Raw genomic sequence first — 72,089 nt, 5'->3', positions numbered from 1 at the left:
AGTATTCACCATTTGTATCTGTGCCATTTATTTTCTGGTTGCTACAATCATCCACATTCACCGTTCTCCCACAAATGCGGCACACTTCATCCATATTAATCCCTCACTCCTCTCTTCTCCTATGTACAGTTGTCATGCTCTCTTCACAATGTTATACCACGCAGATCCATTCATTCCCACCATACAACGCAGGAAACGCTCTCACAAATCACTCAATCATCTGCTCACTCTCTGTATCTTCCTTCTATTAGTCGCAGGTGATATTTCTCCCAACCCAGGACCCTCCAGTAATAATAACACTAACTCTTTCCCTGTTACATTCAGAAACCCTGCTAATCTCATTAATATTCCCTGCATATCTTCTGTCTCATTCAACTGTGCCCTTGGAATGCACGCTCAGCTTGTAATAAACTCTCTTACATCCATGACTTTTTCCTCTCTAATTCCCTCAACCTTCTGGCTCTCACTGAAACCTGGATCCAGCAGTCGGACACCACCGCCGCTGCAGCTCTCTCCTATGGTGGCCTACATTTCTCTCATACCCCACGACCTGACAACAGATCAGGTGGAGGTGTTGGTCTGCTTCTTTCAACAAAATGTACTTTTCAGGTTATCCCCCCTGTACCCTCCCTTATCTTCCCGTCCTTTGAGGCCCACACAGTCAGACTCTACCGGCCCTTCTCCCTGCGAGTGGCGGTTGTCTATCGCCCCCCAGGTCCCCCCCGTCAATTCCTGGATCACTTTGCTGCCTGGCTTACAAATTTTCTATCCTGCGACATCCCCACGATAATCATGGGAGACTTTAACATCCCAATTGGCGATCCTCTTTCCCCATCTGCCACGCATCTTTTATCATTAACCTCCTCCTTCGGCCTTTCACAGCTTGCTAATTCTCCTACACATGAGGACGGGAACACATTGGACCTGATCTTCTCCCGGCTTTGCTCAGTACATGACTTTACTAACTCTCCCCTTCCACTCTCTGACCATAATCTTCTTTCATTCTCTGTCAAGAACTGTGACTTTACTCAAGACACTCCCACCGTCCACACTTATAGAAATTTACGCGCCATTAACACCCAGAAATTTATAAAAAGGTTGCAATCATCATTGGCCCCAATCTCCTCCCTCTCATGTCCCGAATCTGCATTGAAGCATTATAACAAAATAATGCTATGCGCCCTGGATGAAGCCGCACCTCCTACACAAAGAACAATTCGGCATAGACGGCGACAACCCTGGCACACGCCTCAAACACGTCTTCTCCAGAGGTACTCCAGGTGCGCTGAACGGCTGTGGAGAAAATCAAATCTGCCCGAAGATTTCCTCCACTATAAATTTATGCTGAAAACATATAACTCTGCCCTTCACCTCTCCAAACAAACCTACTTTAACAACCTCATCATCTCACTTTCCAATAATCCTAAACGACTCTTTGACACGTTTCATTCTCTCCTCAATCAAACAGCACAGGCCCCGACCACCGACCTCAGCGCTGACGATCTGGCTAACTATTTCAAAGAAAAAATTGACAATATCCGACAGGAAATTTTCTCCCAATCCCCAAATGTTATGCATGCTCCCCCCCGCCACATTGTATCTTGCTCATTTTCTGACTTCGAACCAGTCACGGAAGATGAAGTGATCAGGCTCCTTGCATCTTCTCGCCCTACCACCTGCACCAGCGACCCTATTCCCTCACATCTCCTTCAGTCCCTTGCTCCAGCTGTCACCTCTCACCTAACTAAAATTTTCAACCTTTCCCTCTCATCTGGTATCTTTCCCTCTTCTTTTAAACACGCCAGCATACAACCATTACTTAAAAAACCATCCCTCGACCAGAACTGCACGGCCAACTACAGACCTGTTTCCAATCTTCCCTTTATCTCTAAACTCCTGGAACGCCTGGTCCACTCCCGTCTAATCCGCTATCTCTCAGACAACTCTCTTCTTGACCCTTTACAATCTGGTTTCCGCTCTTTACATTCTACTGAAACTGCCCTCACTAAAGTCTCTAATGATCTACTAACAGCTAAATCTAATGGTCACTACTCCCTGCTGATTCTCCTGGATCTCTCTGCAGCATTTGACACTGTGGATCACCAGCTCCTCCTCACTATGCTCCGCACTATTGGCCTCAAGGACACGGTTCTCTCCTGGTTCTCCTCTTATCTCTCTGACCGCTCCTTCTCTGTGTCTTTTGCCGGCTCCTCCTCCTCCCTACTTCCTCTTACTGTCGGGGTTCCTCAAGGATCAGTCCTAGGCCCCCTTCTTTTCTCCTTATACACCGCTCCTATTGGACAAACAATCAGTAGATTCGGTTTTCAGTACCACCTCTATGCTGATGACACCCAATTATACACCTCTGCTCCGGACATCACCCCTGCATTACTACAAAAGACCAGTGATTGTCTTTCTGCTGTGTCTAACATTATGTCCTCCCTCTACCTAAAACTGAATCTGTCAAAAACTGAACTACTCGTCTTTCCTCCCTCCATTAATCTACCTGTGCCCGATATTGCCATCTCCGTTTGTGGCTCAACCATTACTCCCCAGCTACAAGCCCGCTGTCTTGGGGTCATTTTTGATTCAGATCTTTCTTTCACTCCTCACATCAAATCACTCGCTCGTTCATGTCATCTACACCTCAAAAACATCTCAAGAATCAGGACTTTTCTCACCTTTGACTCGGCAAAAACTCTTACTGTCGCTCTTATTCATTCTCGTCTTGACTATTGCAACGCTCTACTAATCGGTCTCCCTCTTACTAAACTCTCCCCTCTCCAATCCGTCCTGAACGCAGCAGCCAGGATCATATTCCTCGCCAACCGCTACTCAGATGCCTCTTCCCTGTGCCAGTCATTGCATTGGTTGCCCATCCAATATAGAGTTTGTTTTAAACTTATCACGCTTACCCACAAAGCGCTCCATGCTTCAGTACCCCCCTACATCTCCTCCCTTGTCTCAGTCTACCACCCTACACGTGCCCTCCGTTCTGCAAATGACTTGAAACTAAAATCCTCCATAATCCGAACTTCCCACTCCCGTCTCCAAGATTTCTCGCGTGCTGCGCCAATTCTCTGGAATGCACTACCCAGGACAGTTCGATTAATTCCCAATACCCACAGTTTCAAGCGAACCCTAAAAACACATTTCTTTAGACTGGCGTATCACCTAAACACACTCTGTCCATCCCAGCTTTCCCCCATATTAAAATCTTCTTCAACTTCGGGTTCAAACCAACCATGCACATAAAAGCCTCTGTCAGGACTGCACACATACTGGCTGGCGACCAGTCCATGTATTATTATTTATCCTATTCAGTATATCAAGGCTGCATTATACAATATATGTACTTTTTACCTTTTGTGTCTCCCCCACTTCCTCATAGACTGTAAGCTCGCGAGCAGGGCCCTCACTCCGTTCGATATGAGATATGCTTATTCTGTATTGTCTGTATAAGTCCCCCCTAAAATTTGTAAAGTGCTGCGGAATATGTTGGCGCTATAAAAATAAACTATTATTATTATTATTATTATTATTATTATAAAAATAAACTATTATTATTATTATTATTATTATTATATCTCAGAAATGTGAGTAGATTATGGGGTCATTACTGGGAGCTCCAGGCTGATATATGTGCACAACATCAAATATAGGACATAAATACCATAATATCAAATGCAGCATCCACCGCCCCATGGTTATGGGTCATTGTGCTTTCAGCTTTCGGAATTGTTGGATATAACAGCCCATAATTGTAGCCGGTCATGCACTTTTAGTGCTGCCCTCACTGTAGGAGAGATGTAGTATGAAATGCCGGCCATTCTTGGTAGTTGTTTTCCTCTCAGCTATCTATAAAAGGTAGTCTTGAGCAGAAGACCTTCCCCACTATGACAGTCATATGTCCTACTAGTCCTTATAGTCGGTGTTCTTCTAGTGAGACAACCCCTTTTATATGGAGTTTACTTGAGATTTACATGTTTTTCTTCTTCAAACAGGCAGAAAGTATCTGTTCCTGTATGTAATACAGACGATGCTGTTACCATCTTGCCACCCTCGTCCCCATTGCCAGGTATGTACATGTCTACAGCACCAGCAATGTGAATGTTGACTTCAAGGCTCAAATATTCCCACATGGTTTTATACAATACTATAGGTCTCTTATGTTATCCATATTATGACAAAGCAGATCCTATAAGAAGATATTGTTATTGATTTTTTTTTTTAATTTTTCATCAGAATTTCCATCTCATGAAGAAAGAAAATCGGCAATAAATCTGAGTATGGAGCAACAAAACTCAGAAAATGGAAAAAATGGGAAAAAGAGACGAGGTAAGTGTGAGAATCAACTCCATGTTGTGTGATGTCAGTGAGAATAATTCATGTGGAGTAGATGTCATCTGTCAGTGATGGGATTGTCACATGTATGATTGCTGAAAATGACCCCTGACCTCTGTATGATAATATTCCTCTGCCGTCCGGCCACAGTGACTGCACAGCATTATCATGTAATATGGAGTCCCATCACTTACATTATATTTATTTCTCTTGTCATAGGTTCCATCTTCCGCCGGATCTTATCATCCTGCCGGCGTGGATTATCCAGGGCTGCTCGCGCATTTGCATGCTGTCACTGTTGCCCTAAAACCATCTAAAAGACGGGACACCTAAGCATCTAGCGCCCTGAAGTCCAGCAGATCCATCATCACTGCTGGAGCTGTATAGAAGGACCTTCACCATCTACCTGTGGCCTTCTGACTGGTCAACCTGGACAAGTTTCAGTAACGCCTCTGTCATCGGGCTCCGCGGTATTCATACTGCTCGTCTAACTTGTCATTTACTGATCACCTGGTATCTGACCTCGGCTATCTTCCTGACTTTGATTTAGTCTTTTGATAATGTTCACGATTTTATTCATCCCATTATTAATTAAAAAAAAGTAAAATCTGTTACTGTTGCTCTGATTCCTTTTTGTCTTGAATTCACAAATACTTGTAACTCACTAATTGCTCTTCTTCTCACTAAATGTATTTCTCATTATCCTTAATGCAGCAGTCAGTCTCATATTTCTGTCCAGCAGTTACACTGGTGCCTCCACCCTGTACCAGTCATTACACTCATCCACAAACCTCTGCACCCTGCTGCACAGTCCTGCATCTCTACCATATCTATACTCCAATGAGCTAAGATTAACATCCTCCATAATCAGGACCTCCCACTCTCATGTCCAAGACATTTTCTCTGCTGCACCAGCTCTCAGGAGTGCACTACTGCAGGCAATCATGTTCATTCCCACTATCAGAGATTTTAAGTGTGCAGTAGAAACAGATTATTTGTGGCAGGACTATCAAATCACCTCACTATTCTAAGTTTTTCCTACAGCACTCAGTAGCACTTAATATTTGTACATATACAGATAATGGTTGGTGACTGGTTCATGCAGCCTTAATTCCACAAAGATAGAAATAAAAGGTCAACATGTTTCATACATCCAAACCATCCTTAATCATGGCAGAAAAACATAATTTTAAGTTCCCACTATGAATATTTGGTGAGATATCACAGCTGTGTATTTTCACAGCACAAAGAACGCATCTTACAGATCAGCAAATCACAGTGTGCTGACGCTTAATGTTGTAGTTTTGAACAACACCATTCATTTTATCATATAATGTGTTGAAAAATGAGAAAAAATGCCAGGTTTGGGCTCCTTCATTTTACAGTGTGTATTGTGTTGTAAAAACAAACTGGCAAAATGATTCAGAGTCAGTAGTACGATTACTGTGATACCAAACTTATAAGGTTTATATATATATATATATATATATATATATATATATATATATATATACAGTGTTTAGCATAAATCAGTACACCCAAATAGATTTGTCAGCAAACCTGTAGTTTCCTTTCAGAATCATCATTTTATATGGGATACCATACTACAAAATACTCTCGCAAATTTGAGCCATTGAATGCAAACAAGATTTGGTATTTTGCAGACCCCAAAAAAGTAATTTTCTTAACAAACTCATTCAAGATCATGTTTCAAAAATGAGAACATCCCAGTAACAGTCTTAAGAGAAAAGCTAAGTTTAGACAACAAAATTCTAATTAACAAGAACTGAACCACAGGTAAGTGTAATTATTCATTAAACAGATGTCCAGCAGACAGGTGTCTGTAAAAGGAAGTTACTTAATAAAGAAAACTCCTTCCCATTTCATGCTATCAGCAATGGCACCACATAGAAGGGAAATGTCACAAAACCTGAGAAAGAAAATAATTTCTTTGCAATAAATGTGAAGTCTACAAGAAGATCAGCAAAACTTTACTTATCAGTCAGAATACTGTAGCAAAAGTGATGCAAAACTATAACAAAGATGGAACTGCAACCATCTTACAGAGACGTCCAGGCCGACTATGGAAGTTAACACCTAAACAAAAGCGTCCTCTGATGAGAAGGGTAAGTGGCACCACATAGAAGAGAAATGTCACAAGACATTTCTGAGAAAGAAAATAATTTCTTTACAAAAAATGTGAAGTCTACAAGAAGATCAGCAAAGCTTTTCTTATCAGTCAGATGGAAGCTAACATCTAAACAAAAGCATCTTCTGATGAGAAGAAAATCGACAGGCAAATTCATTGCTATTAGCTGAAGAAGTAGAAAGCCAAACTAGGGTGAGTGTTTTCCATAACACGACACGGTGTACACTGCAAATGAATGGCATTCATGAGTGTCCTCCACAAAGGAAGCCTCTCTCCCTTAAAGCCCATGAACAATAAAAGTCCGTCTATAATTTGCCAGGGTCCATGCTTAAAACTATGAGGACTACCGGGACTCTATACCGTGTATGTGCATCTTATGTGTATGTCTGTATTTTATGTTTGTGTGCACTATGTATATGCATACGTTAAAATGTGTATAGAGTATTAGCATGTGCAAATTTTATATGTGTGCCTAATATAAATATACATGGAAATGTATATGTAGGTGGTGCCTGATGGAGGGTGGGGGGCCCAGATCAGAAGTCCTGATTAAGGGCCCTTCACTGTCATTGTCTGCCCCTTATATAAACAGTAAAATCCTCTTTAATAACTGGACTTCCATTGGGGTGGACTTCTCATAGATGGCCAGTATGCATACTATATTATGAATCTGGGCATCTCTCACAGAAAATCTGATCTGGATATGAGGGTGGTCTTCTATAAGCGGTGATGTTTTGGAGAGATTTAGGGAAAAGTCCCAATGCTTATCCATCGATCTGGTAATTTGAGTAAAATATTTGTGTTGATAACTGATCACAAAGTCACAAAATATGTAAGATTTGGCATAACCTGGTTCATTTTTCAAAAAGTTATGCTCAATTTTTTTAGCACCAAGTTTTGTTGCTTTTTTGTAGACTTACACTAACTTAGTATATTGTGTGAGAATTAAATGAATTATGAATTAGTTGGCGCATTTTACCACACTCTGGGGGTCCCTGACAGTCCTTCTTTACCGGCCCTGTAGTGATGCCAATGTAAACTTCCAAGTGACCGCGCAGTCAATCACTGTCACGAATGCAGGACAACCTATGATTAGCTAATTTTTGGGAAATCCTTATAACAAAAGGGGATTGAAAATATTTACAATTATTTTAAAAGCATTAAAAAAAAAACAGACCCAATACTTATAATTAGTTTGTTGAAAGTAGTCTAATTAAAGGGAGCTGAAAGGATTAGAGATTATGAACCCGATTCACCAGTGTTTTTGCCAGAAAACTGGCATAAAGCTCTTGAAAAGTTGCAAAGTTTTGTGACTTTTCCCATTTTCACATAATTTTAACTTCTTTAACCCCTTAAGCCCCGCGGGTGGTTTGCACGTTAATGACCGGGCCAATTTTTACAATTCTGACCACTGTCACTTTATGAGGTAATTACTCTGGAACGCTTCAACGGATCCCCCTGATTCTGAGATTGTTTTTTCGTGACATATTGTACTTCATGATTGTGGAAAAATTTCTTCGATATCACTTGCGTTTATTTGTGAAAAAAACGGAAATTTGGCGAAAATTTAGAAAATTTTGCAATTTTCAAAATTTGAATTTTTAAGCCCTGAAATCAGAGCGATATGTCACACAAAAGAGTTAATAAATAACATTTCCCACATGTCTACTTTACATGGTATCCGCTAACAATTTGAGCCGATTTTCCATTCAATTTGTTAGCGGATACCATGTTGCATTTAGAGAGTCCCTGCGTGCCCAAACATTGGAGCTCCCCCACAAGTGACCCCATTTTGGAAACTAGACCCCCCAAGGCACCTATCTAGATTCATAGTGAGCACTTGGAACCCCAGGTGCTTCACAAATTGATTCATAAAAATGAAAAAGTGTTTTTTTTTTTCACTTTTTCATTTTTACGAATCAATTTGTGAAGCACCTGGGGATTCCAAGTGCTCACTATGCATCTAGATAGGTGCCTTCGGGGGTCTAGTTTCCAAAATGGGGTCACTTGTGGGGGAGCTCCAATGTTTGGGCACACAGGGGCTCTCCAAACGCAACATGGCGTCCGCTAACAATTTGAGCCGATTTTCCATTCAATTTGTTAGCGGACACCATGTCGCGTTTGGAGAGCCCGTGATGTGCCTAAACAGTGGAGCTCCCCCACAAGTGTCCCCATTTTGGAAACTATACCCCTCAAGGATTTTATTAAGGTGTATAGTGAACATTTTGAACCCAGAGGTACGGCACAGAATTTGTTTACATTAGGTCATCATATTGAATAAGTTGTCATTATTCTTGAGCGCAAGTGCTCGCTACTTGAGTTTGCATCGGGTACTCAGGTATGCACCATGTACAGCGTGTGCTCGAGTGACATGCTCGAGTCCCTGCTCCGCATGTTTCACGGTTATTAGACACCCCAAAAAAAACATGTGGGGATCGCTCGTGCATGGCAGGCAATCCCCGTAAAGTTTTTTGGCCGCGAAGCATATGGGGCAGAGACTCGAGCATGTCACTCAAATACCCACGATACTCAATGCATACCAGAGCACCCGATGCAAACTCAAGTAGCGAGCACTTGCTCTCAACACTAGTCGCCATATCGTCATCTTTTTTTCTTACTTTTGAAAAAAATCCCAACCCCAGCCCTAACCCTAGCACAACCCTAGCCCCAGCACAACCCTAGCCCCAGCACAACCCTAGCCCCAGCACAACCCTAGCCCCAGCACAACCCTAGCCCCAGCACAACCCTAGCCCCAGCACAACCCTAGCCCCAAACCCAGCCCTAACCCTAGCCCAATCCTAACCCAAGAGTTTATTTTTGACGCCGTTCCTTGTGCGGTATAAGTGATTAGACGACTTTATTCTTCGGGTCGGTGTGATTACAGCAATGCCAGAATCATATGGGGTTTTTATGACTGACAGCTGTCACACACTAAAAGACGCATTTTTTTTTAAATCTAGTTTTTGCATCGCCATATTTTGAGAGCTATAATTTTTCCAGATTTTGGCAGACAGTCATGTGACGGCTCGTTTTTTGCGGGATGACTTGACGTTGTTATTGGTGCCATTTTCAGGCACGTGACATTTTTTGATCGCTTTCTATTCCGATTTTTGGGAGGCAGAATAAACAAAAACCAACAATTCAGGAATTGTTTTTTTTTTTTTTATTCTGTTCCGCGTGTGGTAAAATTGATGAGGTAGCTTTATTCTTCGGGTCAGTACGTTTACAGCGGTACCACATTTGTATCATTTTTCTATGTTTTGGCGCTTATACACAATAAAAGCTATTTTATAGAAAAAAATATTTTTTAGTATCGCTTTATTCTGAGAGCTATAACTTTTATTTTTCGGCTGATGGAGCTGTATGGCGGCTTGTTTTTTGCGGGACGAGATGACGTTTTCAGCAGTATCATTTTTATTTATATGCGTCTTTTTGATCGCGTGTTATTCCACTTTTTGTTTGGCGGTATGGTGATAAAGCATTGCTTTTTGCTTCGTTTTTTTTTTTTTTTTTTTACCGTGTTCACTGAAGGGGTTAACTAGTGGGACAGTTTTATAGGACAGGTTTTTCCGGACGCGGCGATACCAAATATTTTTTTTATAATAATATTTATTGATGGGTACATTATATTTTTATTTTTGGTGTATTATTTTTTTTATTTTTTTATAATATTTTTGCACATTTTTTTTTTTTTTTTCCACTTTCACACAGTTTATACACTTTATTACTTTGTCCCACTCTGGGACTTTCACTTTTTTTTTTTCTGATCGCCTGCATGGCACAGGAATGGAGCACCATCCCTATGCCATGAAGGCTGTCAGAAATGCACAGTGTGAAGATTGATTGGAGATGCACTGCGCATGTCCAAGCAATCTTCCTGCTCTCTGGTGACCCGGATGTTGTCATGACGACATCGGGTCGTCATGGCAACACCCGGGAAGCCTTTGCAGACTGCGCTGGAAGCCGGAAGAGGAGGTGAGTATCGCCGATCACCTCCCCTTGCCCCCGCAATGCCGCGATCGACTTCGATCGCAGCATCGCGGGGGTTAATGTGCTGGGAGCGGTGCAGGACCGCTCCCTGCACATAGTACCGGGTGTCAGCTGTGACAATCAGCTGACACCCGGCGGCGATCGCGCCCGCACAGCCTATGTGCGCGCGCGATCGCGATGACGTACTAATACGAGTCTGGCTCTTAAGTCCCAGGGCACAGACGCGTATTAGTACGTCAGATGTTATTAAGGGGTTAAAGCCCAAGACGTACTGATACGTATCTGCGCCCTGGGACTTAAGAGCCTGATATGTATTAGTACATCTTTGCGATCGCGCCCGCACACAGGCTGTGCGGGCGTGATCGCCGCCGGGTGTCAACTGATTGTCACAGCTGACACCCGGTGCTATGTGCTGGGAGAGGTCCCGCACATTAACCCCCGCAATGCTGCGATCGAAGTCGTTCGCAGCATTGCGGGGGCAAGGGGAGGTGATCGGGATAGTCACCTCTCCTGCCGGTTTCCAGCAATGTGTGCCGCGGCTTCCCGGATGTTGCCATGATGACCCGATTCACTGAGGGGTGCAGTTTTAAAAATGGTGTCACTTTTGGGTATTTTCAGTCATAAAGACCCCTCAAAGTGACTTCAAATGTGATGCGGTCCCTAATAAAATGGTTTTGTAAATTTTGTTGGAAAAATGAGAAATCGCTGGTCAATTTTAACCCTTATAGCTCCCTAATAAAAATAAATTTGGGTTCCAAAATTGTGCTGATGTAAAGTAGACATATGGGAAATGTTATTTATTAACTTTTTTTGTGTGACATATCTCTCCGATTTAAGGGCATAAAAATTCAAATTTTGAAAATTGCAAAATTTTCAACATTTTCGCCAAATATCTGTTTTTTCACAAATAAACACAAGTGATATCGAAGAAATTCTACCACAATCATAAAGTACAATATGTCATGAAAAAATATTCTCAGAACCAGGGGGATCCGTTGAAGCGTTCCAGAGTAATTACCTCATAAAGTGACAGTGGTCAGAATTGTAAAAATTGGCCTTCTCATTAACGTGCAAACCACTTTGGGTTGTAAAGGGGTTAAGGACTCTACTTGCATATACAGTCATGGCGGAAAGTGCTGGCACCCTTGAAATTGTTTCAGAAAATTACACATGTTTTATTACACGCATGTTTATTTCCTTTGTGTTTATTGGAACAACACAAAAAAACTGAGAAAAAAAAGGCAAATTGGACATCATTTCACACAAAACTCCAAAAATGGGCCGGAATACATATATATATTTTTGATGGGACAACACTGAAGATGCGACACTTTGATACAATGTACAGTAGTCAGTGTACAGCTTGTTTAACTGTAAATTTGGTGTGCCTGCAAAATAACTCAACACACAGCCATTAATGTCTAAACCGCTGGCAACAAAAGTGAGTACACCCCTAAGTGTGTTCTCAGCTGATGTTATTTGTTGGTTTTTCTTTGCATCCCGAACAATTTTCTTGGCAGTTGTGGCTGAAATTTTTGTTGGTCTACCTGACTGTGGTTTGGTTTTTACAGAGCATCTGATTTTCCATTTGTTAATCACAGTTTGAACACTGCAGACTGGCATTATCAATTCCTGGGATATCTTTTTGTATCCCTTTCCTGTGTTATACTCTTTTTGCCTCCCTTTCCTGTGTTATACAGTTCAACTACCTTTTCCCGTAGATCCGTTGATAATTCTTTTGCTTTCCCCATCTCAAAATCCAGAAAAGTCAGTGGCTGGATCCCAGAAACTCACTCAGCTTTATGCACACACACTGATTACAAGCAAACAGGTCATACGTGAGGATGTTACCTTTAGTAGCCATTCAAACCCATTTGTGTCAAATTCTGTGCATGTTATCAGGCCAAAATCACCAGGGTATGTGAACTTTTTGATCAGGATTATTTGGATGTTTTTGGTTGTCATTAGTGATGAGCGAGCACTAAAATGCTCGAGTACTCGTTGCTCGGGTCGAGCAAATTGAAATACTCGGGTGCTCAACCCGAGCAATGAGCCCAATATAAGTCTAGGGGAAACTTGAGCATTTTTCAGGTGGCTCCCCACGGCGGTCTGCAGAGGGCCTAAAAATTACCCAAATCGATGGGAACTGTGCTCAAATGACATGGGAACAACATGGGGAAGACCCCTGGAAGCATCTCTGACTCCCTAAACACTGCTGTCAACAACGTCGTCAGAGTATTACGCCACTTTTACGGCGTAAGGAACATCCTTTCCAGGGTGATGACTTGTATATAAGGCAAAATAAATAAACAAAAACAAAAATACTCCTACACACGTAGCATTTTTGACACGTTTTTGCACTTTTGCATTGCTTTCAACCAAGACAAATGCATTCACCAGGAAATGTCATTTTAACATTTTACAACCTTATCTGGACATGTGGTGTGTGACACATCATCAGACACATGCATACAGTGCTGAAAAGACATGGGAGCAGCAAGGGGAAGACCTCTGGAAACATCTCTGACTCCCAGGTCACTGCCTAAATGTGTGCCCATCATAAGTGATCCTTGGCACATGCGAAGATGCCTCCCGCCATGCACCTGTCGTTGCAGACTTGAAACAATCACCGTCCACGTCCTTGTCCCACTGCAGTGTTCAGTTGTCCCTACCCCATTCCTTGGAATGCAAGCACAAGAATGCCGGCAGCCACCCACCCACAGGCTGCAATACTATACTGCCAAATTTCTGACAGCTGCTTGCACTTGAAATGTGGCCTTTTAGGCTCGTGGAGGCGGAAGCTTTTCATAACCTCATGCCGGCGGCGGCCGGGTGTCCATACTCGGTCCCCAGCCGCCACTATATTTCCCGGTATCGCCTCCGCCTTCCACAATCACGGGTCCCATAACATTACCCGTGCCCGCCCCAGTGCACTTACTGGGAAGGACCGCCTAACCACAAACACGTGGACAGGTGAATGTGGCCAGGGACGGTACGGAGCCAGTCCACAACTTTTTTTGCTAAGAGTTGTATTTAGCTCGGTGAAAGGACTGGCATAGAGGGAAACCGTATCTACCCTGCGTGTCATTTCTCCCAGAAAATCCTGTAAATGAGCTTGTTGCAGAAGCAATGGCAGCCCATCCAACATCAACTTGCACTTGTCAATGGTGCTTTGACACACACACATCTTTCTTTGCGCATTTAATTTCTTGAATACAGAGTTGGAAAATGGCCTGATCCGTAATGCGTTTTGAGAAATAACATGCATAAGCATGGCCGATCCGCATTAAAAAAGCAGCCATAGAGTGTCCGGGAACCTTCCCCCACACTTTTCTTAGCCAGGGCTGCTTTTCGGCAGAGTTGGACGGGCCCACCAGAGAACCGGAGACTCCTCCGGCGGGCCCTGGCTTCTCCTTCAGGAGAGTTCATAGTGCCGAGGTGAGGCCATGATGATGATAGAGGCCATCATCTGCTTAGTTTTCTTTTACTTGGAATGCAATTGCAAGTATGCAGCCAGCCACCCACCCACCCACAGACCGCAACACTAAACTGACAGATTTCTGGGCAGCTCTTTGCACTTGAAATATGGCCTTTTAAGCTTGTGGAGGTGGAAGCTTTTCACAACCTCATGCAGGCGGCGGCCGGGTGTCCATACTCGGTCCCCAGCCGCCAGTAATTTTCCCGGTATCGCCTTCGCCTTCCACAAGCACGGGTCCCACAACAGTACCCATGCCCTACCCAGTGCACTTACTAAGAAGGACTGCCTAACCACAAACACGTGGACAGGTGAATGTGGCCAGGGACGGTACGGAGCCAGTCCACAACTTTTTTTGATAAGAGTTGTATTTAGCTCAGTGAAAGGACTGGCATAGAGGGAAACCGTATCTACCCTGCGTGTCATTTCTCCCAGGAAGTCCTCTAAAGCTGCTTGCACTTGAAATGTGGTCTGAACATTACTGCTGGTACTTTTCTGTGGGAATTTTCTTGCCTCCTACCAGCCTGGAATATTTCCAGCAAACTATGGTACAACACCATGGTATTAGCACTGCCCCCAGTACCAGTAGCGAAGCCATCCTCAATTTCCTTCTCTGGAATTTTATTTGGTAGACTGAGTGGCTGCCCAAATAAATTTTCTCACAAAGGAGCTGATGATAGAGTGGCAGTAGGTTCAAGTTTCTCCAGCTTGTTAGATATTAGAGGGTGAACGGCAGCACATTGGATCAGTGGTTAGCACTGAAGTCTTGCAGCACTGGGATCCTGGGTTCAAATCCCAGCAAGGACAACATCTGCAAGAAATTTGTATGTTCTCCCCATGTTTGCATGTGTTTCCTCCTCAGTAAAAATAGAGTGTCCTGGAATCTTCCCACACACTTTTCTTAGCCAGGACTGCTTCTCAGCAGGGTTGGACAGTCCCACCAGAGAATTCTCTGGTGTGCCTTGGCTTCTACCTCAGGAGAGTTCATGATAGCGCTAACTTTGCAGCTGCTATGGGGCTCTTGAGCGGGTGAGAAAGGTTAGCTCTCAGAAACAAATCCTCTGTTGGGCACAATGTTTTTCAATCTGAAACAGCTTCTTAGTGGGAGTTGTATTTCACCACAGCCATATTCTTTAGCTCTGTGAAAGGACTGGCATAGAGGGAAACCTTATCTACCCCGGTTGTCATTTCTCTGTCACCAGGTTCCGCCCATTGTAACACATGACCATGCCTGGCTGTATGTTCAGCGGTGAGAGCCACAGATCAAGCTGCTGTGTTACAGCTTTCAACAACTATGCAGCGCTGGGCGGTTTGTCAATTAAGCATTAAGCATGTTATCTTCAGCACAGCCTGTTGCTGTTTGGCCAAGGCAGTGCTGCAGTGCTGTCAGCTTGTGACTGATGTGGTCATTTCGGAGATGGAGGAGGAGGTACATAAGCTGAACAATGTGATTACATTGAGGTTAAATTGGTGATGCTGTTTTTTATACTAAAGAAAGATCCTATTGTTATGTTTTTTTATGTTATTTTTTATGAAAAATGCATTCACCGGGAAATGTCACTTTAACATTTTACAACCTCATCTGGCAATGTTGTGTCATCAGACACATCCTGTTTTATTTATGATGGAGGGACTCTGAAAGTCATAAAGCCTATTTTTATAGGGACATCAGACGGCCCTTACTATTCTTAAAAGGCCAGCAGTCGGCCCTAGCTATTGTTAGAGAGCCATCAGAGGGCTATGCTTTGTTGTTCCCATTATTAACAAGTGGGTTTCCTATACTGTTATTGCGCATCCAGTGACTGCAAGGGTTGTCAAAAATTTGGACGCAACCTAATACCCCTTTGAAGAGACATAGAGGAGGGTCTCAGTAAAAAAAATGTTCCCATTATAAAGGAGCGGGTCTTCTATAGTGGTAATGCCCATGCTGTGACTGCAAGGGTGGCCAAAATTTTTGAAAAAAAACACTAACAATTTAAAGACACAAAGAGCATGGCCACAGTAACAAGGTACGACATGTTCCCGTTAGAAAGGAGAGGGTCTGCTATACAGTTATAGGGTATGCAGTGAATCCAACGGCTGACAAATTTTAGGAAAAACCCCACTAAGAATTTAAGGACACACAGAGCAGGGCCACAGTAACAAGGTACGACATGTTCCCATTAGAAAGTAGAGGGTCTGCTATACAGTTATAGGGTATGCAGTGAATCCAACGGCTGACAAATTTTAATGAAAAACCTCAATAAGAATTTAAAGACACACAGAGCAGGGCCACAGTAACAAGATATGACATGTTCCCATTAGAAAGGAGAGGGTCTGCTATACAGTTATAGGGTATGCAGTGAGTCCAACGGCTGACCAAGTTTAGGAAAAACCCACTAAGAATTTAAAGACACATAGACCAGGCCACAGTAATGACAAATTCCCATTAGAAAGGAGAGAGTCTCCCATAGTGTTGGACTATGCAGTGACTGCAAGGGCTGCCAAAAATTTGGAGGCACTTCAATGGCCCTTGGAAGAGACGTGGAGGAGCGCATCATAAATTTTTTTTACCATTAGAAAGGAGCGGGCCTCCTATACTTGTAATGCCATGCACTAAGTGTATGGGCTGACAAACATTTACTCCTGGGGGGTATACATGAACATACTGTATAAAAATTTTTTTTTTCGGGCATCATAAAAATGTAGCGCCCCGAGGGCTCGGCCGCTACAGGGGTATTGCACCTCTGCCAGAGGTGTGATATTCCACTCCCGGGTAAGGATGGAGTATGGACCAGGGTTCAGTTAGCTGCATACAGCACACTCACCCCATTTCCGAGGGACAGCTCAACGGTGCTCCCATTAGACAGAAATGCAGGCACGACAGACCATGTCCCTGGCTGGAGTGGGGAGGGGGTAGGAATACCCAGTGATGTAGGAGCAGATAGGGGTTGGTTCCTGAGCGTAGATAGGAGCCCATTGTTTGCTGGTCACCTGGGCTCATGTTCTAGAGGGCACCATCTTAGAACAGTGTTCAGTCAGAGAGAAGAAGTGACAGAGTGGGGGCCTTGGTTGTCGAACGAAGTGTGCCCTCTGCCTCCAGCGTTTTCAGATGGGAATTTTTTTAATAGTTCCGCAACAAGGGCCTTCTGGTACTGCCTCATTTTTGTACACCTGTCCGCCTCAGGAATAAGAGATATAAAGTTCTCCTTGTAGAGTGGGTCTAAAAGTGTCACCAACCAGTAATGACCTAAAATTTTGAGAATGCGAGGGTCATGGGAAAGGCAGCATAACATAAACTCAGCCATGCGTGCCAGACTACTAACAGGCAAGACTTCCGTGTCCTCACCAAGAGGATGACTGACCATGCTCTCCTCCTCCTCCTCTCTGTCCTCTGGCCATCCACGCTGAACAGACGGTATGACAGCTGTGCAGATAGCACCGTCTATAGTGCATGAAACTAGTTCCTGTCCTTCCTCCTCCTCCTCTTCCTCATTGTCACCCAATCCACGTTGGGATGAGATGAGGCTTGGCTGTGTGTAATCACCCTGTATGGTTAATTGCTCCATCTTATCGTGCTCCGCCTCGCCTCAGAGCCGCCACCAGGTTCCGGCCATTGTCACACACGACCATGCCTGGCTGTAGGTTCAGCGGTTTGAGCCACAGATCTGCCTGCTCTTTCAGAGCTGTCCATAACTCTTCAGCATTGTGTGTTTTTTCACCTAAGCATATTAGCTTCAGCACAGCCTGTTGCCTCTTGGCCGAGGCAGTGCTGCAGTGCTTCCAGCTTGTGACTGATGCGGAGATGGAGGCTGAGGAGGAGGAGGAGGCTGAGGAGCATGAGGTGCAGGAGCTGTAGACCGTGGCACAATTTCGGCTTGCCCACGGCCTTGTCCTCGGCCTCTGCATGCACCATTACCATCACGTCCAGTTCCCCGTCCCTTGCCACGTGCCTTGCCCATTTTAAATGGAGGATAGTATCTTCCACGCTCACTACAAATGACTGAGTTAGAAGCGAAGTTATATGTGATCGGGGTGATGGAGAAAACAGAGTTTTAAAAACCTGGCCTGTAAGTAAGTAGTGTGAACAGCAAACTGCTGTGAATTGCTTCACTGACACACTGAAAAAATGGAGGCCAGAAATGGCAGTATTTTCTGACAACGTATATGTGATCCGTGTGACGGAGAAAACACAGTTTTAAATAGCTGGATTTCTAGCGCTCTAATATGGAAAGGACCTGGCTATATTCTGCAGTGCCAACAAGCAAATGGCGCAGAAAAACGGTGTTCTCTGGATTGCTTTATAAGCAAATAATGAGGATTAAGATCCAAAGAAAAGTATTCCTCGCCCCTGAGACCTGGGCCTTTGTATAGAAATATCTAACAGCAGCAGAAGGCAGAATTGGAATGGAGCCTCTTGTGCTATATGCACTGCAGTCTGCTATATACCCTGCCTGCCTGCCTATATACACTGCCTGCCTGATATATCTGCAGATGGATTAGTCCTCAGAAGGACTGTTTGTTGAGATGGATATGTGTAATATGCGGTTTTTCTCCCTACACTACCTAATACACAATCAAATCTCTTCCTAACGCAGCATCAGCTCTCCCTACACTGTCTGATCCGGAGTGACTGTGATGAGCATGGCGGCGCCAGGTCTGATATACACCTGATGACGCTGTGCGGCCAGCCAATCACTGTAATGCCCACAACCAACATGGCTATGGCATTACAGTGCATGGCAGGCAATCCCTGCATGTTCATTGGCTCTGTAAAGAGCGCCAAACATGCAGGGAGGGGACCCGACTTCCCGCCCGACCAACCCGGAAATACTCGGTGAGCGCAGAGCATCTCGAGCAGTGAGATACTCGGGCGAGCACCGAGCAGTAGCGAGCATGCTCGCTCATCACTAGTTGTCATTAAGATTTAAAAAGAGAAAACACAGAAATGTGACAGTAAATGGCTTCACCCAACCAATAACCATGAGTGGAGAAAAAGTGTTTTTGTTATCATTCATTTTCTCTGAAACAAGGCCAAGAAAGCAAAAATTCTGCCGGGGTATGTAAACTTTTGAGCAGAACTGTATATGCGCCAGCCCCAGTGTCTCCTATTCTATGTACTCCAGCCCCAGTGTCTCCTATTCTATGTACTCCAGCCCCAGTGTCTCCTATTCTATGTACTCCAGCCCCAGTGTCTCCTATTCTATATACTCCAGCTTCTTCTGTGATGTATATGCTCTAGCCCCAATGTATCCTGTGATGAATATACGCCAGCCCCAGTGTCTCCTATTCTATATACTCCAGCCCCAGTGTCTCCTATTCTATATACTCCAGCTTCTTCTGTGATGTATATGCTCTAGCCCTAATGTATCCTGTGATGAATATACGCCAGCCCCAGTGTCTCCTATTCTATATACTCCAGCTCCAGTGTCTTCTGTGACGTAGCTAATGTAGCCCTAATGTCTCTTATGCAGAGGCGTCGCATGATAAAGCAGTGAGACACAAGCTCCCTGCCCTATCACTATCTCTTTCATATGCCACAGATCGCCATAGGCCTGCGGTTAACGAGATGTCAGCATACTCACGCAGGTGGCTCGGTGACATCATTGCATCGCTCTGCTCTGCAGTCCCGCCATGGAAGAGGAGACAGAGGCCGTGATGTAGGGAATCAGGATTAAGTGAGAATAAACGTTATTTTTTTAAATGATCGGGCAGTGGAGCCATCCTACTATATATCTGGAGTAGTGGGTCCATCATACTACATATGGAGTAGTGGGGCCATTATACTATATGTATGTGGGGCAGTGGGACCATCATAGTATATACAGGTGCATCTCACTAAATTAGAATATCTTCAAAAAGTTAATTTATTCCAGTTCTTCAATACTGTTTCAGTATGCTCCACAATCATGAGGAAGACTGCTGACTTGACAGATGTCCAGAAGGCAGTCATTGACACACTCCACAAGGTCCTAGAGTTCCAATTTTCATTTGGAAATCAAGGTCCCAGAGTCTGGAGGAAGAGTGGAGAGTCCACAATCCAAGCTGCTTGAGGTCTAGTGTGAAGGCTCCACAATCAGTGATGGTTTGGGGGGCCATGTCATCTGCTGGTGTAGGTCCACTGTGTTTTATCAAGACCAAAGTCAGCACAGCCGTCTACCAGGACATTTTACAGCACTTCATGCTTCCCTCTGCCCACAAGCTTTTTGGAGATGGAAATGTCATTCTCCAGCAGGACTTGGCCCCTGTCCACACGGCCAAAAGTACCAATACCTGGTTTACACACAACAGTATCACTGTGCTTGATTGGCAGCAAACTCGCCTGACCTTAACCCCATAGAGCAGGGGTCTCAAACTCGGCTGGGTATATGGGCCGCAAATGGAAAAAATTTGAATTTGGGGGGCCGCATTTTTTGTTCAATGTGACATTTTTAGTGATACCATTTTTTTTTGTATACACCTTTTGAACATTTTTGCCCTGTTTATTTTTTTATAGCTTGGGTCCTTATGGATGTGGCGATAATAAACGTGTACTTTTTTGTGTTTACTTTAGTTTACATATAAAACAGCATTTTTAGCGCCCAATATTTTTTCATGCTTTATTTTTATTTTTTTGATTTTTACAATTTTGTTTCCCCCAATTGGCCACATACAGTAAAATTGTCTTACAATTAGCATCATATAGTAATAATGGCAAACATCTTGTAGTAATGTCCCCATCTTGTACTAATGTGCCCCAACCAGGTCCCCATCCTGTGGCTATGTGCCCCATCCAGGTTCCCATCCTGTGGCTATGTGCCCCATCCAGATCCCCATCCTGTGGCAATGTTCCCGATCCAGGTCCCCATCTAGTGGCTATGTGTCCCATCCAGGTCTCCATCTTGTGGCTATGTGCCCCATCCAGGTCCCCATCCTGTGGCTATGTGCCCCATCCAGGTCCCCATCTTTTGGCTATGTGCCCCATCCAGGTCCCCATCTTGTGGCTATGTGCCACATCCAGGTCCCCATCTAGTGGCTATGTGCCCCATCCAGGTCCCCATCTTGTGGCTCTGTGTCCCATCCAGGTCTCCATCTTGTGGCTATGTGCCCCATCCAGGTCCCCATCCTGTGGCTATGTTCCCCATCCAGGTCTCCATCTTGTGGCTATGTGCCACATCCAGGTCCCCATCTAGTGGCTCTGTGCCCCATCCAGGTCCCCATCTTGTGGCTATGTGCCACATCCAGGTCCCCATCTAGTGGCTCTGTGCCCCATCCAGGTCCCCATCTTGTGGCTATGTGCCCCATCCAGGTCCCCATCTTGTGGCTATGTGCCACATCCAGGTCCCCATCTAGTGGCTCTGTGTCCCATCCAGGTCTCCATCTTGTGGCTATGTGCCCCATCCAGGTCCCCATCCTGTGGCTATGTTCCCCATCCAGGTCTCCATCTTGTGGCTATGTGCCCCATCCAGGTCCCCATCTTTTGGCTATGTGCCCCATCCAGGTCCCCATCTTGTGGCTATGTGCCACATCCAGGTCCCCATCTAGTGGCTCTGTGCCCCATCCAGGTCCACATCTTGAGGCTATGTGCCCCATCCAGGTCCCCATCTTGTGGCTATGTGCCCCATCCAGGTCCCCATCTTTTGGCTATGTGCCCCATCCAGGTCCCCTCTTGTGGCTATGTGCCCCCTGTGCTGTTCTTCACACACATAAAAAAAAAAGAAGATGATTCTCACCTGTCCTCCGTTCCCTCGGCGTCCTTCCTGCAGATGTGGCCGCAGGCACCACAGAGTCAGACCCCTTGACGATCCCGACCTGGTCCAGGAGGAGCCGCCGACAGCAGCGCTGCATTGCCGCACACAGACTGTCTCCCAGCACAGCATTTCCAATGCCAGCCGCCGGCCAATCAGAGGCCAGCAGCTGACATCAGCGTACGGCAATGACGTCATACTCACTGCGCCGACACGCAGATATCAGCTGCTGGCCTCTGATTGGTCAGCGGCTGTCATTGGAAATGCTGTGCTGGGAAACAGTCTCTGTGTGGCAATTCAGCGCTGCTGTCGGCGGCTCCTCCTGGACCTGGTCAGGATCATCAAGGGGTCTGTGCCTGCGGGCCGCATAAAGCAGCCTCAGGGGCCGCATGCGGCCCGCGGGCCGCGTGTTTGAGACCCCTGCCATAGAGAATCTATTATAGAGAATCTATGGGGTATTGTCAAGAGAAAGATGAGAGACACCAGACCCAACAATGCAGATGAGCTGAAAGACAGCTTTTTGTATTGAAGAACTGAAATAAATTAACTTTTTGATGCTATTCTAATTTAGTGAGATGCACCTGTATATGGAGCAGTGGGACCATCATGCTATATATATGGAGGAGTGGGGGCATCATACTAAATATAGAGCAGTGTGTGTGTGTCACCCCAGGCCTGGATGCCACAAACAATAATCTGTTTCTGAAAGCAGGAGGGAGGTCCCCTGGTTAGGAACAATTACAATACAGCACCTCCTGTTCCAGGCCAGCAGGGGGAGCTGGCTGCCCCTATAAAAGCTGGAACTGGGGGCAGGGTTAGAGAGAACTGGAAGACCTAGCTCAGGAGTGAGACTAGTCCCAGAGAAGGAGGGACAGTTCAGCTGTAGCTGAGGAGTCCGTGAGGCAGAGGAGAAACTGCAAGCCAGGGACAGAGGCGACGAGAGCCGGTCCTGGTAGAGAACCAATCTACCGGACATTGGGGTCCGAGGCTGTCAGGGTTACAAGCCCAGCAGCAGAGAACCAACCTGCGAGGGATTTCAGGTCCCTTGGCCTAAGAAGCCTGGAGGCTCCGCCACACAGAGGGACCAGTACATCGAGGAGCAAGCAACAGGTACCCAAGGCCTGAGTCGCAAGCCATACAGGAGAGAAGTACACGGCCAGCTCAGGGACGTGGGCTATTACACCACAAAAAGGGGGATAGTCAGAAAGAGCATAGAGAGAACGGTAGGCCTACACACTCACCCTGACCAGTGGGGCTCGCCCGAATGCTCTCAGACACCCAGGCCCATTCCTAACCGGTACTGTTGGGTCATTAATAATATCTACAATAAAGACCCTGAACTGTTTGAAGCGGACTCTGAACTCTTACTATTGCGGCCTGCACTATCACCCCCAACATCCACCTACACTGCCCTGAGGATACACTCTTCCCGTGGGGAGTTATCCTACCCCTGTGCTGCACACCAACACCAGCCTCAGCGGTCTGCCTTGCAGCGGCGGTTATCTCCAACCGCAATCCACGGGTGGCGTAGTCGGACATTCAAAACACTGATAAATAGACTGCCACCATTTGGTCTGACCACCCTGAGCCATGGGATCGGGTTGCCACTACTACCACCATCAGCACCGTACACTAGAAGGCCCGGTTCCGGGTACCCCACGGCCCAGGGGGCGAGTCAGCTTTGGCGTAGTCGGCAGAATTGTGACCAACCCGCCACAAACGGGTATTGCGTGCCTGGAAAAGACTCTATACATATCTGAGTGAAGCTTCCCGCCATTCGGGGCCATTTCCCGCCAATCGGAGCCGTTTCCCGCCATCGGGCGCCATCTTCGGGATGCCGCGCCGGAAGAAGAGGGGCGTGGACGTACAAAAACGCGCGAGACCTGAAGTCCCGCCCTACACTGAGACGCTGCGCAAGGTCCTGGAAGGAGATCCAGCGGATGTTGACGTCATCACCGAGCAACGCAAGGTCCTCGCCCAGAGCATCGCGAGCGGAGCAGCGACCTACAGAAGAGGATCGCCAGAAGGTAGGCCACGGTTAACTAGGGGGCAGGAAGATGTCGGACGCGGAGGGACCCTCTACCACCAGCGTAGCCGCTGCAGCTGTGATGCCGTTTTCCATGCCCTATATCCATAGGCGGATTATAATGAGGGCAATCCGGGCGACCGCCCAGGGCCCGAGCCTGCAGAGGGCCCACGGCTCCAGGCGGGGTGTCTAATGCCGGATTACCCTCATTATATGTGCGGGCCGCCGCAGCACATAGCGGTAGCAGTCGCGGGAGGGGGGGGCCCGACCGCTCCCCCAACAGCGGCCGCCGCTACTTCTTCATCGGCCGGGCCAGCACTGCAGCAGTTAACTTCCCTGTGCTGGCCCGGCCGCGTCACTGCTAGGAGACATGGCCATGTGCGCGGCTGTGTCTCCTAGCTGTGACGTCACGCAGTGCGCCCCGGCCTGCAGTGCTGCACCGGAAAAGAGAGAGAGCAGGCAGGAGGAATTGAGCCGGGGGATGATGAGTGTGTGTGTGTGTGGGCAGATGTGTGTGTGGGCAGGTGTGTGTGTGTTTGTGGGCAGGTGTCTGTGGGGGCAGGTGTCTGTGTGGGCAGGTGTGTGTGTGTGTATATGTGTGTGTGTGTGGGCAGGTGTGTGTGTGTTTGTGGGCAGGTGTCTGTGGGGGCAGGTGTCTGTGTGGGCAGGTGTGTGTGTGTGTATATGTGTGTGTGTGTATATGTGTGTGTGTGTGTGTGTGTGTGTGAGCTGGTGTCTGTGTGGGCAGGTGTCTGTGTGGGCAGGTGTGTGTGTGTGTGTGTGGGCAAGTGTGTGTATATGGGTGTGTGTTTGTGGGCAGGTGTCTGTGTGTGTGTGTATATGTGTGTGTGTGTGTGTGTGAGCTGGTGTCTGTGTGGGCAGGTGTCTGTGTGGGCAGGTGTGTGTGTGTGTGTGTGGGCAAGTGTGTGTATATGGGTGTGTGTTTGTGGGCAGGTGTCTGTGTGGGCAGGTGTGTGTGTGGGCAGGTGTGTGTGTGTGGGCAGGTGTGTGTGTGTGTGGGCAGGTGTGTGTATATGTGTATGTATGTGTGTGTATGTGTGTGTGTGTGTGTGTATGTGTGTGTGTGTGTATGTGTGTGTGTATGTGTGTGTGTGTGTATATGTGTGTGTGTTTATGTGTGTGTGTGTTTATGTGTGTGTGTGTATGTGTGTGTGTGTATGTGTGTGTATGTGTGTGTGTATGTATGTGTGTGTATGTGTGTATGTATGTGTGTGTGTGTGTATGTGTGTGTTTGTGTATGTGTGTGTGTGTGTGTGTATGTGTGTGTGTGTGTGTGTATATATATATACACACACACACACACACACACACACTGTATATATATATACATATCTGTAGCTTTGTCGCCATAAAAAGATGGGGGCTCGGACACATTTCTTGCACTTGGGCCCCAAGCTGTTAATGTCCACCCCTACTTTTCTCAACTTATGTAACTATGTAGAATGCACATTAGGAAAATGCTTGAAATGCAATTCCCAATAATATTATTTTACAAGTAATTTCCTCTTTTTTTTTTTTCTTTGTAAAGTGCTAGTAATAAACCCAATCTCTGGATCTAGAAAGTGCAAAACACTCATGACAAACTTGCACATTTAATATCTGTATTTCTTATGGTGCCTAAGGGAAGCCATAATGATAAGGCCCCTGCTTGGTAACAAGTGCAGTTATCTGCCTCTATAACAATAGCAAATTACCAATGATGAAAGGGTTAATACTTGTGCCCTGCATCAGTAATAGACCCTGTAGTCACCATGACAACTGTTATGAGGTCATAAACCAGTGTCATAAAGAAGATTCCATAAAAGAATTCCGCGCTGCCACGATCAGCGCCATTACTGATGCGCCTGAGGACCTTGAGCTTGACCACCCACGTAATGTGCCAAACTTGGTGTAATTTGGAGGTTCTAGCAGGGAAAGGGGTTGTCTGCTTTAGACACCCCTAGGGCATGGGAAGGTAACAAAGGGGGGTCCCTAGACCAGGATCCCCTTCTGTTACCCTCTATATAGAGCAGCTCTCCTTTGGGAGTTCATGGACTGATCTATGACTTTAATGGGTGATAAATTGGGAGGGATCATTTATCCTATTAGGGATTAGGCATAACGAACTGTAACCAAATGTCCAATTTGTTGAGAGGCGGACCTGGATCTGTAAGGGAGAAATTATACATCCACCTGGCCAATCAGATCAACCAAATTCGCTCCATCAATCAATGTGGTGACAGATATCGCAGCCAGATCTCTCCCACATCCGCTTTATCACATTTATAGTCTGTATTTGTTATGTCATTCTCTGTAAATCTGGTAAAATGTACAAATTGTACAATTCTGCAGTTACATCTGTTATATATTGGCACAAACTCTCTAAGCCCAATGGAAGGGCAGCCCTCCATCCATGGTTCCATAGAGGTTTCCTCCACAGGGGGTTTTCCTCTCCTGAGTGCTGGAGGGTGACTCTTCGTGAGTCGGGGGTTGTGCTATTTTCGGTGTCATGTAAATTTAAATAAAATTTTGACCATTTGACACCTAATTGCAATGCTTCGTGTATTTATTTTGTGTGCTTCTGTCTGATTAATTTTGTTTGGGGGACGGGGTCTATCACATACGGCTGGACATCTGCCAGCTGCACAGAACCCAGTAAGCACATTTTGCCCCAGGGGTCGCCCCTGATCTGATGATGATGGTGAAGAGGAGACAAACATTACAGCACAACTCCTGGACGCATGCTCTCATCATTGGATAAAAGAATTGTATTACAGCAGTATAAGCAGATTACTCATCTATTCCTGTAATTTCCGTTGTCTTCAATGGAGAAGGCTGCAAGCAAGATGGTCTATAGGAACAGAGGCTACACAGAATCTTCTTTATCCTGATAGGTGATGGTTCAGTGTCATGTAAATTTAAATAAAGTTGAGAACGTTTGACACCTAATTGCAATGCTTCATGTATTTATTTTGTATGCTTCTGTCTGATTTTGTTTGGGAGTCGGGCTCCATCACATATCACTGAGTGACACGTCTGACATCTGCCGGCTGCAGTTTTGCCCCAGGGGTCGCCCCTGCTCTGGGGAGTATGATGGAGCAGAGAAGATAAGCATTACAGCACAGCACCTGCAAGTGAGCGCTCATCCTCAGAATAAGGACTGATATTACACTATTACAAGCAGCTTCCTCGCCTCATTCACACAGGGAGTATTTTGGGCAGTAATTTACATTAGTATTTGTAAGCTAAAAACCAGAGTAGAACAAACACAGAGAAAAATAATAACTGAACCACTCTCACCTCTTCTGTGTTTTGGATCCACTCCTGGCGTCTGCTAACAAATACTGATGCAAAATATCGCCATGTAAAAGGGCCCTAAATCCTTACTGACTGATTGGACAATTCTTTACAAAAAAAACAATATATGCCTCACCATGCATTTAATCCATCCTGCTGCTCATATCTTCTGGGCTCAGACCCACAATGCCGTGACTCTCGGCCAGTGTACATAAGGAGAAAGTGGGAAAAGTCTCCAATAAAAAATAATTCTCACTTTATTGGTGCAAAATATTAAAATATATAAAAGTCCATGATAGCGGAGATGCAATCTCGACGCGTTTCTGGTTACGCCCTTAGTCAGTGATCCTGTTGTCATGACAACCCGCGCCTCCAGGTATCCCAGCGACGGTGGCCTGCTTAGACCAAGCTAGGAGCATGGTCTCAGAGGCTTCTATCACTGTAACACTGACAGGTAGAATTCATTGCAATGCTTTATAACAGCGATTATACTAATAAAAGCTAGTCCCATAGAGGGACTAAATGAAAAAGTAAAAAAAAGAATGTGAAAAAATATAAAAAAAAAAACCTAATCAAAAAATAAACAAAAAAAAATGAAAATAATGTTATATCAATAAATGGGTAAATTCATATAAAAACTAAAATAAACCAAAAAGGTCCACATATTTGTTATCATCACGTCCACGGCCTATAAAAAGGTCACACTACTTAACGCCTTCAGTGAACATTGTAAAAAAAAAACTATTCTTTTTCATCTTACCACCAAACAAAGAGTGGAATAAAACACGATGAAAAAGTCTAATGGAAATAAAAATGGTATAGCTGAAAACTAGTGACGAGCGAGCACTAAAATGCTCGGGTGCTCGCTGCTCGAGTCAAGCAAATTGGAATACTCGGCTGCTCGGTCCAAGTAACGAGCCCAATGTAAGTCTATGGGAAACTCCAGCATTCTTTCGGCGCCCCCCCCCCCTGGCGGTCTGCAGAGGGCCTAAAAATTGCCCAAATCGATGGGAACAGTACTCAAATGACATGGGAACAGCATGGGGAAGACTCCTGGAAGCATTTCTGACTCCCAGGTCAATGATGTCAACAATGTTGTCAGAGGTATTACGCTACTTTTACGGACTCACAATAAAACATACAAAAACTAAACCAAAATGGATTTTCCTGGGAAATATGTTAACCACTTCGCACCAGAGCCTGTTTTTGCCTTCGTGACCGGGCCAATTTTTTCAATTCTGACCACTGTCACTTTATGAAGCAATTACTCTGGAACGCTTCAACGGATCCCCCTGATTCTGAGATTGTTTTTTCGTGACATATTGTACTTCATGATAGTGGTAAAATTTCTTTGATATCACATGCGTTTATTTGTGAAAAAATCGGAAATTTGGCGAAAATTTTGAAAATTTTGCAATTTTCAAACTTTGAATTTTTAAGCCCTTAAATCAGAGAAATATGTCACACAAAATACTTAATAAATAACATTTCCCACATGTCTACTTTACATCAGCACAATTTTGGAACCAAAATTTTTTTTTGTTAGGGAGCTATAAGGGTTAAAAGTTGACCAGCGATTTCTCATTTTTCCAACAAAATTTACAAAAACATTTTTTTAGGGACCACATCATATTTGAAGTCACTTTGAGGGGTCTTTGTGACAGAAAATACCCAAAAGTGACACCGTTCTAAAAACTGCACCCCTCAAGGTGCTCAAAACCACATTCAAGAACTTTATTAACCCTTCAGGTGCTTCACAGAAATTTTTGGAATGTGGAAGAAAAAAATTAACATTTAACTTTTTTCACAAAAATGTTACTTTAGACCCAATTTTTTTTATTTTCACAGGGGTAACAGGAAAAAAATGGACCCCAAAATTTTTTGTGCAATTTCTCTTGAGCGTGCTGATACCCCATATGTGAGGGAAAACCACTGTTTGGGCGCACGGCAGGGCTCGGAAAGGAAGGAGCGCCATTAGACTTTTTGAATGTAAAATTTGTCTGAATAATTAGCAGACGCCATGTTGCGTTTGGAGAGCTCCTGATGTGCCTAAACAGTGGAAACCCCCCACAAGTGACACCATTTTGGAAACTAGACCCCTTAGGAAACTTATCTAGATGTGTGGTGAGCACCTTGAACCCCAAGGTGCTTCACAGAAGTTTATAATATTGAGCTGTAAGAATAAAATTTTCACATTTTTCCCACAAAACCGTTTTTCATCCCTTAATTTTGCATTATCATAAGGGTAATAGGATAAATTGCACCATGAAATTTGTTGTGCAATTTCTCCTGAACACGCTGATACCCCATATGTGGAGGCAAATTACTGTTTGGGCGCATGGCAGGGTTTGAAAGGGAAGGAGCGCCATTTGACTTTTTGAATGTAAAATTTGTTTGAATAATTAGCAGACGCCATGTCGCATTTGGGGAGCCCCTAATGTGACTAAACAGTGGAAACCCCCCACAAGTGCCACCATTTTGGAAACTAGACCCCTTAGGGAACTTATCTAGATGTGTGGTGAGCACCTTGAACCCCAAGGTGCTTCACAGAAGTTTATAATATTGAGCTGTAAAAATAAAATTTTCACATTTTTCCCACAAAACCGTTTTTCATCCCTTAATTTTGCATTATCATAAGGGTAACAGGATAAATTGCACCATGAAGTTTGTTGTGCAATTTCTCCTGAACACGCCGATACCCCATATGTGAGGGAAAACCACTGTTTGGGCGCATGGCAGGGTTTGAAAGGGAAGGAGCGCCATTTGACTTTTTGAATGTAAAATTTATTTGAATAATTAGCGGACGCCATGTCACATTTGTGGAGCCCCTAATGTGTCTAAACAGCGGAAACCCCCCACAAGTGCCACCATTTTGGAAACTAGACCCCTTAGGGAACTTATCTAGATGTGTGGTGAGCACCTCGCACCCCCAGCTGCTTCACAGAAGTTTATAATATTGAGCCGTGAAAATAAAATTTTCACATTTTTCCCATAAAAAATGTTTTTCATCCCCTAATTTTGCATTATCATAAGGATAACCGGAGAAATTGCACCATGAAATTTGTTGTACAATTTCTCCTGAGTACGCCGATACCCCATATGTGGGGGAAAACCACTGCTTTGGTGTACGGCAGGGTTCGGAAGAGAAAGGAGCGCTATGTTGGCTGGGATAGGCAGCAGACACCATGTCACATTTGAAGAGTCGCTGACATGCCAAAACAGCAGAAACCTCCACAAATGACCCCATTTTGTAAACTACACCTCTCAAGGAATTCATCTAGGGAAGTAGTGAGTATTTTTTAATTTTTAAATTTATACCATTGGGCAGTGAAGAAAACATAATTGTATTTTTACCACAAAAAAATGTTTTACCCTCAGATTTTACATTTTCACACAGGGCAATGGGTAAAAATGGTGCCGAAATGCGTCACACAATTTCTTCTAAAAGTGTCAATACCCCATATGTGGCTGTATCGTACCGCTTAGCCATACGGTGAGATCTGGGGGGGACGGAGTGCTATTTGACAATTGGAGAACAAATTATTGTAGAATAGGCATTTGGATTTGGGAGCACAAAATTTTCTGAATTTCTTTTGGGGGGCAAGGGTCATTTTGCTTTTCCAGAGCCTTTCTACTACCAGTAACTTGGAAGTCCCTTATATTTTTAACAGATGACGGACCTGAGTGGGGACTAGCTTTTTTTGAGGACTGAGTTGAAGCTTTTATTGGGAACATTTTACGTAACATTTATCCGGCGCTCTAGGCTGAGCACTTACATCGGGGTTTCCATCTAAATTTCCAAGTGATGTAATTCAGATGAAACCCCTGCAGGATCCATTCACTGTAATGAGGCAGCAGAGTTACTCTGGACACCGTCTGGCCTCTGTGTAGCGGTGTCCTTTTTTTCAGAAGTGCACAAAACTGTGGCCAACCGCACTTTTATGCACGCCTAAAACAAATGACACCGTGGGATCCCAGGCTAGACGGCGTCCACAGTGGCCTATATCTGTCTCATTACAGGGAATCTTCCGTCATGGGTCCCGGCTGAATCATGTATTTCAGAGATTTACACGGAAACCCTGGTGTAAGTGCTCAGCGCAGAGCACAGGATAAATGTGGGCAGAGCCTTACTGGGATCTTTGGGGACATAATAAACAAATCAGTAGCAGGTGAAGAATTGGTTTTATTTATTTTTTACGCCGTTCCTAGTGTGATATAACTGATTAGATTACTTTATTCTTCGGGTCGGTGTGATTACAGAGATACCAGATTGATATCGGGTTTTTATGATTGACAGCTGTCACACACTAAAAGACGCTTTTTTTGCAAAATCTAGTTTTTGCATCACCATATTTTGAGAGCTATAATTTTTCCATATTTCGGCCGACAGAGTCATGTGATGGCTTGTTTTTTGCGGGACGAGTTGACATTTTTATTGGTACCATTTTTGGGGACGTGACATTTTTTGATCGCTTTCTATTCCGTTTTTTGGGAGGTAAAATTAACAAAAACAAACAATTCAGGAATTGTTTTTTGAGTTTTTTTTTTATGCCGTTCTGCGTGTGGTAAAAGTGATCAGGCAGCGTTATTCTTCGGGTCAGTACGTTTACAGCGATACTACACTTACTGTATTTTTTTTATGTTTTGGCGTTTTTACACAATAAAACTATTTTATAGAAAAAAATATTTTTTTTGCATTGCTTTATTCTGAGCGCTATAACTTTTTTATTTTTCGGCTGATGGAGCTGTATGGCGGCTTTTTTTTGCGTAACAAGATGACGTTTTCAGTGGTACCATTTTTATTTCTATTTTGTTTTTTGATCGCATTTTTTTCCACTTTTTGTTTGGCAATATGATGAAAAAGCATATTTTTTTGCTCCGTTTTTTATTTATTTTTATTACGGTGTGCACAGAAGGAGTTAATTAGTGTGACAGTTTTATAGCTCGGGTTGTTTCGGACGCGGCGATACCAAATATGTGTACTTTTTTTGGTTTTGTAAAAATATACGGATTTATTGGTTTAATATTTTATTTATTTATTTTTATTTATTTTGTGATTTTTTTATTAATAGTTTAAAAACTTTTTTTTTACTTTTTTTCACATTTTTTCTTAGTCCCTGTATGGGACATTAATTTTTATTTTTCTGATCTCTGATCTCATGTAATGTAATAGACATATATTACATTACATGAGATCTTCCCTGACTGTTTCAGTCAGAGTCTCCTGTCTGGCTACAGCTGCAGCTGAGCCAGACAGGACACCATATATGGCAGAGCTGGAGGCGGTCATGTGACCTCCAGCTGCCATAGCAACCCCAGGTCCTGGAAGGACACGGAGGTCTTCGGAGAGGTAAGTTGACGACCCCCTCTCCTCCTGCTGTCTCCTATATGCCGTGATCACTATAGATCACAGCATATAGAAGACAGCTAAGGGTTAACATCACTGGGACCTGATCTAATCAGGTCCCGATGATGTTCCCTGTCAGAGCTAACGCTCTGCACCGGAATCGCAGCGCTTGCAGGACCCTAGGGGTCCTGAGCGCTGCGAGACCACCCACCGTTTTTAAACGTCGGCGCTGCACAGAGCCCAGCAAGCGCCGACGTTTATCTACAGTGGGCGGTCGGGAACCGGTTAAGGAACATCCTTTCCAGGGTAATGACTTGTATATAAGGCAAAATCAATAACCAAAAACAAAAATCCTCCTTCACACCTTGGGCTATGTTCACACACAGCGTTTTTGATGCATTTTTGCATTTCTTTCAACCGTGACAAATGCATTCAGCAGGAAATGGCATTTTAACATTTTACAACCTTATCTGGCCATGTGGTGTGTGAAACATCATCAGACACATCCTGTTTCATTTATGAAGGAGGGATTGTGAAAGTCACAAACACTATTTTTACTGCCTTACTATTCTTAAAGGGCCAGCAGTCGGCTATGCTTTGTTGTTCCCATTATTAAAGAGTGGGTCTCCTATACTGTTATTGCGTATGCAGTGACTGCAAGGGCTGCCAAAAATTTGGACGTAACCCAATACCCCTTTGAAGAGACATAGAGGAGGGTCTCAGTAAAAAAAATATTCCCATTATAAAGGAGTGGGTCTCCTATAGTGGTAATGCCCATGCTGTGACTGCAAGGGCTGCCAAAATTTGGGAAAAACCCCACTAACAATTTAAAGACACATAGAGCTGGGCCACAGTAATGACATGTTCCCATTAGAAAGGATAAGGATCTGCTATACAGTTATAGGGTATGCAGTGAGTCCAACAGCTGCCAAACTTTAGGAAAAACCCCACTAACAATTTAAAGACACATAGAGCTGGGCACAGTAACGATGTTACACTCGCGGCCTGACTGTCTGGCGTGAGTGTGATTAGTGGTCCCACTGTACCATGAACCGAGGAGTGCCTGGAGGGGCGCAACTAAGTATCTACCCGATCCGACCAAGGTCGCACGGCGGCTAACGACTCCGTGAACCAAGGAGGAACCGAGCAGAGGGACCAGGTGCTACACCAGGTTAGACCCCGGTCACAGCTGTTGACCCACACCGGGGAATGCAGGAACAGGCAGGCCAGGCTGGCATACAGACAGGTGGGTATAGGCAAGCACGGCTGGTATGCAGACAGGGGGGGTACTGGCAAGCACGGTTGGTGTACAGACAGGGAAATACTGGCAAGCACAGCTGGAGTGCAAACAGGCAGGTACTAGCAGGTTGGAGCGCAAGCAGGATAGACTCCAATACAGACTGGGAGACAGAGACAAAGCAGCAGATGCGGTAGACAAGCTGGGCAGAGCAAAACCCGCAGATGCGGTAGACAAGCCGAGCAGAGCAAAAAAACGCAGAAGCGGTAGACAAGCAAAGCAGAGCAGAAACCAGCAACCGCGGTGAACAAGCAGAGCAGAGCTAAAACCGCTGGTGCGGTATGCAAGACAGAGCAGAAAGGAACCGCTGGAGCGGTGAACAAGGCAGAGCAGAGGGGAACCGCCGGAGCGGTGGGCAAGGCAGAGCAGAGGGGAACCGCCGGAGCGGTGGGCAATTAAGAGCAGAGCGAAACCGCACGTACAGTGAACAAGACAGAAAGGACAGAGCCCTGTTCCCATGGAACAGACTGGAAAATACAGAAAGATACCAAAGAAGGCAAAGGGAACAAGCAGAACCAGATACACACAAGGTACTTCCTATGAAGTAGCGAGTGGACACAAAACTCACAAACAGAAGTACAGAGACAACGAGTTGGAGCTAGGTGCTGGTTCAGACACTGCAGAAAAAGGGAGGAAACGGACAGAGACAAAACAGGTAACAGGTTAGGAGACAGTTCAGACAGGAACTGTTACTGCAACGAAATACAGAAACGAGCCTAGGTATAGCCAAGTGCTGGTTCAGACACTGCAGAAAAAGGGAGGAAATGGACATAGAGACAAAACAGATAAGAGGCTAGGAGACAGTTCAGACAGGAACTGTTACTGCAGCGAATTACAGGAATGAGCCTGGGTATAAGGCCCCCAGAGGCAGAAACAGACTAGAAGTCACAGATAACAGGTCTGGGAATGCAGCCCCCAGAGTGGCGAGACAGACAGAAATAGAACTGGACCTGGCAACTTCAGAGAAAAGCACACACTGAATGTTAGTGTTGCTCAGGCACCTCCTACTGGGTGGAGGGGGTTTAAATATCCAGAGACTCACAGCAAAAGGCTAGAGACGCAATAGAGGTGCACCACAGCAGCTATAAGAATCAGGAAGTAACCGGGCCGCCACCCTAAGCAGTCAGTCAAGAGACATGCACACAGCAAGAATCTGGAGCACGGTTTACAGGCTGGACTGACAGGTAAGATTGTGGTCTTGCATAGTGGGAGGTGGTGCACTATGCAAGCACGCCGCCAGAGAGGTTACAAACGACATGTACCCAGTTATAGGGTATGCAGTGAGTCCAACGGCTGCCAAAATTTAGAAAAAACCCAATTAACAATTTAAAGACACATGGAGCTGGGCTACAGTAATGAGTACGACATGTTCCCATTAAAAAAGAGTTGGTCTCCCATACTATTTGCCTATGCAGTGAATGCAACGGCTGCCAAAAATTACGAGGCACTCCAATGACCTTGCAAGAGATGTAGAGGTTGGAGGGCCTCCTGATAACAATTTTCCCATTATTAGGAAGTGGGTCTCCCATACTGTTTGCCTATGCAGTGAATGCAACGGCTGTCAAAAATTTGGAGGAACTCCACTGCCCCTTGCAAGAGACGTAGATATGGTGATATGGTAGATATGGTAGTGATATGGAGGAGGATGTGAAGGATGAGGAGAAGGTGGAGGACAAGAACAAATAGACAAAATCAGGAAGCTTATACCCATGTCTGGGTGTGAAGACAGAGGTGCATGGGAATACAGTTAGACCTCCCAAAAATAAGACACTGTATTTGAGTTTATGTTACGCTGCTATCATTCAGTGGTAGAGAGAAAGAAATTAGAATCAGACTTAGAATTGCCACTATTATGTAACTAAGTAATATATGGTATATCCACATTTATCATTATTGCAATCTTCTAGTCGGATTATATAGGGGCCATCGTTAACATATAGCAAAAAGAAGGAGTGCAAAGCACAAACAACGATAATAGCCCAATTGTTAGAAAAATACAAAAATACTTTATTGAATATTAAACATCAGAGAATCTGGGGAGACGATAAATACACATAAATCCACATATAGTTGCATAGATCAATACACAATTGCATAAAAGCATTAAAATCAAGCACTACATCACACGAAGTGTGGCTATTACATGGAAGGTGTCCGTTATTTAAAGTAAATTGAAATGGACAAAATGCTGCGCTATATGAATCAAATATACATACGAACATTTATGTTCAGTCAGGAAGAGCAGCATCATCACCATGAACCGATGGTCACATTCCCTATCACCACAATATATAGATGGATACAAGTCAAAAAAGTTTTTTTTACCTCTGTAGGGGGAAAAGAGCACACTCCATGTGTGTATCCCCAACGCGCGTTTCGGCGCTATGTGCCTTTCTCAAGGGGACTGCTCAAGTATCACAGATGGTCATTTAAATAGTGTCTTGCGTAAACACCGCGAGACGCTGGGGGTGGATGATACTAATCATGTGACTTGTCACCATGTGAACCACAACGCTACCCAGAGATGCCTCGCAACGGACCAGAAGTGACGCAGAGAGCATCGCCGTTACCCAGACACCGGACTCCGACGGCATCGCGGCTGATAGCCCATGGATGCCGAAGGGAAAACAGCGTGTGGGGACGACGATGCCCCTGCGTGCATGGTCCAGGTATACATAACACATATGTATGCAACGTCACCCGTTTGAACAGAGGCGGGACCACCCCCATGCAGACTAGGACTAAACTACGACAAGGGAAACATAACATTAACGCACACACTGCATATAATTGCCAAAAATCAATACACTTATAATGGAGAACACATAGATGATGAAGAACAAAAAAATGCATCTTTAACCCCTTTAAAGCCCATGACGTACTAATACGCGTCTGTGCCCTGGGATTTAAGAGCCTGACCCATATTAGTACGTCATAGCGATAGCGCGCGCACAGAGGTTGTGCGGGCGTGATCGCCGCCGGGTGTCAGCTGATTGTCACAGCTGACACCCGGTACTATGTGCAGGGAGCGGTCCCGCACCGCCCCCAGCACATTAACCCCTGCAATGCTGCGATCGAAGTCGATCACAGCATTGCGGAGGCAAGGGGAGGTGATCGGTATACTCACCTCCTCTTCCGGCCTCCAGCACTGTCTGCCGCGGCTTCCCGGGTGTTGCCATGACGACCCGATGTCGTCATGACAACATCCGGGTCACCAGACAGCAGGAAGATTGTTTGGACATGCGCAGTGCATCATCAAACTATCTTCTCCCTGTCCAGCGCTGACTGCCTGCACGGCACAGGGATGGTGCTCCATCCCTATGCTGTGCAGGCGATCAGAATAAAAAAAGTGAAAGTCCCACAGTGGGACAAAGTAAAAAAGTGTAAAAACTCCCAGAAAGTGAAAAAAAAAGAAAAAAATAATAATCCACTAAAAATAAAAATATAATGTACCCATCAATAAATATTATTATGAAAAAAAACAAAAAAAAAACAATAAAAGTACACATATTTGGTATCGCCGCGTCTGTAACGACCAGGCCTATAAAACTGTTCCACTAGTTAACCCCTTCAGTGAACACGGTAAAAAAATAAAAATAAAAAACAAAGCAAAAAACAATGCTTTATCATCATACCGCCAAACAAAAAATGGAATAACACGCGATCAAAAAGACGAATATAAATAAAAATGGTACCGCTAAAAACGTCATCTTGTCCCGCAAAAAACAAGCCGCCATACAGCTCCATCATCCGAAAATTCAAAAAGCTACAGCTCTCAGAATAAAGCGATGCAAAAAAATAATTTTTTCTATAAAATAGCTTTTATTGTGTAAAAACGCCAAAACATAAAAAACAATATAAATGTGGTACCGCTGTAAACCTACTGACCCGAAGAATAAAGCTACCTTATGAATTTTACCACACCCGGAGCAGAATAAAAAAAAACAAAAAAAACAAATCCTGAATTGTTGGTTTTTGTTCATTCTGCCTCCCAAAAGCTGGAATAGAAAGCAATCAAAAAATGTCACATGCCTGAAAATGGCACCAATAACAACGTCAACTCATCCCGCAAAAAACAAGCCGTCACATGACTCTGTCGGCCAAAATATGGCGATGCAAAAACTAGATTTTACAAAATATGTGTTTTTTAGTGTGTGACAGCTGTCAATCATAAAAACCCGATATGATTCTGGTATTGCTGTAATCGCACCGACCCGAAGAATAAAGTAATCTCATCACTTATACCGCACGAGGAACGGCGTAAAAAATAAACGCTAGGGCTGGGGATGTTTTTTTTTTTTTCAAAAGTAAAAAAAAAAAAACAAAAAAAAAAAAAAGAAGATGACGATATGGCGACTAGTGTTGAACGCAAGTGCTCGCTACTTGAGTTTGCATCGGTTGCTCGGGTATGCACTGAGTATTGCGGGTGCTCGAGTCTCCGTCCAATATGCTTCACGGCCAAAAAAACCTCGCGGGGATGGCCTGCCATGCACGGGCGATCCCCGCATGGTTTTTTGGGGTGTCTAATAACCGTGAAACATGCGGGCGGGGACTCGAGCATTTCACTTGAGCACCCGTGATACATGGTGCATACCTGAGTACCCGATGCAAACTCAAGTAGCGAGCACTTGCGCTCAAGAGTAATGACAACTTATTCAATATGATGACCTAATGTTATCAAATTCTGTGTCGTACCTCTGGGTTCCAAATGTTCACTATACCCCTTAATAAAATCCTTGAGGGGTATAGTTTCCAAAATGGCGTCACTTGTGGGGGAGCTTCACAGTTTAGGCACATCAGGGGCTCTCCAAACGCGACATGGTGTCCGCTAACAAATTGAATGGAAAATCAGCTCAAATTGTTAGCGGACACCATGTTGCGTTTGGAGAGCCCGTGTGCCTAAACATTGGAGCTCCCCCACAAGTGACTCCATTTTGGAAACTAGACCACCCAAGGCACCTATCTAGATGCATAGTGAGCACTTGGAACCCCCAGGTGCTTCACAAATTGATTCGTAAAAATTAGAAAGTGGAGAAAAAAAAAACTTTTTCATTTTTACGAATCAATTTGTGAAGCACCTAGGGGTTCCAAGTGCTCACTATGCATCTAGATAGGTGCCTTGGGGGGTCTAGTTTCCAAAATGGGGTCACTTGTGGGGGGTTTCCACTGTTTAGGCACATCAGGGGCTCTCCAAACGCAACATGGCATCCGCTAATTATTCAAGCAAATTTTACAATCAAAAAGTTAAATGGCGCTCCTTCACTTCCGAGCCCTACCGTGCGCCCAAACAGTGGTTTTTCCCCACATATGGGGTATCTGCGTGCCCAGAGGAAATTGCACAACAAATTTTGGGGTCCTTTTTTTCCTGTTACCCCTGCGAAAATAAAAAAAATTGGGTCTAAAGTAACATTTTTGCGAAAAAAGTTAAATGTTCATTTTTTTTCTTCCACATTCCAAAAATTCATGTGAAGCACCTGAAGGGTTAATAAAGTTCTTGAATGTGGTTTTGAGCACCTTGAGGGGTGCAGTTTTTAGAATGGTGTCACTTTTGGGTATTTTCTGTCATAAAGACCTCTCAAAGTGACTTCAAATGTGATGTGGTCCCTAAAAAAATGGTTTTGTAAATTTTGTTGGAAAAATGAGAAATTGCTGGTCAACTTTTAACCCTTATAGCTCCCTAACAAAAAAAAATTTTGGTTCCAAAATTGTGCTGATGTATAGCAGACATGTGGGAAATGTTATTCATTAACTCTTTTGTGTGACATATCTCTCTGATTTAAGGGCATAAAAATTCAAATTTTGAAAATTGCTAAATTTTCAAAATTTGCCAAATTTCCGTTTTTTTCACAAATAAATGCAAGTGATATCGAAGAAATTTTAACACAATCATGAAGCACAATATGTCACGAAAAAACAATCTCAGAATCAGGGGGATCCGTGGAAGCGTTCCAGAGTAATTACTTCATAAAGTGACAGTGGTCAGAATTGTAAAAATTGACCGGGTCATTAACGTGCAAACCACCCGCGGGGCTTAAGGGGTTAAGTGAAAGAAGAATACAACTTCCCTTTGCCTGTGGGAGAGGTTGGGGTTCTTCTGGCTCAAAAAATAGATTCTCTTTAAAAAACTGTCCGTCCTGCAAGAATGGAGACAGCGGATATAATACAGGACAGGAAAGGTGACTGGTATGATGGAAGGCTCACAGGGGGAAAGTTATAAAGCTGGGGTACATGGGGTAGCGCACCATGCAGCAGATTGAACTATCCTTTTAAAGGCAAAGATACAGCCTATTTCCAAGATCCTACCGCAATATGTAGTAGATCTAATAATAGTAATATTCGAAAATACCTCCAATTAGAAAACAGTATAGTTCTTCTGATTCACTATGTCACTTACCCTATGTGCAGGGCATTGTAGTAGCTTAGGTAGCTATGGTCACGACCACTCATAGCGACAGTTGTTAGTGGTCGTAATCATGGATACCTAAACTACTACAATGCAGTGCACATGGGGTAAGCGACATAGCTAATCAGAAGAACAATACTACAATTTTAATTGGAGGTATTTGCTAATATTATTATTACACCTACTACATAGTGGGATAGGATCTTGGAGATGGGAATACCCCTTTTTTTAGGATACAGTTGATGCTTTACAGTCTTCCTAGGTGTATACTTACTAGTTTATCAATGGTGGGAAAATAAGTTACCAATCTGTGCAACACAAAAAAAGAAAAAAAAAAAGCATTGAATCGGTGATTTGCATTTGTATAATAATGTGATAGCAGAGAGGTGCGGGCACCTGTAGCAGGCGGAGAAGCTTTCCACCGCCCCGTGCAGAGGGTTTCCCTCCAGCCACAGCTCTCTCAGCTCCAGGTTGTGGATCAGATCCAGCTCTTCAACTCTGCAAAGCTAAAAAAGAACATGTTCCCGTCACCAGCTACCACCAGAAAACACAGAGATTTGTTTGTTTCTCGCCTTCTTCCAAGAGCCACAAACCATTTTATTGTTCCGTCTATATGGCCTGGGTTTTTTTTCCCCAGGATGAGTATGGGCTTTCTATTCCTCCATTTTTGGGACTTGTAACTTTTTCTGTTGCGGGGGCTGGGTGAAGGTCTTTTTGTATTTTTATTCATACCATTTTGATCGATTGTTTTTTATTCCATTTTTGAGAAGTGCAGCGATCGAAAATTCAATTATTTTGATTTTAATTTTTTTAAACTGTTTACAATTTGGGTTCTTTATATTTTCATAGGATGGAGTTTTACGGATTCGATTTACCAATTTTCTTTTTTTTTTTTTTGAATTTCATTATTTTTTAATTGGGAAAAGCGAGACAAATGAAAATTATGGGTTTTCGTTTATTTATTCATTTTTAAATACATTTTTACTTATTTTTGCCCTGGACTCTGCGACTGTTTGATCGCTTGTACTATACTGGGAACACAGATGTACAGAGATGGCAGGACGGGGGTCTTCAGGAGGCCACTGACTGCCACTATTACCCACCGGTACCCCACGATCGATGGCATATACGGGGTAATCGGAAAAGACGTCACGACGGCAGCAGACCCGATCCCTGCGCAAGGAGGCGACGTACCTCGTTATAGGAGAGGTTCAGACTCTGCAGGTGCCGGGTCAGGTAGAAGAGATGAGCAAAACCAGTCAGCTTGGAGAGACGACGACAACTCAGGTCCAAAGACTGAAGCTACAAAAATATATATAGAGAATTTCACAAACACCCTATGGACAGGGGGGCGCTGGTTCTTACCCCATGTATCATTAGCCCAAGAGTGACAAAAAAGATTGTGGGGGTCCCAGCGGGGTCCCCAAGGATCTCTAGTGGCATAGCCTAGTGTGGACTTGCTCTGGTCACAGATGGGGCTGTAATTAATAGTATTTATTATTACCTGGGGGCAACACTCCGAGATCATCTGCAGGACGACCTCTGCGGCTGCAGCGTGGGTCAGCGAAAGCACAATGTTGTCAGAAAGCAAATCTAAGGAAAGCAAATAACATTAGTGAGGAAGGGGCACGGCGCAGGCAGAGGAGAGAAGGCGAAGGGGCGCGGCCGGAGGAGAGGAGGCGACGGGGCGCCGGCAGAGGAGAGGAGGCGACGGGGCGCGGGCAGAAGAGAGGAGGCGACGGGGCGCAGGCAGAGGAGAGAAGGCGACGGGGCGCGGCCGGAGGAGAGAAGGCGACGGGGCGCGGCCGGAGGAGAGAAGGCGACGGGGCGCCGGCCGAGGAGAGAAGGCGACGGGGCGCCGGCCGAGGAAAGAAGGCGACGGGGCCGTGAGCAAAAATCAAAGCATACCCACACATAACCGCTATACAGTACCTACAACACACACCATATAGTGCCCACACATAACCGCTATACAGTACCTACAACACACACCATATAGTGCCCACACATAACCGCTATACAGTACCTACAACACACACCATATAGTGCCCACACATAACCGCTATACAGTACCTACAACACACACCATATAGTGCCCACATAACCGCTATACAGTACCTACAGCACACACCATATAGTGCCCACACATAACCGCTATACAGTACCTACAGCACACACCATATAGTGCCCGCGCATAACCACTATACAGTACCTACAGCACACACCATATAGTGCCCGCACATAACCGCTATACAGCACCTACAGCACACACCATATAGTGCCCGCGCATAACCGCTATACAGCACACGCCATATCGTGCCCGCGCATAACCGCTATACAGCACACGCCATATCGTGCCCACGCATAACCGCTATACAGCACACGCCATATCATGCCCACGCATTACCGCTATACAGCACCTACAGCACACGCCATATAGTACCCACGCATTACCGCTATACAGCAAACGCCATATAGTGCCCACGCATAACCGCTATACAGCACCTACAACACACGCCATATAGTGCCCACACATAACCACTATACAGCACCTACAACACACGCCATATAGTGCCCACGCATAACCGCTATACAGCACACGCCATATAGTGCCCACGCATAACCGCTATACAGCACCTACAGCACACGCCATATAGTGCCCACGCATAACCGCTATACAGCACACACCATATAGTGCCCACGCATAACCGCTATACAGCACCTACAGCACACACCATATAGTGCCCAGGCATTACCGCTATACAGTACCTACAGCACACACCATATAGTGCCCACGCATAACCGCTATACAGCACACACCATATAGTGCCCACACATAACCGCTATACAGCACACACCATATAGTGCCCACGCATAACCGCTATACAGCACCTATAGCACACACCATATAGTGCCCACGCATAACCGCTATACAGCACCTAGAGCACACACCATATAGTGCCCACGCATAACCGCTATACAGCACCTACAGCACACACCATATAGTGCCCACGCATAACCGCTATACAGCACACACCATATAGTGCCCACGCATAACCGCTATACAGCACACATCATATAGTGCCCACGCATAACCGCTATACAGCACACACCATATAGTGCCCACGCATAACCGCTATACAGCACACACCATATAGTGCCCACGCATAACCGCTATACAGCACACACCATATAGTGCCCACGCATAACCGCTATACAGCACACACCATATAGTGCCCACGCATAACCGCTATACAGCACACACCATATAGTGCCCACGCATAACCGCTATACAGCACACACCATATAGTGCCCACACATAACCGCTATACAGCACACACCATATAGTGCCCACGCATAACCGCTATATAGCACACACCATATCGTGCCCACGCATAACCGCTATACAGCACCTACAGCACACACCATATCGTGCCCACGCATAACCGCTATACAGCACACACCATATCGTGCCCACGCATAACCGCTATACAGCACACACCATATAGTGCCCACGCATAACCGCTATACAGCACACACCATATAGTGCCCACACATTACCGCTATACAGTGCCTACAACACTCACCATATAGTGCCCACACATTACCGCTATACAGTGCCTACAGCACACACCATATAGCGCCCACGCATAACTGCTATACAGCACACGCCATATAGTGCCCACACATAACGGCTATACAGCACCTACAGCACACACCATATAGTGCCCACGCATAACCGCTATACAGCACCTACAACACACACCATATAGTGCCCACGCATAACCGCTATACAGCACACACCATATAGTGCCCACGCATAACCGCTATACAGCACACACCATATAGTGCTCACACATAACCGCTATACAGCACCTACAGCACACACCATATAGTGCTCACACATAACCGCTATACAGCACCTACAGCACACATCATATAGTGCCCACACATTACCGCTATACAGTACCTACAACACACATCATATAGTGCCCACACATTACCGCTATACAGCACCTACAACACACACCATATAGTGCCCACGCATAACCGCTATACAGCACACACCATATAGTGCCCACGCATAACCGCTATACAGCACCTACAGCACACACCATATAGTGCTCACACATAACCGCTATACAGCACCTACAGCACACACCATATAGTGCTCACACATAACCGCTATACAGCACCTACAGCACACATCATATAGTGCCCTCACATTACCGCTATACAGTACCTACAACACACATCATATAGCGCCCACACATTACCGCTATACAGCACCTACAACATGCATCATATAGCGCCCACACATTACCGCTATACAGCACCTACAACACACATCATATAGCGCCCACACATTACCGCTATACAGTACCTACAACACACATCATATAGCGCCCACACAAGTTCTCAGTGTGGATTGTCACTGCTAATTTCATTTAATGGTTTGCAAAGAGTGAAATCTGTGGCCAAATCTGCAGTTAAGTTTTGCACAGATTTTGGTGCAGATTTTCTGTCCCATTTACAGAGGCTTTATGACAGTTATTGCTTCTGTTATAAACTGTGGACACAGCTCAGGTGTGAACAGAGGGCAATGTGATGAGAGCTGCTGGGCGGTGATGTCATTCCTGTCCTGCAGCCAGATATTATCCGCCTCTGATTGGTAGAATTAGAAGCCCCCCTCATTCCTTTCCTCTGCTGAATGCGGCCCTTGTCCCCCTCATTACCGCGCTCGTCCCCCCTCATTACCGTGCTCGTCTCCTCGGCCCGTCCCGCTCCTTCGCTTATTGTGCTGATGACTCCCGCGCTCTGGATTTCTGCCAGCACTAATGTTGTATCTCCTCCATCCCCCTCATCGGCAGGTGGAAGACCCCAGCCAGCCCAACGACGAGGGTCTCACAGCCCCCCACACCGCCGTGTGCGCCGGCCACACCGAGATCGTCCAGTTCCTCGTACAGTTCGGAGTGAAGGTAAACGCAGCAGACAGCGCCGGCTGCTGCCCCGAATATCGGCTCGCATTAAAGGGGTCGACAGAACCCCCCATCCCTTGTTAGAGGCCTGAGAGCACTTATTAAGCACTACCCCGCCCCCCCGGCCAGCACGTGACTCAGCCCCCGGCCAGATTGCATCAATGGGAGAAAAAGAAAAAAAATTCTTGGCCCAAGAAATAGAAAAGTTGAGCCCCCGAGGGTCTGGGTGATTTAGGACAGACGGTCTAGTTTTTCAGGGGGTTTTCTGTGGCGGTTTCTGTCGTTTTCTCCGCTTGGTGTCGCTGTCAGAACCCCGCTGCACTGCGCCGTCTCCTGCAACAACGTCCAGGTGTGTAAGTTCCTGGTGGAGTCCGGAGCCGTCGTGTGCGCCATGACCTACAGCGACAGACAGAGGGCGGCAGACAAGTGCGAGGAGATGGAGGAGGCTACAGCCAGTGCTCCCAGCTCCTGTACGGTAAGTACAGACAATCCACCTGGCCACCTACAAGACATCGTTCACACTTACCTGGCATTTTTTACATTTTCTTAAATGCATATATTTTGATTTTATTAAAAATGGGATTTATTAAAATTTTTGCGTCTGATATCTGCAGAATGAGTTAACTGAGAATTCATCAGTGAGCTTGCAGCTTTTTTTTTTAAGCTGTCATTTTACTGAGCCTACATGAAAGCTGAGCAGAACTTTGTGTCAGTGAGAGGAGCTCACTGACAGGTCCTCAGTTGACTCATTCCACAGTCACTTAAAAGGCCTGTAAAAGCCAAACTGTGAAAAAATTTGAATGGAACCAAATTGCAAAAAATATTTGGCTCAAAAATAAATGCATTTAAATACAAAAGAAAGTCCCCAAAGGTGACCATAACATTTAAAGGGGAAATGCCCGCTCCAACCAGATCCCTATGGTTAGAGATTTCCTGGACACAGCCCTGCTCAGAGTGGAAAAACATGGCTGCTCTGGTACAGAAACAGCGCCACATCTGCTCACAGGAGGTATTGCAGGACCCTGAGCTGTAATACCAAATACAACCCATGGGTCAGGGTGGCGCTGTTTTCCGTAACAATTATTTAAATGTTTTTATTCCCTGATGAAGTAAATGGTGAAGAATAAAAACGCAAGGTATATAAGAAAGCGCCTCAGTTTATTCCGGCGGGCGGGATGCTGAAGCTTCGATCCCCATGGTGCGAGCCTCCATGTGAGGCCGGTGTGGGGACTCGCCTCCTCTCCTGCCTGGAGGGCGCACATTAGCGGCCGCTGTAGGCGGATTAGGATGAACGGCTGGAATGTGCCGGATTATAGGGCCCCGGCTCTCACCGCTCCGGGCTGAGACAATAATCGTCTGCGCGCTGATTCCATCACTCAGAGGCGAACGCCCAGTAACCCTGTACGGCCGGGTCTGCGAGTCACTATAGCGGCAGGATGGGCCCTGAACACTGTCAGGAGTCAGTCATAGCAGGGGTCCTCCAAGTCACAGCTGCTACCTACAGGGCACCAGGTCCAAGCCCAGAGGCCGGTAACTGACCTCCTCCCAGCGAGTGAGGCCGCACCCAGCGGAGGCCATACAGGAACAGAAGGGAGGCCATTGTAGAGCAAGTGCCCGGAAATGTGGCACCCAGAGAAGTCACCGCATACAAGCGCCCAGAGCTGAGCCCTCATCTAAGCCCAAAACAGGTTTAAGACGAGGAGGGGTTAATGCAGGAGAAAAACAGCGCAAATAATGATGGCAATACCGCCACTCATACCAGTATCATAGCAGTTATATTCTTATACAGGGGCAGTATCATAGCAATTATATTCTTATACAGGGGCAGTATTATAGCAGTTATATTCTTATACAGGGGCAGTATCATAGCAGTTATATTCTTATACAGGGGCAGTATATAGCAGTTATATTCTTATACAGGGGCAGTATTATAGCAGTTATATTCTTATACAGGGGCAGTATTATAGCAGTTATATTCTTATACAGGGGCAGTATTATAGCAGTTATATTCTTATACAGGGGCAGTATTATAGCAGTTATATTCTTATACAGGGGCAGTATTATAGCAGTTATATTCTTATACAGGGGCAGTATATAGCAGTTATATTCTTATACAGGGGCAATATCATAGCAGTTATATTCTTATACAGGGGCAGTATCATAGCAGTTATATTCTTATACAGGGGCAGTATCATAGCAGTTATATTCTTATACAGGGGCAGTATCATAGCAGTTATATTCTTATACAGGGGCAGTATCATAGCAGTTATATTCTTATACAGGGGCAGTATTATAGCAGTTATATTCTTATACAGGGGCAGTATTATAGCAGTTATATTCTTATACAGGGGCAGTATCATAGCAGTTATATTCTTATACAGGGGCAGTATCATAGCAGTTATATTCTTATACAGGGGCAGTATTACAGCAGTTATATTCTTATACAGGGGCAGTATCATAGCAGTTATATTCTTATACAGGGGCAGTATCATAGCAGTTATATTCTTATACAGGGGCAGTATCATAGCAGTTATATTCTTATACAGGGGCAGTATCATAGCAGTTATATTCTTATACAGGGGCAGTATTATAGTAGTTATATTCTTATACAGGGGCAGTATCATAGCAGTTATATTCTTATACAGGGGCAGTATCATAGCAGTTATATTCTTATACATAGGAGCAGTATCATAGTAGTTATATTCTTGTACATAGGAGCAGTATTATAGTAGTTATATTATTGTACATAGGAGCCGTATTATAGTAGTTATATTCTTGTACATAGGAGCAGTATTATAGTAGTTATATTCTTGTACATAGGAGCCGTATTATAGTAGTTGTATTCTTGTGCATAGGGGCAGTATTATAGTAGTTATACTCTTGTACATAGGAGCCGTATTATAGTAGTTATATTCTTGTACATAAGAGCCGTATTATAGTAGTTATATTCTTGTACATAGGAGCAGTATTATAGTAGTTATATTCTTGTACATAGGAGCTGTATTATAGTATTTGTATTCTTGTACATAGGGGGCAGTATTATAGTAGTTATATTCTTGTACATAGGAGCTGTATTATAGTATTTGTATTCTTGTACATAGGGGGCAGTATTATAGTAGTTATATTCTTGTACATAGGAGCAGTATTATAGTAGTTGTATTCTTGTACATAGGGGGCAGTATTATAGTAGTTATATTCTTGTACATAGGAGCTGTATTATAGTATTTGTATTCTTGTACATAGGGGGCAGTATTATAGTAGTTATATTCTTGTACATAGGAGCTGTATTATAGTATTTGTATTCTTGTACATAGGGGGCAGTATTATAGTAGTTATATTCTTGTACATAGGAGCCGTATTATAGTAGTTGTATTCTTGTGCATAGGGGCAGTATTATAGTAGTTATACTCTTGTACATAGGAGCCGTATTATAGTAGTTATATTCTTGTACATAAGAGCCGTATTATAGTAGTTATATTCTTGTACATAGGAGCAGTATTATAGTAGTTATATTCTTGTACATAGGAGCTGTATTATAGTATTTGTATTCTTGTACATAGGGGGCAGTATTATAGTAGTTATATTCTTGTACATAGGAGCTGTATTATAGTATTTGTATTCTTGTGCATAGGGGCAGTATTATAGTAGTTATACTCTTGTACATAGGAGCCGTATTATAGTAGTTATATTCTTGTACATAGGAGCCGTATTATAGTAGTTGTATTCTTGTACATAGCGGCAGTATTATAGTAGTTGTCTTCTTTTACATATGAATTTTCTACTGTTGGGCAAATTGTATGAAATTCTGATAAACCCTTTTAATGTGGCAGTAGAAGATGTATTTTGTGCACCATGTATGTGGTTGTATATATTTCCTGAGGTTGGTTGGGAAGGTTTAGTCCATCCCAGAGACAGAAGGAATTAATGTGGGAATATTCGGATGTGATAATAGTTTGTAGCTTTTTGTTTTTTTGCCGAGATCCAATTAAAGTTGTATTTACACTGAAAGATAATCGCTCCTCTGCTCGTTTTCTGGATTTAGGCCATAATAAAGAGCAAATTAGTCAGAAATGGTTTTAACAATTATTTTTTTTTTTATTCAAAATCTGTATTTTACATTTTGTGATCTCTAAATTCTTTATCAATGTGAAACATTTTGTACATTTTTTTTTATATAGAGTCGAGCTAACTAGCTAATACACAAAATTCCTTTTTATTCCCTTTTTTATTTTGGAGAGGACACAAAAAATTGGAGGCAATAACTCTAGTTCTATTTTCTGCAGGTTGACTTTTACGCTGACTTTGTCCTTCTCATAGATCAAGAGAGCCAGGTCTGGCATAGACAAAGGGTCGCTTTTTAAGGGGCTAGAAATTAAATAGGCCTGAAATGGGCCAGAAGTGACCAGAAGGTACAAAGAACTATTTACTACTTGTACTTAGATTCTCTTTCTCATTCTCCCTTACACTTTCAACATGCTTACATATGCTTTTACTGTTTTTGCCCCCCTAATCCTCACTCTCCTTCGCTATCCCCTCACCCCAGCACCCTCTAACCAAATCATCATCTCTCCTTCCCTCCTTCCTCCCCACCTAACCTCATCCGCAGACCTGCTCCTCAACCTCAGATCAATCCTCCCAAAACATAAAACAAGCCGGACACTCTCTTTCTCCCACCTGCTCTCCCTCTCTCTGCTTCTCCTCACTGCTGGCGACATATCTCCCAATTCTGGACCCCCACAGCTTGCACCCTCCACCAACTCCCCCACCTGTCACACCAAACCAACTGCAAACTACCGCAACCCCTCCTATGCAAAACCGGTCCCCCTGACGCCCACCCCGCTGCTCCCTCTCTCTGGAGCACTGTGGAATGCACGCTCTGTCTGCAACAAGCTCCATTTTGTCCACGACCTCTTTACCTCTCGTCATCTCTCCTTCCTGGCCATCACAGAGACATGGCTAACACCCTCTGACACTGCCTCCCCTGCTGCGCTGTGTTACGGTGGCCTCCACTTCACCCACATTCCTCGCCCTGGAAACAGACATGGTGAAGGAGTGGGTCTTCTCCTCTCTAACAATTTCTCCTTTAGCCCTACTCCTCCTCTTCCCTCCCTTATTCTCCCTTCTTTTGAAGTCCACTCTGTCCGCATTTACTCTCCCTCCAACCTCCAAGTGGCTGTCATATACCGACCCCGGGCCCGATCACTGCCTTTATCGACCAATTCTCCACCTGGCTTCTTTACTTTCTCTCTGATGACATTCCCACAATCATCATGGGCGATTTCAACATCCCCACTGACACTCGCCAGTCAGCAGCATCAAAACTCTTGTCGTCGCTTACTTCATCCTTTGGACTTACTCAGTGGTCCTCCTCAGCCACCCACACAGACGGACACACACTAGACCTCATCTTCACCCGACTCTGCTCCCTATCTAACCTCAAAACCTCCCCCTACCCCTATCTGACCACGATCTACTCGCCTTCTGATCCCTGTCCTCCTCACCTGTCACCCATGTCCGGCAGCTAGCACACGCCCGCAGAAACCTTGCACATCTAGACACTCACACACTCTCTGACTCTGTTCTACCACTGACATCCATATCCTCACTCCATGACACAGACAGCGCCACTGCTTTCTACAATGCCACTCTCGCATCAACTATTGACTCGGTCGCCCCTCTTATGCATGGCAGAGCGCGACGAGCCAACAGGCAACCCTGGCACAACAACCTCACTAAACAGCTTCGACAAGCGTCCAGGGTTGTGGAGCGGCGTTGGAAGAAAACACATACTCAAGAAGACTTCACTGCATTCAAACAAGCAACGCTCGCATTCAACTCAGCACTCACCTCTGCTAAACAGGCCTACTTCACAACCCTCATATCCTCCCTATCCTACAACCCCAAACAGCTATTCAACACTTTTAACTCTCTCCTCCACCCTTCACTGCCCCCTCCGACCTCCCTCATCTCCGCCGAGGAGTTTGCCACACACTTCAAAAACAAGATTGACCAAACACGACAAGTCTTCACTGTCCGACCACCACAACCCCTTTGTTTTCCACACCATTTCCCTAACTCCATAACCTCCCTTCCCAACATCACGGAAAGAGACCTTACTCATCTCCTCTCCAAATCACACCTCACCACATGTGCACTCGACCACATCCCATCCCACCTCCTCCCCAATCTCACCCCCACACTCGTCTCATCCCTAACCAATCTCTTCAACCTATCACTATCCTCTGGTACTTTCCCTGCTGCCTTCAAACATGCCACAATCACGCCCATCCTCAAAAAGCCATCCCTCAACCCATCCGCCCTGTCCAGCAATCGCCCCATATCGCTGCTCCCATTTGCCTCCAAACTCCTTGAGCAACACGTTCACGCCAAACTTTCCTCCCACTTTTCATCTAACTCTCTCTTCGACAACCGACAATCCGGCTTCCGCCCCCACCATTCCACCGAAACTGCCCTTACCAAAATTACTAATGACCTGCTCACAGCCAAAGCTAACAGACAATTCTCTGTACTCCTTCTTCTTGACCTGTCCTCTGCTTTCGATACACCACTGCCTCCTACTACAGATTCTCTCTTCCTTTGGCGTCAAAGACCTTGCCCTATCCTGGATCTCCTCATACCTTTCTAACCGCACATTTAGCGTCTCCCACTCCCACGCTACCTCCTCACCCTGCCCCCTCTCTGTTGGAGTCCCTCAAGGCTCTGTCCTAGGACTCCCTACTCTTCTCAATCTATACCCTTGGCCTGGGACAGCTGATAAAATCCTATGGCTTCCAGTACCATCTGTACGCTGACGACACCCAGATCTACCTCTCTGGCCCAGACGTCACCTCTCTGCTGTCCAGAATCCCAGCATGTCTATCAGCCATATCCTCCTTCTTCTCCTCCCGCTACCTCAAGCTCAATGTGGACAAAACTGAACTCATTATCTTTCCACCACCTTGCATATCCTTCCCACCTGATCATTCTATCACAATAAATGACATCACTCTTTCCGCTGTACCGACATTCTGCTGCCTCGGAGTAACCCTTGACTCCGCCCTGTCCTTCAAACCCCACATCCAAGCTCTCGCCACCACTTGTCGCCTCCAGCTCAAAAATATTTCCAGAATCCGTCCTTTCCTCAACCCTAACTCTACTAAACTGCTTGTGCACGCCCTCATCATCTCCCGCCTCGACTATTGCAACATCCTCCTCTGTGGCCTCCCTGCTAACACTCTCGCACTCCTCCAGTCTATCCTCAACTCTGCTGCACGACTTGTTCATCTCTCGCCTCGCTACTCCTCTGCTAAGCCCCTTTGCAAATTGCTTCACTGGCTCCCATTCCCCCAGCATATCCAGTTCAAACTACTAACACTGACCTACAAAGCCATCCATAACCTCTCTCCTCCGTATATCTCTGAACTAATCTCCCGATATATTCCCTCACGTAACCTCCAGTCCTCCCAAGACCTCCTTCTCTCCTCCACACTTATCCGTTCCTCACGCAATCACCTCCAAGATTCCTCCCGAATATCCCCCATCCTCTGGAATTCTGTGCCTCAACACGTCCGATTATCCTCCACATCCGGATCCTTCAGACGGAACCTGAAAACCCATCTCTTCAAGAAAGCTTACAGCCTGCAATGACCCCGCTGCCTCCTCAACAACACCGGAGCTACTGCAACCCCCAACCTATTGTCTCCTCCCCACTCCTGTAGAATGTAAGCCCGCAAGGGCAGGGTCCTCCTCCCTCTCTACCAGTCTATCATTGTTAGTTTGTTTACTGTAAGTGATATTTTTACTTGGTATGTAACCCCTTATGTACAGCGCCATGGAATCAACGGCGCTATATAAATAAATAATAATAATAGCTGGGAGTTTGCTACAGTTGTATCTGTTCTAAACCATCAGACTGAACCTCTTCCTTCTGTATTGATATATTGTACCAGGATAAGATCTGTAAGAATGTACCAGTGTGAAAAGTATTTGGTCAGAACGAGTCTTCATTCACTGCCGGAAAGCAGAGATCTAGAAATGTGAAGCATTTGAAACATAGTGTTAGAAAGTTCAGAAAATTCCATTTTGCAATGATTAAAGTTCCGTTGTGAATTTTAGCGTGACTGGACCGTTCTTGCGGAAATGTTTCCTGCCTCCTTCACTTAGATTCAGATCATACAGATAGTCAGACACCGCATTATCTCTGATACTATGGCCGATACAGCGCACATATAGATTATACAATAGAGTCCAAAAGTTTTGCTTTTTTTTTTTTTAAAATGTGATGACTTCTGTCTGGTTGTTGTGATGCCATTTCCCTGGTGAGGAATTGAAAGTGCATGAAGTTGTCATCATACAAGACCTTAATTGTAACCAAAATGCTTTTGAATATAGGAATGGTCTTTTAATTAAAGAAAACTGACGGCCAAAAGTTTTGCATCTACTATTTATTGATCACAACATAGAGAGTAATTCATTCTTTACAATGCCATAACTTAGTATTTTGTAACATAACCTCTTGCTTTAGTTCCTGCCGCACCGCATTGAAGCCACTCGGGTATTCAAGACATCTTGAGGGATCTTGCTTCGTTCCATTTGCCGACGCCGGCCCTGATTCAATCCCATTTGTGTCAAATTCTGTGCATGTTATCAGGCCAAAATCACCAGGGTATGTGAACTTTTGATCAGGGTCATTTGGATGTTTTTGGTTGCCATTAAGATTTAAAAAGAGAAAACACAGTAGTTTGACAATAAATGGCTTCACCCAACCAATAACCATGAGTGGAGAAAAAGTTTTTTTGTTCTCATTCATATTCTCTGAAACAAGACCAAGAAAGGAAAAATTCTGCCGGGGTATGTAAACTTTTGAGCACAACTGTATCCTTGTTCATGGTAGCATTCATATTTCCATCAATTCTATGCCAATGGCCGATGCAGAAAAGCAGCCCAAAACCATGAGATTGCCACCACCATGTTTCACTGTAGGCGTTTGGTACCTTACATCATTACGTTTTCCAATTCTGCAGTATATACAGTGCTGCCATCACTACCAAACAGATTGAACTTGGATTCATCCGACCCCAACACCTTAGACCAATCTGTCTCTTTCCGTTGGCTGTGTTCTTTGGCAAACACAAGTCGGACCTTCCGGTTCTTTGCAGAGATGAAAGGCTTCTTGACTGGAACTCGTGCATTCAGCCCTACTGCTTAGTCGTCGCGACTCACTTTGACCCCATATTCTTTGTTCATTTTGTGGACATCAGATACTGACTTTTTCTTTATAATGTGATCAACTCTGGAGGAAGTTCTCCTTGGTCGTCCACTTCTAGGTTTGCCGGCTGTTCCAGAACCTTCTTTTTCTTTCTTTAATATATCTGACACTTGACTCTGAGAACAGGTGAATTCCATAGCTGCCTCTTTATGGCTTTTCCCTGACTTCACTCCCAGAATAATAAGCTTCCTGACATCTGGTGATAAATTTGGCTTTGTCTCTGCCATGTTTTTAACCTAAAAACGCAAAAAAAAAAAATTTAGGCAAAATTCGACTGCCCATAACAAAATATGCAAAACATTTGTTCCAGCAAATGTTGAAAACTAACACATAAAGGGATAAAACAATGTCCAACACAATTTTTGTCCTGATAGCTGACAATCATTTGCTTCCAGTTAACTAAAATCACCAGAAAAATGGCCTCACAACAACCAAACAGAAGCAATCACAATTTAAAAAAAAAATGCTAAACTTTTGGTGGCTACTGTATTCATACAGTCAGGTTTAGCTGAGCTGCCTTTATCATTTGGCACACAGTACAGTATCACAACATTTAATGTGGCTGCAGGGAAACTAGGCTGTACTTTTGGAGATGCATATAAAAATATTTTTGGTTTTGTCACTCGGCCTCAAAAAATTTAGTTACATATCTGGTAAAAACCCCTGAGCCCTCCTGAACCCTGCTGCTTTTCTGCCGTTTTGCACTGCGTCGCTCCATTGCAGAGATACTGCACTCCGAAAGCAACAAATGTGAGTATGTGAAATCTCTGCTTTGCAGTACAACTTTGCATTTTTTTAGTCTTATTTTGGAGTGCGCACTTTCACCCCTCCCTCCAAGACGCTGCCAATGATCACATGCTCGACTACTAGATCTTCTCCTGATCTGTGGAAGCAGAGAAGAAACAGCCCGTTGCACTACAAGCAGAGATTTCACATGCAGCGCTCCAAAAAACGCAAATGTGAATATCTCTGCAATGGAGCGACGCAGCAAAAAACGGAAAAGAGCTGCAGAATCGGAGGAGCTCAGGGACTTTTACAAGGTATTTAAGGAATCACCCTGTAAGAATTTAATTTTATCGTTCTGGGTCCAATTACTGGAAAGTGGATTGTATTATGTGTTGTGCACAGATATTACTCAGTATTGCAGGGTCTGATTACTGCACACTGGGGTCAGGTGGCTTTAGTGGTCCTATCACTGTCTTATTACAGTTTTTGTGGAGCATTATATGGCGGCACACGCAGTTTGGTACATGTGATGGGTCTCCTAACCATTTTCCTTCTGTATTTTTTTACAGAGAAGGACGGGAAGGCTTTCCATCCAACCTACGAGGAGAAGCTGAGGCTGGTGGCTCTGCACAAACAAGTCCTCCTGGGACCGTACAACCCCGACACGTGCCCCGAAGTCGGCTTCTTCGATGTCCTGGGCAACGATAGGAGGTAACGAACGTCGTGTGCTTTGTTTCACTGTATCACATTCCTATAAAAAAAGTAGCCACTTTGTAAATAGCCTAACGCTTTCTTATCGTTTTGTATACACAGCACTGATGCAGATCTGTGTGTCTCCATGGTTACAGACTACACTACATATGTAGTCTGATCCTGCCATTGTATATTTTTCACCACTAAAGTAGCAGTCAGGGACTGCAGGGTGAACCTCATTACCATGAGCATTTATGGGAGCTGTGTACGCAAAACGGCAACAGATTTTCCATCATGGGCATGCATCGATCTGATGTGTCCAAAAAAAAAAATAGGAATTGAAATGCAAAGTTTAATAGAAAACTGCAGACTGTTTCTTGCATAAAACTGAGCGACGATGCGTTTTTAACCTCTTCATAGAAGCCTTTGCTCCCTCTGAGCGTCGTTCACACACTGTCGTCTTTCTCACAGGAAAGAATGGACGGCCCTGGGCAACCTAAGCAAGCAGGAAGCCATGACGGAGTTTGTCACCCTCCTGAACAGATGCTGCCACCTCTTCTCCACATACGTCACATCCCATAAAATAGAGAAAGAAGAGCAGGAGAGAAAAAGGTACTAATCCCTACAATCCGTACATCCGGCATCGGTGCTGCACGGTAACTGCTGGTTTCCTCCCGAAACAGCGCCACACGTGTCCACAGGCTGTGCCTGGTATTGCAGCTCAGTTCTATTAAAGTGAATGGGGCTGAGCAGCAAGGTGATGCACAACCTGCAGACAGGTACCTGAAAACAACTCCAGCACTAATAGTTACTGGAGACGTTCTTAAAGGGACCGCTCTGCAGATTGTGCAGTGAACCCACCCAACTCTACCAGAAGAGGCGCTGGTGATGCTGATAGATAGGAGATGGTTTGCAGCGGTTTTCTATGGATGCCGGACCAGGGTCCTGCAAATCTTTCCGCTCCAGTCTATAGCAGAGGTTAACAGCAGTCGCTATCTCACAAGATAGATGATGATCGACATCTGGGTCACGTTTTTCCACACTTAAAGGGGTTGTCTGTTAGTTTAAAGGAGCTTTCTGTTTCCTGCAGCCAATCACTGGCAAGTACAGCATGAGACCGTAGAAACCAGTGATCGACTGCAGCAGTCACATGGATTATATACAACATCATCGCTGCAGGAAAAAAAGTGATGGCCGCCAGAGTGTGAGCACGGGAGAAGTGAAGGAGTCATCAGGCGAGAAATATTTGTTTTTTATGGGTCAATTTTGTAAAATTTCCAACTGCCTTAAGTGGTATCAAATCCCTATCATATCACTAACTTAAAGCCGCAGGAGTTCTTAAACTTGACTAAGTTCAATACATAGAATCCAACCTGCAGTGTAAAGCATGGGGGACAAAACAGCAGTATGAGACTGATAGGACATGAGGCATCTTTCAGGTTACCTTCTACTCCAGTACAAATTGCAGTATACAGTGGTGGCCAAAAGTATTGGCACCCCTGCAATTCTGTCAGAGTGCCATGGGCTTTAAACTTCTTGATGACACTGCGCACGGAAGACACAGGAACATTCAGGTCTTTGGAGATGGACTTGTAGCCTTGAGATTGCTCATGCTTCCTCACAACTTGGTTTCTCAAGTCCTCAGACAGTTCTTTGGTCTTCTTTCTTTTCTCCATGCTCAATGTGGTACACACAAGGACACAGGACAGAGGTTGAGTCAACTTTAATCCATGTTAACTGGCTGCAAGTGTGATTTAGTTATTGCCAACACCTGTTAGGTGCCACAGGTAAGTTACAGGTGCTGTTAATTACACGTATTAGAGAAGCATCACATGATTTTTCAAACAGTGCCAATACTTTTGTCCACCCCCTTTTTTAGGTTGGGTGTGGAATTGTATCCAATTTGGCTTTAGGACAATTCTTTTTGTGTTTTTTCATTGAAGACAAATTAAATGAAGATAATAATACCAAAGAATTTGTGATTGCAATCATTTTCAGGAAGAAACGGAGTATTATCTGACAGAATTGCAGGGGTGCCAATACTTTTGGCCACCACTGTAGCTGGAGTCGGTGATTATGGATTTACGGAGCAGTCGGTATGTAAGACCGGAGGGATCATGGACCGGACTTCTGCTTTAAGTCCCAGGAAGTGAGAACGGTTGACGCTGCTGCAAAAATCATGTCCGACATAGTTCAGTGTAAAGCGTCATCTGCTGACTTTACAGGAGAGAAGAGGAGGAGCGGAGACGGCCGGAAGAGGAGGAGCGGCAGCGGCTGCTGCGAGAGGAGGAGAAGCGGAGGAAAGAAGAGGAGCAGAGGCTGCGGAGAGAGGAGGAAGAGAGGATGCGAGCGGAGGATGAACGGTGTAGAATGGAACAGCAGAAGTAAGTACTCCCATCGGAAGTCACTCATCTTTCTTAAAGGATATTTTTGGGTGGGTCACTCATTCAGGACCCTCGTAGTATGAGCCATAGTGCAAGGAGCAGTCTGTTGTATGCAATGCTGGTGACCGGTTGGAGGGTACATGCGCTGGGGTCACCAACAATGGGGTCCACGGAGCCCTGTCACATTCATTTTAATGGAAAATTACTAAAGCTCTGCCGGCCACAGGCAATGGTGGGTGCAGCAGTCATTAGGGCAGGATCGTGCATTTGTGTTTCAAATCTTAATTCTATTTTTTTTTTGCAGGCAGCAGATCATGGCCGCCCTGAACTCGCAGACAGCGGTGCAGTTTCAGCAGTACGCAGCGCAGCAGTACCCGGGGAACTTCGAGCAACAGCAGCTCCTGATCCGGCAGCTGCAGGAACAGCACTACCAGCAGTACATGCAGCAGCTGTACCAAGTGCAGCTCGCTCAGCAACAGGTAGACGCAGCGCACAGACCCCCGAGCCTCACTGCTCTGAGCTGCATTTACCTGTCGGACCATGCTCCCACGTAGCATAAATGCTGCAGGGTTTGTTTTTTTTTGCAGAAAATCCCCTGTGTTTAAAACGGTGTTTCCCAAACTCCAGTCCTCACAGCCCCCATAGGTCATGTTTTCAGGATTTCCTTAGTATTTCCATCACCTGTGTAATACTATCAAGGCATCAGGAATTCTCTCACCTGTGTAATACGAAGGAGATCCTGAAACATGACCTGTGGGGGCCGTGAGGACTGGAGTTTTGGAAACACTGGTTTAAAAGTTAGAGCAAACTTCTTGTGCTTCCCGGAAAACTCCTGGCCGCTGTGCATCTAAAGACGTTGCTGAAATTTGTGTTTTTTTGGTTTGTTTATTTTTTCCTGTGGAGTCGAAAAAATGCATGAAAAAATGCCCTCGCTTCTTGTACAGAATTAATAAAACCTTCAGATCTTCAACAATAAATGGGGTAAAAACAGCTGTAAAAATACGATAATCAGAGTAGATTGCTATTGCGGGTTTTGATGTAGAAAATAAACCCTGCACTTTACGCTCCCTGGAACCTGAACTAATTAACTAATTGTTTTTAGTAAGAAAAAAATTGCGCGGCTGAGTCTTGCTCTTGATGATGGCGGTGCGCTGAGTAGCTGGTTGATTAGATGCAGCGTTTATAAGTGGAAGACAGTGGGATTTGTGTGCAGCGTCTATTGGAGCCTGTGGTTGTCTGAAACGCTGCCTCATTAGAAGTTAAGCTTCTTTGTTCTTCCCCTCATGCTTTACACTGCAGTTTTGCTTCGCAGCATACAAGAAATGAAGAATGCTCATAAATGACGTGGTGTTACCCTCTCCTTACCCTCTCGGCCTTACAGAAACAGCAGGAGGCACTTTCGGCTGGAACCAGCTCCCCTGTCAGTTCTCCATCCAAGATGAACATGGGAAGCATCACCGGCTCCGGAGAAGCCCCCTCGGTCAATGGACAAACCCACCCACACATAGACAATGCTGAGAAAGAACTGGAGGCCGACCCCGCTGGAAGACCTGCTGGAGAACGGGCCTAAAGGTGCTTCCTATTGACCTCAGTGGGGTTGGGGTCTGTTGGGTGGACAATCAGACGATACCTGGACATTGGCTAATGGTTTATGTTTGCTCATTATTTTTCCACTTCCTTCTCTCTACAGAGTCCACGCCGGTCATTGCTGCCCCATCCACGTGGACAAGACCCCAAATTAAAGACTTCAAAGAGAAGATCCGGCAGGACGCGGACTCAGTCATCACCGTCGGAAGAGGAGAGATGGTCACAGTCCGGGTCCCCACATACGAGGAAGGCTCCTATCTTTTCTGGGAGTTTGCCACAGATAACTTTGACATTGGTTTTGGGGTTTACTTTGAATGGACAGACTCCCCAAACACGGCTGTGAGCGTGCACGTCAGCGAGTCCAGCGAGGACGAGGACGAAGGTACTTTGTACAATTTTCATACTTCATTCTTGTACAATAAATACTGTAGCAGGTCTTCACTGCGTCTCACCCCCTCTTCCTGAAGTGGTCGGGGGTCTCTCGAGAAGCAGCATCTTACCCCCTCGTTTTAAGGAGGTTGGGGCTCGAGAAGCAGTGTCTTACCCCCTCGTCTTAAGGAGGTTGGGGCTCGAGAAGCAGTGTCTTACCCCCTCGTCTTAAGGAGGTTGGGGCCTCTCGAGAAGCAGCATCTCACCCCCTCGTCTTGAGGAGGTCAGGGCCTCTCGAGAAGCAGCGTCTCACCCCCTCGTCTTGAGGAGGTCAGGGCCTCTCGAGAAGCAGCGTCTCACCCCTTGGTCCTGAGGAGGCCCCCTTATCCCCAATCCTGGTACGCATGGCCCCCTCATCCCCAATCCTGGTACGCATGGCACCCCTCATCCCCAATCCTGGTATTTATGGCACCCCTCATCCCCCAATTCTGGTATGTATGGCACCCCTCATCCCCCAATTCTGGTATGTATGGCACCCCTCATCCCCCAATTCTGGTATGTATGGCACCCCTCATCCCCCAATTCTGGTATGTATGGCACCCCTCATCCCCCAATTCTGGTATGTATGGCACCCCTCATCCCCCAATTCTGATATGCATGCCCCCTCATCCCCAATCCTGGTATGAATGGCAGCCCTCATCCCCCAATCCTGGTATATATGGCACCCCTCATCCCCAATCCTGGTATGTATGGCACCCCTCATCCCCCAATTCTGGTATGTATGGCACCCCTCATCCCCCAATTCTGGTATGTATGGCACCCCTCATCCCCCAATTCTGGTATGTATGGCACCCCTCATCCCCCAATTCTGGTATGTATGGCACCCCTCATCCCCCAATTCTGATATGCATGCCCCCTCATCCCCAATCCTGGTATGAATGGCAGCCCTCATCCCCCAATCCTGGTATATATGGCACCCCTCATCCCCCAATTCTGGTATGTATGGCACCCCTCATCCCCCAATTCTGGTATGTATGGCACCCCTCATCCCCCAATTCTGGTATGTATGGCACCCCTCATCCCCCAATTCTGGTATGTATGGCACCCCTCATCCCCCAATTCTGGTATGTATGGCACCCCTCATCCCCCAATTCTGGTATGTATGGCACCCCTCATCCCCCAATTCTGATATGCATGCCCCCTCATCCCCAATCCTGGTATGAATGGCAGCCCTCATCCCCCAATCCTGGTATATATGGCACCCCTCATCCCCAATCCTGGTATGTATGGCACCCCTCATCCCCCAATTCTGGTATGTATGGCACCCCTCATCCCCCAATTCTGGTATGTATGGCACCCCTCATCCCCCAATTCTGGTATGTATGGCACCCCTCATCCCCCAATTCTGGTATGCATGCCCCCTCATCCCCAATCCCCAATAAAGTACACAGCGTTCAAAGCGCTGCCAATAACGCCCATGTGCACATACCCTTATACTCACCTTCCTTCCTCACCTCTGCTCTGCTTCCTTTTCTGCTGCAGCAGCTCATGTCAGCATCTGAGCAGCGCATGACGTCACTGCCATGCGCTCTCAGACGCTGAGCTGCTGGCACATTCACTCCTCTCCACGCCGGGACTATGGGCGTGGAGAAGAGTGAATATGCACTCTCTTTAGTAGCGGGCACTGTCAGCAGGAACTGCGGCTCAACGCTTCTCTGTGCCCGCTACTAAAGAGAATGAATATTCATCCTTCTCCATGGGAGTGGAGAAGAGGGAATATTAATTTCTCTTTAGCAGCGGGCACACGTGGTAGCTGCAGCAGCGGCTACAGCGTGTGCCCCGCTCCTCCACCGTCACAACCTGCCCCACCACTACACACCACCAGAATTTCTATATACTCGAGTATATACCAGAGTATAAGCAGAGAGGGGCTTTATCAGAACAAAAAATGTGCTGAAAAACTCGGCTTATACTCGAGTATATACGGTATATTAAAAATCTGGTGAATTAGATGATGATTGGAAGAGACGAGATCAATCATAACGTATGCAGCGGATACCACCACTGGCGCCCTCAGTATTCCTGTAGCCAGAAGACCACCACCAGGAGGAGTTAACAGAGCGGCCGGTCATACATGCACCCTGCCTCTGCCAGGAGGAGTTAACAGAGGGGCCGGTCACATATGCCCCCTGCCTAAGTCAGGAGGAGTTAACAGAGCGGCCGGTCATACATGCACCCTGCCTCCGCCAGGAGGAGTTAACAGAGGGGCCGGTCACATATGCCCCCAGCCTAAGTCAGGAGGAGTTAACAGAGCAGTCAGCCACACATGCACCCTGCCTCCGCCAGGAGGAGTTAACAGAGGGGCCAGTCGCACATGCCCTTTGCCCTTCAATGGCTGCAAGACCACCGCCAGGAGGAGCATACTGGTCACACATGCACTCCGACACTACATACCAAGTCCACGGCACGGACAAAGATCGCCGATCCATAGATTCAGAAAGGAGCAGCAGGGTGCACTCGTGATCGTTCAGCTCCTCCTGGCGGTGGGGAAAACATAAGAATGGATCCTGCACCGAGACGGACTTACCCATACCAGACATACTCACTGGGCCAGAGTTTGTGCTGGGCTCTGCAGATGCAGCTTTAGGGGCAGACACATCCATCTTTAGAACCTCAGTCCTTCCTTATGGTGTCTTCCATCAGGGTCCTTTTATACAGGAACTGAGATCCAGCGCTGTCCTCATCCAATAGGATGAGGCCCCCCCCTCTCCTGATATCAGGTCCACCAATCCTGATTATTGCACTTTTTTAATTGAAATTTCAAATTTCCAAAATGGCAGTGCATTCCACCCTGGAACGCAACCAGAAGTGACGACGCGGCCATTGAATGGACCGGCGCGCGTCACTTCCTATGAGCTCTCCATGCGGCCAGCTATACACCGGAGGAGAGTGTTGCGCTCAGGGAGAGGGGGAGACATCGCAACTGGCTGGGGAGCTACAGGAGGCCCCCAGCCAATATCTTCTCACCATCCAGCATTGAATGAGCTCTGGAGGAAGGTGCTGTCCCGCCGGGAGGAAAGAGCAGCGGACATGGAAGGAAGGCACAGGGCGATCGATCCACGGCTACCCGGCTGAAAGGTACTGATTTTTGGGGAAGTAGATTGCCGGCCACAGCCGCACCAGAAGGAAACCTCTTCATCCCTTAGGGACAAGAAAAACACTGAGGTTAGAGGGAAGGGAAGGGCTATTTAACCTCTTGGTTCCTGTCCCTAATTAGGATGGGGAGGCAACCTCCTGTTGGTGCTGTCCTGGAGGGGATTAGAGAAAGCAGCATGTGAGTGCAGCCTAAGGCTATGTTCACACATTGTGTTTTTATGCAAATTAAAAGCTGCTTTTTACAATGTCGGCAAAAGCTAGGAGATTTCAGAAATCTCAGGTTCACGCTTATTTTTTGTTTTACTCTTCCTGACTGAATTGGAAAACTGATGCATGTTAATTCTTTCACTCATAGAAAGTTACAAGTAAGTGCAAAAAAGCAGCAGAAATGCAGCAGAAAACGTTGCCAACAGTTCTTGCAGCGCTTTTAGTGAAAAAAAAAACAAAAAACAAAAAAAACACAGGTATGGCTGGACGTGAAACCCATTTATTTCTGTGATTTTCCCGCATTTAAACCTAAATGTCTTGGTTTCATCACCCGAGATGGCAGATAGGATTAGTACATTTTAATTAAATTAGTGATATGTGTAAAAGGAAACAATACCTGATATCTCAATGCACCGCCAAGTCTTGGGTAAACTATGACTGACCAATTCCCCTAGCTGTTTTTACACTTCCAATTGTGTATTTTTTCATGAATAGTCACTAGTTTTTCAGACATAAAAATCTTGTTCCACTAAATAATTGTATCAAATTGCCCCTTTTCCCCAAAATGTTTTCTGGTGTCACATCCGTCTGTTGTTGGTGGCCTAACACCTTGCATTGCTCATGCTTGTATGGTGGAAGCAAAGCTGAACTTTGGGATCCTGAAGAACGCAGCAAAAAGACGCAATAAAAAACTGTTTTTTGTCTGCAGCTTTTTTACTATCAAGACATCAAGTTTTGGCTGCAGAAAAAAACAGCAGCAAAAACGCAACGTGTGAACATACTGTAAAAACATGACGCCTTTAACAAGTTCAATTGCAAACCTTTCTGGTAAAACTACATGTAACATGGGTCATATTGTGCACTTACTCTTTACAGCAAGTGCCATAAACCACCAATACCCCCCTATTGCAATCTCTATATACGTCGGTGGAGATTTGGCTACACACAGACGCACCTCCTCATTCCAATATATGGAGAATGCGGCTGAAAATGTGTGAACAAGGGTTAGAAAATAACTGCATGTAGCTGTAGAGTCACCATCAATCTTACTGGGGAGCCCTTAGCAGCTGGGCCTGGAGCTGTGAGGTCATCATCTACATGGCGGTGATGTCACGATCTACATGGAACTCTGGTGTCATCATCGGCTCTATGACATCACAATGGGAGTAAAGTGTATAGAATGCCTGAGCGCAGAGCCGGGGCTGTCTTTTGTGTGACTCTTTATTGGATACACAAAGCTAAAGGAATAAAAGGAGAAAGAAGGAGAAAGAAAGCGACGCCATCATGAGGATTCATGGACGTCCCCGTTATGGCCAGCGGCTGCTGGTCAAGGCTCTCTCTTCCTGCAAGTCAATTGGCTTTAGCCTTCTGACCCGATTCAGGAAATCCCATCGCAATTGGAGAACACTGCTGCAGGATTCCTTCCTGGCCACGAAATCTGCCACCATTACAGCAGTCAGGCGCTTCAGGTCAGTTGCTATAACCAGACGTAAAGACCAAGTCATCAGCCAAGACAGCGGTGAGAAGAGCCCAACCTACATAGTAGGTGATACTGAATCCACTGCCAGCATTGCAGAAAGTGGAGAGGATCTTGCCGATCCAGAATGTGCACAAGGTGCACACGAGGGGCTGCTACAAACAAGACCCCGGGACAATCTAAAAAGAAAAGCACCAACCTCCGAGGACAGTCAGCCCAAGATGCTGCCACCGGCCAAGAGAGCTGCTACAGAAAACCTTTCTGATCTACTGAGAGAGGTAACCCCGGAGATGGAGACCCCACAAGTGGAGATGCCCGATATCGGGAAACAGGAGGACATCCTGTCTCCAGAGCAGTTAACCATCCTGCTGAGCAAAGGGGAGGAAGGCTTCCTGGATGATGAGATCGTCATGATGGCCCAGGACCTGCTGCAGAGTCAGTTTGAGGGTTTTGATGGCCTGCAGCCCCCCTGCGCTCTTCTAGTGCCAGGGTACAGTGTACTGAAGAATGCTGTACAAATCCACTATGATGAGGAGAGGGTGCACTGGCTGACCACCTGCTACAAAAATGGCCAAATCTTTGTGGCCGACAGCATCAACTCCGGAAATCTGACTCCGTCCATCTGTGAGCAGATTATCAACCTGTACAGTGAAGTGGTCGAAGAGCCCCTGAAACATCTGACATTTATCGATGTGGATCAGCAGAGGAACAGCTATGACTGTGGCTTATTCGCCATAGCGTTTGCCTACGAGCTTATAGCAGATGGCGGTGAACCCAGAGCAGAGTTCCGGCATCGGTTGATGAGGACTCATCTGATATCCTGCCTGCAGACCGGCAGGATCAGCGCATTTCCCAAAAAGGTCAGGAAGTGACTCCATGCCTATAAACGGCATGTAGAGTCAATGACGGTCCACAAGATCGCCCTGACCTTCAACCGGACACGACCCTGGACCACAGACCAGCCTGCACCAGTAAGTAACCATGGACTTTCCATAATACCCTCAATATAGTGAATGTATAAATATGATGGGGGGGGGGGGGGGGCTGCCATTATTGGAGCCGTTTATCATTAAAGCTTAGCTCCAGCCCCTATAAAGATGTATTAAGAGATTAATTATAGCAGGATTATAAGGGGTTTTCTGTTATTTTGTACACAGAGGTGTGAACCAGAACAAGAATGGCCCCCGCAGCTATAACAAGTGTCGGTGTTTCTGTCATCACCATGGACCAAATATAATCCAGGTAAGAGGAGTGTACTGAGCAGCAGTGACCGGGAGTAAATCGTGTGAACGTCTCGGATATTAAATATTCGGCTGCTCCATGATCAGTTCTGTTCCCTCTTTCTACAGATCACTATAAGCGAGCTGGGGTCCCACTAAGAAGACGGGGTACAGCTGGAGGTGACGGCTATAAGAAGTCAATGATGTGGCGGCCGCCATGTCAGGAGCAGAGGAGCCGCACTTCAGGACGAGGCAGATTCCGGGCTCGGTCTCTGTTCTCATTACTTTCTGCAGTCAGATGTAATCACTGAATAAGTGAATTTTCTGCTGCATCAACCCTGATCTACAACACAAGCTGCCATCATCCAGCACCGCCCAAGGGAAGGGCAGGCCCTCAGACATGGTTCCCTAGAGGTTTCCTCCACCGGGGGTTTTTCCTCTCCTGAGTTCTGACGGACGACTCTCCGTGAGCCCATCATCATCAGGGCCACATGACTATTGCCCCACACGACTGGTGGGAAATTCTACATTTGATATCTTGTATGAAGCCAATAAAGAATTCAATTAATATCTAGCAGCCGTGTATCTGAATTTATTATGTTTCGTCTACTATGTATAGTACAGAATTTGGTGAACTCCAGGGGGAATATACAGGGGTGCAGTATTGCAATAGTGTTATAATACTCGCATTTACAGGTGCTTCTCACACAATTAGAATATCATCAAAAAGTTAATTTATTTCAATTCTTCAATACAAAAAGTGAAACTTATATTATATAGAGTCATTACAGAGTGATCTATTTCAAGCGTTTATTCCTGTTAATGTTGATGATTATGGGTTACATCCAATGAAAACACAAAAATCATTATCTCAGTAAATTAGAATAATTAACAAAAAACACCTGCAAAGGCTTCCGAAGCATTTAAAAAGGCACCTTAGTCTGTTTCAGTAGGCTCCAGAATCATAGGGAAGACTGCTGACTTGACAGATGTCCAGAAGGCAGTCATCTGAGCCTAAACCACATTTAGCGTCCACATGTTTGGCCTTTCTGTAGTGATGACAGCCGGCCTAAATTACAGGTGTGTGTCTCCAGAAGCATGGGCTGGACACAATGTACTGGTCACTACAATGTATTGGGGGCTACAGCGTACTGAGGACTACAACGTACTGGTCACTACAATGCAGATTTGCAATTTTCACTCAGCAACATCCACTGCTGCTTGTATCTGGAAAACTCACTACACTTGCAGATAAATTCCCAAAGGGGTATAATTTCTAAAATGGTGTCACTTCTGAGGGGGTTTCCACTGTTTAGGCACATCAGGGGCTCTCCAAACCCAACATGGCGTCGGCTAATGATCCAGCTAATTTTGCATTTAAAAAGTCAAATGGCACTCCTTTTCTACCGAGCCTTGCCGTGCGCCCAAACAGTAGTTTTCATCCACATATGGGGTATTGGCGTACTCAGGAGAAATTGCACAATACATTTTACAGTGCATTTTCTCCTGTTACCATTGTGAAAATGCAAAATTTGGGGCTAAATGAACATTTTTGTGGGAAAAATGTAACTTTTTATTTTCACGGCTCTACATTATAAGCTTCTGTGAAGCACCTGGGAGCACAAGGTGCACCCCGCACAGCTAACATTCCTTGGGGGATCTAGTTTCCAAAACGGCGTCACTTGTGGAAGGTTTCCACTGTTTACGCACATCGGGGATCTCCAAAAGCGACATGGCGGCAGCTCTCGATTCCAGCCATTTTTGTGTTTGAAAAGTCAAACTGTGCTCCTTCCCTTCCGAGCCCTGCCGTGCGCCCAAACAGTGGTTTTCTTCCACAAATGGGGTAGCGGTGTACTGAGGAGAAATTGCGCAACACAATTTAGGGTCCATTTTCTCCTGTAACCCTTGTGAAAATAAAACAAATTGGGGATAAAGTAAAATTTTTGTGAAAAAAAAAAGTAAAATGTTCATTTTTTCCATCCACGTTCCATTAATTCCTGTGAAGCACCTGAAGGGTTAATAAACTTCTTGAATGTGGTTTTAAGCACCTTGAGGGGTGCAGTTTTTAGAACTATGTCACTTTTGGGCATTTTCTGTCATATAGGCCCCCCAAAGTCACTTCAAATGTGATGTGTTCCCTAAAAAAAATGGTTTTGTAAATTTTGTTGGAAAAATGAGAAATTGCTGGTCAACTTTTAATCCTTATAACTTCCTAACAAAAATAAAATTATGTTTCCAAAATGATGCAGATGTAAAGTAGACATGTGGGAAATGTTATTAACTATTTTGTGTGACATCTCTCTGATTTAAGGTCATAAGAATTAAAACTTGGAAAATTGCTAAATTTTCACCAAATTTCCGTTTTTTTCACAAATAAATGCAAGTCATATTGAACAACTTTTATCACTATCATGAAGTACAATATGTCAGGAAAAAACAGTCTCAGAATCAGGGGGATCCGTGGAAGCGTTCCAGAGTAATTACCTCAGAGGGACACTGGGCAGAAGTGTAAAAATTGGCCGGGTCATGAAGGTGAAAACAGGTTTGGAGGGTGAAGGCGTTAGCACTTCTCTTTCTGAAAGCATTCTTTACTCTACAGCATTTATTCCAACTAAAACTTTTGCCCTGTGCCGTAGAGAAAAATATCTTTATTTATATACACAAACCTACATATTGAGGCAACTAAAGATGGCACCCCACCACCTTACTACTTTAGATCTAACCTATAATATAAGGGACAATAAAAGGGTTGGTCCATCTCAGATATTTAAAGAGATTTCTAGCTTTGGAAAACTCCTGTTCCCCCTCTGCAATTTTTTTTTGTTGAAGAAACTGTGCTGTACTCATCCTCACTGGGTCCGGTACTGAGTCTCCGCTGCGCCTTTTAGTGTGTCATTATCAGTAGTGCTGCCATCACAGCCAGTAGCGGCACAATACGCTCAGGGCCAAGCACTACTGACGTGACGTCAGAGCTGCAGGCAATAACAGACATCTGGAGCAGCGGCGGAGACTCAGTGCTGGACCTGGGGCTGGCGAGTAAAGCGCTTTTTTTTTTTTTTTTTTTAACAAACTGCAACCAAAAGAAAAGGGAGTTTCCAAAACTGGAAAACCCCTTTAAGGTATATCCATAGAATATCCCATTGGGAGAACACCTTTTAAAGGGCTTATTAAAAGAACTTCAGCATTGCTTACCAACGCCCTGGAAGTGAGCGGTGCTGCTGACGTTATGACCCGTGTGTTCAGATATTGGGCACATGTCCTATTCTAATGAACTGGACGGGTGCACGATACCTGCCCATCATGCTAGCGTCTCGGTAGGTCTGCGGATCGCAACGTCATCAGCACCGCTAGTATCCGATGTGGAAGTGAACGGCTCTGGACAACCCCTTTAAGTGAAAGAAGAATACAACTTACCTTTGCCTGTGGGAGAGGTTGGGCTTCTTCTGGCTCAAAAAATAGATTCTCTTTAAAAAACTGTCCGTCCTGCAAGAATGGAGACAGCGGATATAATACAGGACAGGAAAGGTGACTGGTATGATGGAAGGCTCACAGGGGGAAAGGTATAAAGCTGGGGTACATGGGGTAGCGCACCATGCAACAGATTGAACTATCCTTTTAAAGGCAAAGATACAGCCTATTTCCAAGATCCTACCGCAATATGTAGTAGATCTAATAATAGTAATATTCGAAAATACCTCCAATTAGAAAACAGTATAGTTCTTCTGATTCACTATGTCACTTACCCTTTGTGCAGGGCATTGTAGTAGCTTGGGTATCTATGGTCACGACCACTCATAGCGACAGTTGTTAGTGGTCATAATCATGGATACCTAAACTACTACAATGCAGTGCACATGGGGTAAGCGACATAGCTAATCAGAAGAACAATACTACAATTTTAATTGGAGGTATTTGCTAATATTATTATTACACCTACTACATAGTGGGATAGGATCTTGGAGATGGGAATACCCCTTTTTTTAAGATACAGTTGATGCTTTACAGTCTTCCTAGGTGTATACTTACTAGTTTTTCAATGGTGGGAAAATAAGTTACCAATCTGTGCAACACAAAAAAAGAAAAATAAAAGCATTGAATCGGTGATTTGCATTTGTATAATAATGTGATAGCAGAGAGGTGCGGGCACCTGTAGCAGGCGGAGAAGCTTTCCACCGCCCCGTGCAGAGGGTTTCCCTCCAGCCACAGCTCTCTCAGCTCCAGGTTGTGGATCAGATCCAGCTCTTCAACTCTGCAAAGCGAAAAAAGAACATGTTCCCGTCACCAGCTACCACCAGAAAACACAGAGATTTGTTTGTTTCTCGCCTTCTTCCAAGAGCCACAAACCATTTTATTGTTCCGTCTATATGGCCTGGGGTTTTTTTTTCCCAGGATGAGTATGGGCTTTCTATTCCTCCATTTTTGGGACTTGTAACTTTTTCTGTTGCGGGGGCTGGGTGAGGGTCTTTTTGTATTTTTATTCATACCATTTTGATCGATTGCTTTTTATTCCATTTTTGAGAAGTGCAGCGATCGAAAAATCAATTATTTTGATTTTAATTTTTTTAAAAGGTTTACAATTTGGGTTCTTTATATTTTCATAGGATGGAGTTTTACGGATTCGATTTACCAATTTTTCTGTTTATTTATTTTTTTTTATTTCTTTAGTTTTTAATTGGGAAAAGCGAGACAAATGAAAATTATGGGTTTTAGTTTATTTATTCATTTTTAAATAAATTTTTACTTATTTTTGCCCTGGACTCTGCGACTGTTTGATTTCTTGTACTATACTGGGAACACAGATGTACAGAGATGGCAGGACGGGGGTCTTCAGGAGGCCACTGACTGCCACTGTTACCCACCGGTACCCCACGATCGATGGCATATACGGGGTAATCGGAAAAGACGTCACGACGGCAGCAGACCCGATCCCTGCGCAAGGAGGCGACGTACCTCGTTATAGGAGAGGTTCAGACTCTGCAGGTGCCGGGTCAGGTAGAAGAGATGAGCAAAACCAGTCAGCTTGGAGAGACGACGACAACTCAGGTCCAAAGACTGAAGCTACAAAAATATATATAGAGAATTTCACAAACACCCTATGGACAGGGGGGCGCTGGTTCTTACCCCATGTATCATTAGCCCAAGAGTGACAAAAAAGATTGTGGGGGTCCCAGCAGGGTCCCCAAGGATCTCCAGTGGCATAGCCTAGTGTGGATCTGCTCAGATCACAGATGGGGCTGTAATTAATAGTATTTATTATTACCTGGGGGTAACACTCCGAGATGATCTGCAAGACGACCTCTGCGGCTGCAGCGTGGGTCAGCGAAAGCACAATGTTGTCAGAAAGCAAATCTAAGGAAAGCAAATAACATTAGTGAGGAAGGGGCACGGCGCCGGCAGAGGAGAGAAGGCGACGGGGCGCCGGCAGAGGAGAGAAGGCGACGGGGCGCCGGCAGAGGAGAGAAGGCGACGGGGCGCCGGCAGAGGAGAGAAGGCGACGGGGCGCCGGCAGAGGAGAGAAGGCGACGGGGCCGTGAGCAAAAAGCAAAGCAGGATGCCAATATTTATTTGTATAAGTATACAAAATGCCGTCATATAGTGCCCACACATTACCGCTATACAGTACAACATATATAATATAGTGCCGACACATTACCGCTATACAGTACCTACAACACGCATCATATAGCGCCCACACATTATCGCTATACAGTACCTACAACACGCATCATATAGAACCCACATTACCGCTATACAGTACCTACAACACGCATCATATAGCGCCCACACATTACCGCTATACAGTACCTACAACACACATCATAAAGCGCCCACACATTACCGCTATACAGTACCTACAACACACATCATATAGCGCCCACACATTACCGCTATACAGTACCTACAACACGCATCATATAGATCCCACACATTACCGCTATACAGTACCTACAACACGCATCATATAGTGCCCACGCATTACCGCTATACA

The sequence above is a fragment of the Phyllobates terribilis genome, unplaced genomic scaffold (genome assembly GCF_046119375.1).
Source record: "Phyllobates terribilis strain yellow unplaced genomic scaffold, ASM4611937v1 Scaffold_314__1_contigs__length_2217976, whole genome shotgun sequence".
Lineage (NCBI taxonomy): Eukaryota > Metazoa > Chordata > Amphibia > Anura > Dendrobatidae > Phyllobates > Phyllobates terribilis.
Note: the sequence above shows the minus strand (reverse complement) of the source record.